Source organism: Dasypus novemcinctus, chromosome 5, assembly GCF_030445035.2.
Source record: "Dasypus novemcinctus isolate mDasNov1 chromosome 5, mDasNov1.1.hap2, whole genome shotgun sequence".
NCBI classification, from domain to species: domain Eukaryota; kingdom Metazoa; phylum Chordata; class Mammalia; order Cingulata; family Dasypodidae; genus Dasypus; species Dasypus novemcinctus.
Genome location: NC_080677.1, coordinates 58,791,162 through 58,863,250, shown reverse-complemented (window position 1 = coordinate 58,863,250; position 72,089 = coordinate 58,791,162).

The following is a 72,089-nucleotide window of genomic DNA, read 5'->3' as shown; positions in this document are numbered from 1 at the left end:
TCTGTAACAAACATTCCACCACAGTGTGTTGTGTTGATAGAGGGGTGTTGCTTGGGGATTCTGCATATGTGCATGATTGTTTTATAAGTTTACAACTTCTGTCATAAAAATATATTTAAAAAATAATAATAAGGTGTGTTGGAGGGAAAACACACCAAATATAAGATAAGGATTATAATTAGTAAGATATTGACAATGTTCTTTTGTAATTTGTAACAAACATCTCACGACAATACAAGGTGTTGGTGGAGGGTTGATGTATGGGACCCCAGGTGATGTTATACATGTTTGCTTTATAAGTTCACAACTTTTACAATACACTTAATTATTTATGCATGTTCATATATAAATGACAGAAAGATGATAATAATAGGGAGGGTTGGGGGAAATTACTTTGGTTAGTAATAATATTTTGACAATGCTCTTTAATTGTTGGTTAAAAAGGTTTAACAACAATGTAAGGTGTTGGTAGTAGGGTGAGTTATGAGAGTCCTGTATGACGTTATATGTGTTTGTTTCATAAGTTCACAACTATTACTATACACTTAATGTTTCTGTATGTTTGTGTGTAGGTGATATAGTTCAATAAATTAATTCTTAAAAAAGGCTATGAGATGACTCAGCATTCCTAAAATTAATGAAATGATATTCTACTCAATCCATGTTCAGTCAAAATGTTAGTTTTATCATCTCTCTTCCTCTCCAAACCACAGGTATGATTTTAGGTTGCCTTCTTCATTCCTCTCCCTCTAATCAAGTGATATCTTTCCACCTCCAAAGTTAAATACTGTTTCATAAAAGCCACCTGCATAAATTAAACCTTTATGTAGCCTCTGAGGACAGGTTGTGGTGCCTCAAGGGTCAGAAAACTTTATACTTGCTGACACAGAAAGGCAGAAGCACACCAGCACTTTACCCATGTCCATCAATTTGAAGAAGTTTCAGTTTCTCTAGCATTTTAAAAGAGCACCTTGTGAAGAATTTTAAATGACCAAAAATAATTGGAACTCTCTGATTCCTGTTTCCTACCAATTTCCAAAGAACAGATTAGGAAAAGAGTCTCCTGGTTATTAAAAAAAAAAAAAAAAAAAAAAAAAAGAGGGGAGGAGGTGGAAGGTTGGATATTATCTCTAGAGAACAAATCTGGACTTAGTTCATATAAGCCACAATGATCTCACAGTTCATGTGAGGAAAATCTGGCACTTGTACACTCTCTGCATTTCATGTAACTCTCAGATTGTTGCTGACATAGCTACCTCCAATTGCCCTTTTCTCTTTTCTTCTTCTTCTCCAAGCGCCTCTCCTCCTATCTGTGATAATGCTGTCACTTGTGATCAGGCTTCCACACACAATTTACCCTTCCCAATAAGCGTAAGCTATTCAACACCTCTTATTTCTCTTGTACTTTCATATGTTCCTTCAATATAGAATCTTTCCCATGAGTGTGAATGAGCTTAAGGCTTTCCCTTTCAAAAAAATTAAACCAAGTAGCCCTTGAATCCTCTTCCTCTCTATAATTTTCTCTCTCATTTGTGCTTCCCATTGTCATTTACTCACATGTCACACAATCTTCCACTAGTTCTAATCTAGCTTCCACTGGCATTTAAAGTCCCTCAAAGATATTTATATTAAAATCTAAACCTTGATCCTAATGGCAACAGCACTTGACTCTCTTAATTTTGTCCTCTTTAATGAAATACTGCTTTTTAAATTTTTTGTTCCCATGACAATATGTTTTTCTGTTTGACTTCTTCTTCTACTACTCTGTCCATTCCTTAAACTTTATCTGTTATGCAAACTTTTTTACATCTAGCTGGGCTCAAATTGTTAGGAAACTCAGGTCTGAGTCCTTGGACCATTTCTCATTGTAATCACTACTCTTTCCTTGTATAATAACATCCAAATACATAACTTAAATTGTCACAATAATCAATGACCATCTATCTAGGCCAGAGTGTTACTTTAAGTTTCAGACCTGTATAATGAATAGTATACTTGTCACTATTTGCATACATCAAATGTGAAGATGACTAAACCTGCTCGGAACTGAACTCATCAACTTCTACCCAAGCCTGGTCTTTACGCAGTGTGTCTCAAATCAGTGAATGACATCACATGCTCCTGATTTCACAAGGCAAAAACTTGCTGATCATCCATAATCTCTCCCTTTTCCTCACTTACATATGCAGTCCACTGTAATTCCCTGTTGACTATATCCATTAAATATCATTCATCTTCCTTTACATTGTCTGTTTCATTTCTTACTTGGAATTTCCTAACAGTTTCTCATTTTCCTTTCCTGCATACGATTTTGACAATTTTTTTATTGAGTTAAATTTCATTTAATATAATATTCACAATTTTAAAGTGTAGTTTTTAGTATATTCACAAGGTTGTAGAGCCACTACCATTATATTGTTCCCAAGCATTTCCATTACCCCAAAAGGAATCTGAGTAACTGTGAGAAATCACTCTCCATTCCTGAACTCCCCCATCTCCATCTCCTGTCAACTACTAATATCCTTTTTTGTCTATATGGATTTGCCTCTTTTAAATATTTCATATAAATAGAATCAGATCATATATGGCATTTGTGTCTGGACTCTTCCATTTAACAGCAGTTTCAAGGTCCATCCATATAGTATTATGTGTCTGTACTTTATTTCTTTTATTTCTTTTTTATTATTTTTTAAAATATTACATTCAAAAAATATGAGGTCCCATTCAACCCCACCGCCCCCACCCCCCACTCCCCCCACAGCAACACTCTCTCCCATCATCATGACACATCCATTGCACCTGGTAAGTACATCTCTGAGCATCACTGCACCCCATAGTCAATGGTCCACATCATAGCCCACACTCTCCCACGTTCCATCCAGTGGGCCCTGGGGGTATCTACAATGTCCCGTAATTGACCGTGAAGCACCATCCAGGACAACTCCACGTCCTGAAAACGCCTCCCCATCTCATCTCTTCCTCCCATTCCCTGCACCCAGCAACCACCATGGCTACCCTTCCCACACCCATGCCACATTTTCTCTGTGGACATTGGATTGGTTGTGTCCATTGCATATCTATGTCAAGTGGGGGCTTAGATTCCACATGGATACTGGATGCACTCCTCCTGCTTTCAGTTGTAGACACTCTAGGCTCCATGGTGTGGTGGTTGACCTTCTTCAACTCCATGTTAGCTGAGTGGGGTAAGTCCAATAAATCAGAGTGTAGGAGCTGAAGTCTGTTGTGGCTCTGGGCCTGGGTATCATATTGTCAGTCCAGAGATTCAAATCCCCTAAATATATCTTAAACCCCAGCACCAACTACAATTCCAGTAAAGTAGCATGCAAGTCTTGTGAAAAGAGATCCCCTCTGAGTCCAGTTCCATCACACAGAAACACCAGCTCCAAAGAAGGGCCATCTGCCATGGCAGTGAACCCCATCTGCCATGACCATAGAACCCGTGGGTCTCTTTATCCCTCAAAAGAACCAATACCTGGGGTTGTATCTACTTTATCTGTCTCTTAGACTCTGCTCAGTTGTGCATAAGGGCATTCCTTCTGACAACCTCCAGACTCTTTTTTAGAGACTCGTAGCCTTATAAACTCATTTCTCCTTTCCATTTCCCCCTTATATTAGGTCAAGCAGCATTTTGAAGTCATGTTATTATATGTAGACAGGGATATTATGCTGATCCACATTGAACCTTTAATTCAAGGTCATTTTCTAGTTGCATCTTCAGCTGGTATGTGGTAGTGATCCCTCGGTGCCAGGGAGGCTCATCCCCAGGTGTCATGTCCCACCCTGGGGGGAATGCACTGCATCTACATGCTGAGTTTGGCTTTGAGAGTGGTCACATTTGAGTAACATGAAGGCTGTCAGGAGGAAACTCCCAGGCACAATGCTACTCTAGGCCTTGTTCTTATTGCAGGTGTATAGACTCACAAGCATAGCCATTAGTATCAGGAGCCCACTGTTGGACCCTTATTCCTTCCTTGTTCTTACCGTTGCACCTGGGGGACTGCTGCTGCTCCCCCAGGGACCACGACAGAGACCCCCTGGCCAGTAACCCAGTACCCCCCCCAGCTGTTCTTTTTAATTGTTTCCACTAGTAGTATATCTAAACATTACCATGTACCCTGGACATATGCCCTGTATAACTCCCTGTCAACCATATATAGCCTGTCAATAACATCCCATATCAGTATTCCTCCGCTGCCATTGTTGATCCACTGTGTGATCCAAAACTTCCTGTAAATGAATCCCAACATAATGTCAGTTTCCCTTACTAGTAAAATGGAATATAGTGATGAGTTTAAATGTTAGATCTAGAATACATATTGATTTGGAAAAATTTCTACATCCTATCTTTTTCTTTTCTTTTTTTTTCTAATTATTGAGCTTCTCTTCACAAGAGTCTTAGATCACAGTAATTCATATATACAATATACAGTACTCCCATAGATCCACCATAAAACCTTTTCCCTTCCACAGCGATAATCTTTTAACTTATTCATATCATATTTCCTGAAACTGATGTACAGATTCCGAAACAATAGCTTTCAAACAAGGTGACATCTGTGTTTACAATGTGGTCCATACTTTAGAATGTACAGTTTTCTAAATTTTATAGTTATCCTATGTTTTGCATTATGGTTTACATTATTAGTCTGTCATCCCCTATATGTTTTTGGTGTAATATTACATGTTTTATATTCATCCTCGTGTACTCTCACAAAACTCCTCTCTTGCCTTCACATTTACCTTGGTTCCATCCATTCCACATCCATTTCCCCTCCCCTTGGGGCCCACAGTGCCAGCCAGTCTCCATTTCCCGAGAAGCCACGTCCAGAGATACTTGCAGCAGTGTTCAGGGCCTGACTTTCTCAACTGCCCTAATGCCCTGGGAGCCACCCTTTCTCACGAGAGATACAGTTCTCTCTATTTGATGGCATTAGTCCTCCCCAGGATGTGGGTCCACCCCAACTCTCACTTCTTGGGTCTCTACCCAATGGTACAACCCACCCTGGCAAAATGAGCCTTCAGCTATTTCCCCGGAGTCCATCCCGCATCAGACCATCCCCCCTGAGCATCCTAAACAGGTAACCCTCCTAATTGTATTTTGATACGATTTTCTCAACATTTTACTCTCAATGAACACCTGACACTCTCCTATGTTCGTATGTTGTCCCTCCCTCCCCCCAATTTTTGGACAATATTACCCCTCCGCCCATCCCCAGCCCCCCTCAGACCCGCAAAGCCCCACCCGAAGGCAACCCCTTGCCCCCATTTTGTCCCTTCTTTGTGCTCATACTCACCGCCAGCTCATCATAGATTCCACCCCTGCAGACGTCGGCTCACATCCTTCCTCCACCCCCTGAATTCCTGTAAGCCTCTTTTCCAGTCTCTAGCTCTCTGAGGCAGGTTGCTTATTTCATATCATTGAGGTCATGTAGTATTTGTCCTTCAATGCCTGGGTTGCTTCACTCAACATAAGGTTCTCAAGACTCATCCATGTTATCACGTGTGTTTGTAGTGCATTTGTTCTTACAGCCGAGTAGTATTCCATTGTGTGTATATACCACATTTTATTGATCCACTCGTCTGTTGATGGGCATTTGGATTAATTCCAACTTTTGGCGATAGTGAACAATGCTGCTATGAACATTGGTGTACATACATCAGTTTGTGTCCTTGTTTTCAGTTCTGCTGGGTATATACCCAGCAGTGGTATTGCTGGGTCATATGGCAAATCTATGGCTAGTTTTTTGAGAAACCGCCAAATTGTCCTCCAGAATGGTTGGATCCTTCTGCATTCCCACCAGCAATGGATGAGTGTTCCCCTTTCTTCACATCCTCTCCAGCATTTGTATTCTTCTGTTTTTTTTCATAGCTGCCAATCTTATGGGAGTAAGATGGTATCTCATTGTAGTTTTGATTTGCATTTCCCTGATAGCTAGAGATTTGGAGCATTTTTTCATGTGCTTTTTAGCCATTTGTATTTCTTCTTTGGAGAAGTGTCTGTTTAAATCTTTTTCCCATTTTTTAAATGGGTTGTTTATCTTTTTATTTTCAAGATATATGAGTTCTTTATATATGCAAGTTATAAGTCTCTTATCAGATATATGGTTGCCAAATATTTTCTCCCATTGTGTGGGTTCCCTTTTTACTTTCTTGACAAACTCCTTTGAGGTGCAGAAGGCTTTAATTTTGAGGAAGTCCCATTTATCTATTTGTTCTTTTGCTGCTTGTGCTTTTGGTGTGATATTCATGAAGCCATTTCCTATTACAAGGTCCTGTAGATGTTTCCCTACACTGCTTTCCAAGATCTTTATGGTCTTGGCTCTTATATTTAGGTCTTTGATCCATCTTGAGTTGATCTTTGTATAAGGTGTGAGATGGTAATCCTCTTTCATTCTTCTACATATGGTTATCCAGTTCTCCAGGCACCATTTGTTGAATAGGCCATTCTCTCCCAGTTGAGAGGGTTTGGTGGCTTTATCAAATATTGTATGGCTATATATATGAGGTTCTATATCAGAACTTTCAATTCGATTCCATTGGTCTGTGTGTCTCTCTTTATGCCAATACCATGCTGTTTTCACTACTGTAGCTTTGTAGTATGTTTTGAAGTCAGGAAGTGTGATTCCTCCAATTTCGTTTTTCTTTTTCAATATGTCTTTGGCTATTCGGGGCCTCTTTCCTTTCCAAATAAATTTCATAGTTAGTTTTTCTAGTTCCTTAAAGAAGGCTGTGTTGATTTTTATTGGGATTGCATTGAATGTGTAGATCAGTTTTGGTAGGATAGACATCTTAATAATATTCAGTCTTCCTATCCATGAACAAGGAATATTCTTCCATTTATTTAGGTCTTCTTTGATTTCCTTGAACAGTCTTGTATAGTTCTCAGTGTATAAGTTTTTTACCTCTTTAGTTAAATTTATTCCTAAGTATTTGATTTTTTTATTTGCTATTGTGAATGGTATTTGTTTCTTGATTTCCTCCTGATCTTGCTCATTATTGGTGTACAGAAATGCTACTGATTTTTGCGTATTGATCTTATAACCTGCGACTTTACTGAACTCATTTATGAGTTCTAGAAGCTTTGTTGTAGATCTCTCAGGGTTTTCTATGTATAGGATCATGTCATCTGCAAATAATGAAATTTTGACTTCTTCCTTTCCAATTTGAATGCCTTTTGTATCTGGTTCTTGCCTCAGGGCTCGAGCAAGTACTTCTAAGACAATGTTAAATAGGAGTGGAGACAATGGGCATCCTTGTCTTGTTCCTGAATTTAGAGGGAAGGATTTCAGGATTTCTCCATTGTAAACAATGTTGGCTGTAGGTTTTTCATATATACTCTTTATCATGTTCAAAAAGTTTCCTTGTATTCCGATCTTTTGGAGTGTTTTTATCAAGAAGGGGTGCTGTATTTTGTCAAATGCTTTTTCTGCATCTATAGATATAATCATGTGATTTTTTTCCTTCAATCTGTTTATGTAATATGGTGTATTACATTGATTGATTTTCTTATGTTGAATCATCCTTGCATACCTGGAATAAATCCCACTTGGTCGTGGTGTATAATTCATTTAATGTGTTGTTGAATACGATTAGCAAGTATTTTGTTAAGTATTTTTGCGTCTAGATTCTTTAGATAAATTGGTCTGTAATTTTCCTTTCTTGTGGTGTCTTTATTTAGCTTTGCTACTAGGGTAATGTTGGCATCATAGAAGGAGTTTGGCAATGTTCCTTCTGTTTCGATTTTTTGGAATAGTTTCAGCAGGATTGGTGTTAGTTCTTTCTGGAATGTTTTGTGGAATTCACCTGTGAAGCCGTCTGGCCCTGGGCTCTTCTTAGTTGGGAGATTTTTAATGACTGATTCTATCTCTTTGCTTGTGATTGGTTTGTTAAGATCATCAATTTCTTCTTTCGTCCATATGGGCTGTTTATGTGTTTCTAGGAATTTGTGCATTTCCTCTAAATTGTCATTTTTGTTGGAATATAGTTTTTCAAAGTATCCTCTTATGATCGTCTTTATTTCTGTGGGGTCAGTGGTGATATCGCCTTTCTCATTTCTTATTTTGTGTATTTGCATCTTCTCTCTTTTTTTCTTTGTTAGTCTCACTAAAGGTTTGTCAATTTTGTTGATCTTCTCAAAAAAACCAGTTCTTGGTCTTGTTTATCTTTTCAAGTGCTTTCTTATTTTCTATTTCATTTAGTTCTGCTCTTATCTTTGTTATTTCCTTCCTTCTTCTTCCTGTTGGGTCACTTTGTTGTTGTTTTTCTAATTCCTTCAAAAGTGCAGTTAGTTCTTCAATTTTTGCTCTTTCTTCTTTTTTGATATATGAATTTATGGCTATAAATTTCCCTCTCAGTACTGCTTTTGCTGCATCCCATAAATTTTGGTATGTTGTGTTATCATTATCATTTGTTTCAAGGTAGTCATTGATTTCTTTTGAGATTTCCTCTTTGACCCACTGTTTTTCTAAGAGTGTGCTGTTTAATTTCCAAATCGTGGTGTGAGGTTTGGGCCTCTGTCCCTTGCAAATTTCCAGCTTCACTCCACTGTGGTCAGAGATATTGTTTTGTATGATTTCGATCTTTCTGAATTCATTAAGCCTTTCTTTGTGGCCTAGCATATGATCTATCTTGGAGAATGTTTCATGTGCACTTGAGAAAAATGTATATCCTGCTGTGTTTGGGTGTAATGATCTATATATGTCTATTAGATCCAGCTCTTCCAATATACTGTTCAAATGTTTTGTTTCTTTAGTGATTCTCTTTTGAGATGTTCTGTCCAGAGTTGTTAGTGGTGTATTAAAATCCCCCACTAAAATTGTAGATGCATCTATTTTTTCACTTAGTTTTTCCAGCGTTTGCCTCACATATTTAGAGGCACCCTTGTTAGGAGTATAAATATTTATGATCGTTCAATCTTCTTGACAGATTGTCCCTTTCACTAAAATGTAGTATCCTTCTTTGTCTCTCACAATTGTTTCACATTTAAAGTCTATTTTGTCTGATATTAATATAGCTACTCCTGCCTTTTTTTGGTTATTGTTTGCTTGTATGATTGTTTTCCAGCCATTCACTTTCAACCTCCATGAGTCTCTGGGTCTAAGATGTGTCTCTTGTAGACAGCATATAAATGGGTCATATTTCCTCATCCAGTGTCCCAGTCTGAATCTTTTGATAGGTGAGTTTAATCCGTTGACATTCAGTGTTATTACTTTCAGGGAATTATTTGTGTTAGCCATATTTTGATTTGGTTTGTGTTTGTCATATTTTGTTTGTATTATTATTTTTTCCCTTCTATTTTTGTCTTTTTTGTTGCTCTTACACTCTCCTCCAACTCTGCCTGTCCTGTTTTTTCCTTTCTTCCTGCAGAACTCCCTTTAGAATTTCTTGAAGGGGAGGTTTATTGTTGGTATACTCTTTCAGTTTTTGTTTATCTGTGAATATTTTGAACTCTCCGTCATTTTTGAATGCTAGTTTAGCTGGATAGAGTATTCTTGGTTGGAAATTTTTTTCTTTTAGTACCTTGACTATATCATACCACTGCCTTCTTGCCTCCATGGTTTCAGATGAGAAATCAGCACTTAATCTTATGGAGCTTCCCTTATATGTGATGGCTTTCTTTTCTCTTGCTGCTTTTAGAATTTTCTCTTTGTCTTGAGCATTGGATAATTTGACAAGTATATGTCTTGGGGTGGGCCTGTTGGGGTTTATGACCAGTGGAGTGCGCTGTGCTTCTTGGATATGTACGTCTGTCTCTTTCAGTAGATTTGGGAAGTTTTCAGCCATTATTTCCTGCAACACTCCTTCTGACCCCTTTCCCTTCTCTTCTCCTTCTGGAATGCCTATAATATGTATGTTTGAGCGTTTTGCATTATCATTCAGGTCCCCAAGTCCTATCTAGATTTTTTCTATCTTTTTATTGACCACTTCTACTATCTGTTTGATTTCCAATGCACTGTCTTCCACATCACTAATTCTCTGCTCTGCCTCTTCTAGTCTGCTGATATTTGCTGCAAGTGTATTTTTGATTTCTTGAATTGTGGTGTTCATTTCCATCATATCTGTTATTTTTTTGTGTATGTCTGCAATTTCCCCTCCAAGTGTTGTCTTCATGTTGTTAACCTCTTCCTTTACTTCATCAAATTTGTCGGTGATAAATGTTCTGAAATCTTTCATTGCTTATGTGAAGTTCTGCTCCCCTTCCTGATTTTTAGTTTGTTGATTGGATTCAGCCATGTTTTCCTGATTACTGGTTTGGTTTGTAGATTTTTGTTGCTGTCTCGTCATCATTTTTTCTTGACGGGTTTAATCGGTTCCTTACCTTCTTTGTCTAGTCTTGGAGATTAATTAGCTGTTGTTTTTTCATAAGTGTTATATCTTCTCTTTGTCACTTTGTTCTTCTTATTCTAATTTCTTATTGCTGGTTAAGTTCACTTTAAAGGAAAGTATTAGTGCTGGGGAAAAGCAATTGTGTAAGGAAGGAAAAAGTGTGAAGTAGTATTGGTGATATATATTAACAAAGCAACAATATGAGTTCTGGGAGGATGGAGGTTAGATTCATGTAAATTTTGTAGAGTTATAGCAGTAGGTAGAGTACCTATAATGAGGTAGACGACTGAATATGGGAGAAATATGGTACGTACTAAGAAGCTATTGTTTTCGTGAGAGAGGGAAAGAGAAAAGGTAGGTAATAGTTTCAATAGCGGATACCAGACAGAAAACAAAACAAAGGTATTAGAAATTAAGAGTTAGACACTTTGTGTATCAAAGAAAGGGAGGTGGAATATAGGAGAGATAGTAGATGGTGGAGGACATCAAGATGTAGGGGAAAGGGGATAGTGTAGATAGCCAAAATCTATTCACAGAGAAATGAGGCAGTGGAGGATGAGGAAACCCAGCAAATGTGAGGTGTTTCCTGCAGGACCTATTGTATTGTTAAGGTAAAATAGAATAAGAAGAAGATGGGGGACAAGAAAGAGAGGAAAAAAAAAAAGACTTTGGGGGATACACTGGGAGGAAAGACTAGGGGATAATGCAATGCCAGGAATCAGAACCTTAAAAAAATAGAATAAAAAATAGAAATAGAATAAAAATAAAAACAAAACAAACCCAAACAAAGAAGAAAAAATGCAAACGTTGAGGGCTAGGACATTCAAGGACCTCAGATGGACCTCAGGGCGTGGTGGATTCAGGGGTGGAAAGTCTGAGATATTGAGAACTCAAGAGGTGTGAGTCTCTGGGTTGTGGGCCACCAGAGTCCAGGGAACTCAGACCTGGAACCTCAAGTCCGGTTAACAGGAAGCCTGGAGCACCACAGTGCATCACAGCCTTCAGGGATCCCCGCAGCTGGGTGCCAGCCCTATGGGTGAGGTCACATCCACAAGCTCTATCCTGTGTTCTGTACCCTACATTTCACTCATTTACTAGGATCTATTGTGTGGATATATCACCAATTGACTTCAGGAACCCTCCTACCCTATGGTCACCCGGAACAGCCACCTGGGGGCGCCCCTAGGCTGCAGCCAATTTAATGTCTCAGATCAATATCCAGTTCCAGGGGAGGGGCTGCAGCCCGAAACGCTAATAGCAGAGTCCAAACCCGAAATTCCCATGCTTCGCAAAATATTCCCCTAATCAGCTTCCAAACGTCTCCCACCCTACGAGACCCTGGTAGCCTCTCTTTGTTGCTATCACTTTAAGACTGCTGTAGGTCAGCAGCCGGGCTTGGGGGGGGCGGGCTCTAGGTGGAAACGCTATTGTTTGTGTCCGCAATCAAAAATTCCCCCCTGCTTTGCCATAAAACTCCCGTCTGTCTGCCCAAATTGGTCTGCAAGCGCCTCCCGTCCCACCAATCCCCCAATAGGCCACCCAGGGCCCACGAACTCCCCAGTACTGCAAAGCCTCCAAAAAAAAGAAAAAAAAACCCGCTGCTCCCCGCACTGCGGCTACCCGTGCTGCGGCTCCCCGCGCTGGCAGCACCGGATGCCGCGGCTCCGCCCACCCAAGGAGGGAATCTTCCACACGCAGCTGGGATCTCTGTGTATATTTCACAGACGCATCCTCTTTGTTACCTTCCCTCCAAATCGATGTCCAGACACCTCCCGACCAGCAAAAATCCCGAAACAGCCCAGTCCCAAAGAGCCTCCAACGCAGCCCAGCCAACTCCCTGCAGGAGATCTATTTCTTTTAATGGCTGATTAATATTCCATTTTATGGATAAACCACATTTGTTCACCCATTCATCAGTTGATAGACATTTGTGGCTATTATACACAAGGCTCCTATGAACATTCATTGTACAAGTTTTTGTGGGAACATATGTTTTCAATTCTCTTGTATATATACCTAGGAGAGGAATTACTTCATCATATAATAACTCTGTGTATGACTTTTTTTTTTTAAGTTTTCTTCTGTTTAGTAAGGAAGTTTATCTTTTGGGTTTTGTATTTTTATTATTGTTATTGCATCAGGAAAAATGGACATTTTGGGAGTAGTCAAAATGTCTGTTTTCCATGTTTTTTTATTTTTAAATTTTTATTGAAGTATATCATTCATACAAGAACACACATAAAAAATAAGTGTATAGTAAAGATTGTGAACTTACAAAATAAACATACATAACATCACACAAGGGTCTCATACATCACCCCTCCACCAACTCTTTGCATTGTTGTGAAACATTTGTTATAAACCATGCAAGCGCATCATCAAAATATTACTACTGACAATAGTCCTTATCTTACATTTGGTGTATTTTTCCCACAACCCATACATATTTTTAAAATATATTTTTGTTACAGATATTGTGAACTTGCAAAACAATCATACAGATATATAGATTTCCCATACAACTCCACACCCCACTGAAACATTTGTTAAAGATTATGAGACAATATCATCAGACTATTACCACCAATCATGGTCCATAACATATTTTTGGCACATTTTTCCCATACACCTCCATTATCAACACAGTACAACTTTGGCATTGATGCAAGAATATTATAATATTGCTGTTAACCACAGTCTGTAGGTCACACCAGTTGTAGTTTTCCCACGCTTCTCCATATTCCCATCACCCTGTAATAATGATGTATATCTGCTCTAGCTCATAGAAGGACTCTCTTACATTTGTACCCTTAGCCACGATTCTCAACCTGCTCTGGGTTCACTGTGTTAGTCAGTTCCTAGATTATTCTTTTTTTATTCATTTTAAATAATTTCATATCTTTTTTCTTCTTTATTTTCTTTTAATGTTACATTAAAAAAATATGAGGTCCCGATATACCCCCACCCCACACACCCCACCATCCCCACATCAACAACCTCTTTCATCATCGTGGCACATCCACTGCACCTGGAGCACCACTGTACCACATGGACAGTGGTCCACATTGTAGTCCACACTCTCCCCCAGTCCACCCAGTGGGCCATGGCAGGACACAAAATGTCCAGCATCCATCCCTGCAGCACCACCCAAGGCAACTCCAAATCCTGAAAATGCCCCCACACCGTATCTCTTCTTCTGTCTCCCTACCATCAGCAGCCACCATGGTCACCCTCTCCACATCACTACTACAATTTCTTCCCTTACTAATCACAATAGTTCCCCAGCAGAACACCAGTAAGTTCACTCTAATCCATAATCTATTCCTCCATCCTGTGGACCCTGGGATGGTTATGTCCAGCCCCCCCTACCTCAAGATGGGGCTTAGATTCTACATGGATGATGGATGCAATTCTCTTGCTTGCAGCTGTAGGCACTTTTGGCTCCCTGGTGTGGTGGTTGACCCTCTTCACCTCCCCGTCAGTTGACCAGGGTAAGTCCAACAAACCAGAAGGTAGGAGCTGCAAGTCTGCTGAGGCCTAGGGTCTGGCCATCATGTAGACAGTCCAAAGTTCAGATCTCCTGAGTATACACCAACCCAAATGCCAACCACAGGTCCAGTAAAAGTAACAGAAGAGGCATGTGGAGAAAGGTCATATCTGAGTACCATATATTGTATATGTGAATTACTGTGATCTAAAATTTATGTGAAGACAATCTTAATAATTAAAAAAAAGAGAAAGTATGTAGACACTGAGGAAGAAATGGAAGAAATTGCCTTGCCACTCTACATACAGGGCAACACCTATATCAGTGATGAGGGGCAAAATGTCAAAAACAAAGCTTTTTCATTTTTTCATTTTTTGATACCACAATTTATTTTTCCTTTATTTAATTTTTCTAAATTACTATGTATTCTATATCAAACCTTTAAACCCATCACTATATTCCCTTTTACTATTAATGGAACCTGGCAATATATTGGGCTTCCTTTTGGAAGAAGTTTTGGACTACAGAGAGGTTCAACTATGGTGGGGGAGGAGCACTTGTGTGGGGTGTTATTGGTGGGGGGGCACATGGTTGGGAAGGAGTTCTCCAGGGCATGTACACTGGGTTCATAGAAAGGTTTTGATATTTTTATAGTGGTTTCAGTTGGAAACGACAGCTGAGAGAGTGCTGATTTCCTGGCAAGGGGAGCTCTATCCCATTCCTCAATGGAACAGCAACAATCCCCCAAGTACAATGACAAAGACCAACAAAGATGGATGGTCCAACGATGAGCTCTTGATACTGATGGCTCTGACTATGAGCCTGTGTGCCTGAAATATGAACTAGGCCTAGAGCTGCAGGGTGCTTAAGAGTTACCTCCTGAGAGCCTCCATGTTGCTCAAATGTGGCCACTCTCTAAGCCAAACTCAGTATGTAGATGCATTACCTTCCCCCCAGCATGGGACATGACTCCCAGGGATGAGCTTCCCTGGTGCTGAGGGATTATTACCAAGCACCAGCTCATCAACTAGAAAAAGACCTTGAATAAAGGTGTCAGGCTACATGTAACATCAGGTGTTAAAAACTGCTTTTTGACTTTGGATAAAAAGGGGGAAATGGAAAGGACAAGTGAGTTTATATGGCTAAGAGTCTCCAAAAAAGGGTCAGGAGGTCATCAGAGGGGTGATGTTTATGCATGCCTCAGCAGGGTACCAGAGACAGCTAAGGTAGATGGAATCCCAGGTGCTGGTTCTCCTGAGGGCTGCAGAGACCCACAGGTTCTATGGTCTTGGGAGATAGGTCTGAAGTTTGGAGCCATGTTAGTTGGCCCTACTTTGGAGTTTGTGTTCCTAGATTATTCTTTAGTTTTCTTTCTATTGATATTATTTCCCCAGACTATCTTGTCAGCCACAATCCCATTTATAAATCAGCTGCAATTCACTATAATGTGCTACTATCAACTCTATCTCCACACTTTTACAGTCAAGTTAATTAAAACTTCTACATACATTAAGCATCCATAGCTCTTCTCAACCCTCATCTTATCTTGTAATAACCTGTACTCTAGGTTTTAATTCCATATGTTTATTATTTGTATTCAGTTCATATTAAAACTCATCCATGTTTTCAAATATGTCCCAATTTCATTTCTTCTTACTGCAGCATAGTATTCCATTGTATGTATATACCACATTTTGTTTATCCATTCATTTGTGGATGGACACTTGGGTTGTTTCCATCCTTTGGCAATTGTAAACAATGCTGCTATGAACATTGGTGTATAGATGTCTGTTCGTGTCATAGTTTTTAGTTCTTCTGGATATATTCCTAGTAGAGGAATTGCTGGATCATATTTAGCTTCCTGAGGAACTGTCAAACTCTTCCACAGAGGCTGCACCATTTTACACTCCCACCAACAGTGAAGGAGTGTTCCTATTTCTCCACATCCTCTCCAACACTTACTGTTCTCTGCTTTTTAAATAATAATGGCCATTCCATGTGGCATTAGATGATATCTCCTTGTTGCTTTAATTTGCATTTCCCTAATAGCTAGAGGTATTTCCTCTTTGGAGAAATGTCTATGTAAATCTTTAAAAATTTTAACTGGATTGCTTGCTCTTTTATTGTTGATTTGTATGATCTCTTTATACAGAATGGAAATCCAACCATTATCGGATAAGTGGTTTCCAAATATTTTCTCCCATTGACTGGGTGGCCTTTTCACCTTCTTGATGAAGTCCTCTGAAGCACAGAAGTGTTTAAGTTTGAGGAGTTCCCATTTACCCATGCTTTTGTTCATTGCTGGTGCTTTTGACATAACATTTAACAATTCACCACTTACCACCAGGTCTTGAAGATGTTTTCCTACATTTTCTTCTAGGAGCTTCATTGTACTTCCTTTTATATTTAGATCTTTGATCCATTTTGAGTTAATTTGTGTATGAATTGTGAGATAGGGTCTTCTTTCTTTCTTTTGACTATGGATATCCAGTTCTCCCAACACCATGTGTTGAATAAACTGTTCTGCCCCAACTGGGAAGGCTTGATAGGCTTGTGAAAAATCACTTGGCCATAGATATGAGGATCTGTTTCTGAACCATCCATTCAGTTCCATTGGTCTATGTGTCCATATTTATGTCAATACCATGCTGTTTTTACCACTGTAGCTAGGTAATATGATTTAAAGTCTGGAAGTGAGAGTCCTCCAACTTCACTTTTCCCTTTTAAGATGTTTCTGACTATTCAGGGTCTCTTACCCTTCTAGATAAAATTGATAATTGTGTTTTCCATTTGCTTAAAAAATGCTGGTGGAATTTTTATTGGGATTGCATTGAATCGGTATATCAATTTGAGTAGAACTGACATCTTAATGATATTTAGTCTTCTAAACCATGAGCATGGAATATTTTTCCAATTATTTAGGCCTTTTAAAATTTCTTTTAGCAATACATTATAGTTTTCTGAATACAAGCATTTCGCTTCCTTGGTTAAGCTTATTCCTAAATATGTGGAATTTTTTTCCTGACTTTCTCCTCAGATTGTGCATTATTAGTGTATAGGAACACCACTGATTTTTACATATTGATCTTGTATCCTGACACTCTACTGAAATAATTTATCAGCTCTATAAATTTTGTTGTAGTTTTTTGGGACTTTCTAGTATACAATCATATCATCTGCAAATAGTGAAAATTTTAATCTTCCTTTCTAATTTGGATGCCTTTTACTTCTTTTTCTTGCCTGACTGCTCTAGTTAGAACCTCTAGTACTATATTGAACAATAGTGGTGACAGTGGACATCCTTGTCTTGTCCCTGATCTCAATGGGAAAGCTTTTAGTCTTTCACCATTAAGTACAATGCTAGCTGTGGGTTTTTCATATATGGCCTTTATCATGTTGAGGAAGTTTCCTTCAATTCCTATTTTTTTGTAGTATTTTTATCAAGAAAGGATGCTGTATTTTGTCAAATGCCTTTTCTGCATCAATTGATAAGATGATGTGATTTTTCTTCTTTGATTTATTAATGTGGTGTATTATGCTGATTGATTTTCTTGTGGTGAACCAGCCTGGCATGCTTTGTGTAAAACCCATTTGATCATGATGGATAATTCTTTTAATGTGTTGGATTTGATTAGCAAGTATTTTATTGAGGATTTTTGTATCTGTGTTCATTAGAGAAATGGGTCTGTAATTTCCTTCTTTTGTAATATCTTTATCTGACTTTGGTATTAAGGTGATACTGGCTTCGTAGAATGACTCTGGTAACGTTCCTTCTTGTTCAATGTTTTGGAAGAGCTTGAGTAAGACTGGTATTAAATCTTCTTTGAATGCTTGGTGGAACTCCCCTGTGAAACCATCTGGTCCTAGGCTTTTCATTTTGGGGAGCTGTTTGATGACTATTTCAATCTCTAATTGTGATTGGTTTGTTGAGGTCTTCTATTTCTTCTAGTGTCAGTGTAGGTTGTTTGTACATTCCTAGGAATTTTTCCATCTCATCTACATTGTTTAGTTTTTTAGCTTCAAGTTGTTCATAGTATCCTCTAATGATCTCTCTTATTTCTGTGTGGTCAGTAGTTAGGTTCCCCTTTACAGTTTTTATTTCATTTATTTGCATCTTCTCTCTTTTTTTTCTTAGTCTAGCTAAGGGTTTGTCAATTTTGTTAATCTTCTCAAAGGATCAACTTTTGGTTTTGTTAATTTTCTCTTTTTTTTCTCTCAATTTCATTTATTTCTGCTCTGATCTTTATTATTTCATTCCTTCTACTTGCTTTGGGATTACCTTGCTGTTCTTTTCCTAGTTCCTCTAGCTGTGTAGTTAGGTCATTAATTTTAGCTTTCTTCTTTTTAATTTAAGCATTGAGGGCTGTACATTTTCCTCTCAACACTGCCTATGCAGTATCCCATGGGTTCTGATATGTTGTATTCTCATTGTCATTCATCTTGAGATATTTATTGATTTCTCTTGAAGTTTCTTCTTTGAGCCACTGATTATTTAAGAGCATGTTGTTTAATACCCATATATATATATGTGAATTTTCCCTTTATTTGCTGCTTATTGATTTTCAACTTTATTCCACTATGATCAGAGAAAGTGCTTTTTATAATTTCAATTTGTTGAATTTGTCAAGATCTGCTTTGTGACTCAACATATGGTCTATCCTGGAGAAAGATCCATGAGCACTTGAAAAGAATGTATATCCTGCTGTTTTGGGGTGCAATATTTTTTATATGTCTATTAGGTTTAGTCCATTTGTCATATTATTCAAGTTCTCTGTCTCTTTATTGATCTTCTCCCAAGATGTTCTATTCAATGCTGAGAGTGGTGTATTGAAGTTTCCAACTATTACTGTAGAGGTATCTATTTCTCCCTTCAGTTTTGCCAGTGTTTGCCTCATGTATCTTGGGGCATCCTGGTTAGGTGCATATATATTTATGATTGTTATTTCTTCCTGGTGAATCATCTCTTTTATTAATATGTAATGTCCTTCCTTGTCTCTAATAACAGTTTTGCTCTTAAAGTGTATATCATCTGATGTAAGTATAGCTGTATAGCTACCCCAGCTTTTTTTTTTTATTACTGCATATGTGAAATATCTTTTTCCAACCTTTCACTTTTAATTTATTGGTATCCTTGGGTCTAAGGTGTGTCTCTTGCAGACAACATATGGATGATTTATATTTTCTTATCCATTCTGCCAGTCTCTGTCTTTTGATTGGGGAGGTTAATCCATTAATATTCAATGTTATTACTGCAAAGGCAGTTCTTATTTCATCTGTTTTGATCTCTGTGTTTTATCTGTTATTTTATATTTGACACTTTTAGTTACTGTTACTGATACATTTGTCCTTTCTAGACTCTCTTCCATATTTTTCTCTCCTGTCTTTTCTTTTCAAGCTGTAACACTGCCTTTAGTATTTCCTGAAAAACTGGTCTTTTAAAACTCAGTTTCTGTTTATCTGTGAATATTCTAATCTCCCCCTCATTTAAAAAAGATAATCTTGCTGGGTATAAAATTCTTGACTGGCAGTTTTTCTCCTGCAGTATCATAAATATATCATATCATTGCCTTCTTGCCTTCATGGTTTCTGATGAGAAATTGGCACTTAATCTTATTGGGTATCCCCTATATGTTATGCATTACTTTTCTCTTGCTGCTCTCAGAATTCTCTCTTTGTCTCTGGCATTTGGCATTCTGTTTAGTATGTGTCTCAGATTTGGTCTATTTGGATTTATTCAGATGGGAGTACATTGTGCTTCTTGGGCATGGATATCTATGCCCTCCAGTAGGGTTGGGAAATTTTCCACCATTATTTCTTCAAATATTCCTTCTGCTCCTTTTCCTTTCTCTTCTCCTTCTGGGAGACTTGTATGTTTGCATGTCTCTTGCTGTCATTTAGTTCCCTGAGATCCTGTTCAATTTTTTGAATTCTTTTCTTCATCTGTTCTTTTGTTTGTTCACTTTTGGAGGCCATGTCTTCAAGGTTGCTGATCCTTTCTTCTGCTTCCTCAAACCTGCTATCATGCACCTCCAGTGTATTTTTAAATTCATTTATTGCACCATTCCTTCCCATAAGGCCTGCTATTTTTCTATATATGCTTTCAAATTCTTCTTTGTGCTCATCCAATGTCTTCATAATATCTGTAATCTCTTTAGATGTCTCATTTAATTTATTAAGGAGATTTGTTTGAACATCTAAGATTAGTTGTCTCAACTCCTTTATGTCATCTACAGGCTTGTTTTATTCCTTTAATTGGGACATCGCTTCCTGTTTCTTGGTCTGGATTGTAATTTTTTGTTGGTGTTTCCACATCTGGCTTGCTAGATGTATTTATTCTGGGTCCAGTTTCTCCCTTTAATTTAGGGATTGTTATCTTTTCTCCCTTCTTCGTTGTGTAGTAGGAACCAAGGATGTAGTTGGTGCTGTAACCTATGGAGGCTGAAACTGCCATCATTGCCCCAGGAAGTGATGATCTTCTCCCAACTTTCTCCTCTACCAGGGTAGGAACAGAGCTGCAGCCATGTAAAATAATTCAAATGGGGCTCAACAAGACTGTCAGTAGTCACTGGAGACACTGATGAATCTTCGCACCCCTCCTTCCCCTACCTTAGGCAGGGATGGAGCTATAGTTTTGGTCAGCAATCTATGCTGTGTGGGTCCAAAATGACCACAGTTGCTCAGGTAAACTGATGTAGCACCAGACCCTCTCCCTGCAGGGGGTGAAAATAGACCCTTTGGAGTGCCCAGCAATCTAATCTCTGTGGGCCAAATACACCTGCAGTTGCCCTGAGAGGCTGAGGGAGTACCGTTCCTGTTGCCATTTAGGGGGTGGGAACAGAACCATAAATGCTTAGTTCAGTTCTGTAGACTGAAAGTACCCATTGTTGCCCAGAGAGGCTGAGGAACCACTAACTCCTTCCTATCCTATTGGGTGGTGTGGGTGGTTGTATGGGTGCTCAACAGTTCAGTCCCTTTAGGCTGAGAATACCTGCCATTACCTGGAGAGGCTGAGGAAACACCAACCCCCTTCTATCCTCTTAAGTCATGGACTTAAGTCCCTGTTGGCTGAACTCAGTCCCTGTTGGCTGAAAGTACCCACTGTTGTCCAGAGAGGCTATGGACACACCAGACTCCTCCTATCCTATTGGGTGTGAGGGTGGATTCATAGGCATCCAGTAGTCCAGTCCATGTAGGCTGAAGGTCTGCCATTGCCCAAAAAGGCTTTGGAAAGACCAGTCCCCTTCTTTCCTATTGGGGTGGGAGCATGGGTCCACAAATACCCACCAGACCAGGATGTGTGGGCCAAAAGCACCTGTAGTTACCCAGAGAGGTTGCACAAATACAGTCTGTCTCCTGTCCTATTGGGAAAAGTGGAGGTGGAGCCACAGGTGCCCAACAGTCAGGATTGTGAAGCCCAAAACTGTCTGAAGTTGCCCTGAGAGATTCAGGCACCACCAACCCCTCCTATCCTGTGGGGATCAGAGGTGGAGATGGTCTCAAAGGCACTCAACAAACCTGTTTGTGTGGGCTGAAAACTCCCACCATTGCCTGGAGAGGCCAAGGATACCCACCTCCTCTCTTATTCTCTTGGGGTGTGGGGATGCAGCACCAGGTGTCTGACTATTCAGCTTGTGACAGTGGATAGCACTTGCAGTTGCATGGAGAGCCTGATGCAGGTCCCACCAGCTACCTCTCTGCTGGAGATGGGGCTGGAGACTAGGCTAGGGTTGCAGTCCAATCTTGGTGGAAGGAAGCCCATCCTTAACTTCACTGGATTTTAGTCAGCCAGGCTTTCACTCATGCCAGGGGGTGGAGTCAAAATGGTGACTACTGGACTGTTTCCCACTTGAACATGCTAAGACCCTAGCTGTCTGTAAGGTTATATTATAGCCAGCTGAGCCCACTCATCAGTAACTAAGGTCAGTGGACAACTGTCTTTTTCTTCACCATTTATGGGAAATGGAGCTTCCAACTCCAGCCACAGAATATCTCCTGAAGTGGCTTGCACCCCTAGAGTAGGATGGGCACCAGCCTCTGCAGCATGGCTTGCACCTTAAGGTGGTGCAGGTGCCCCCAGTTTCCCCCTGCCAGAGTTGCAACTGAGGTTTAGGCTAGACCTGCAATCCAACCTGGGTGGAAAGAAGCCGGTCCTTACAAGCACGATGGTTTTCAGTCAGCATCGCTTCCCCTTGTCCCTGGAGCTGAGTCAAAATGGTAGCGACAGGCTTCCCTCTGATCCGGACTGCCTCACAATTTAGTTGTTCCTAGGGTTCTACTTCAACCCGCCTGGTCCACTAATCAGTAGCTGAAGTTGGTGCCACACCGTGTTTTCCTCCTGTTTTTATTTGGGGAAATGGAGCTTCCAACTCCAACCACAGAATAGCTCCTGAGGTGGCTTGCACAACACAGGCACCAACCTCTGCCATGTGGAGGGCTTTACTAATGATTCCTCTGTGCAGATGGGTAGTTTCTTCCCTCCACACTCTCAAGGATGTTAAGGATACTCCTCTGGTCTCCTAGGTCCTACAAACAGGTGCCTTAGGTAGCTCTGGGTGACCACCAACTGCTCTGTTTCATGAGCTGACTCCAGGAGCTCCTTACTCTGCTGCCATCTTGGCTCCACCCCTTGTGTATGACTTTTTGAGTAGCTACCAAAATATTTTCCAATGGGCTATACTTTCCACTAGCAATGTATGAGTTCAAATTGCTCCACCCATTACAAACATTTGTCATTTTCCTTTTTTAAAGTTATTATAGTTAACTTAGTTGGTGTGAAGTTATATCTCATTGTTTCAATTTGTATTTCTCTAAATAATAATGACAAGAATCTTTTTTTTTTTCATATGTTTATTGGGCATCTGCCTATCTTAGGGTAAATGTCAGTTCAAATCCTTTGCTCCCTTTTTACATTGGCTTGTTTATCTTTCTATTATTTAGTTATAAGAATGCCTATAGGGAAGCAGACTTGGCCCAAAAGATAGGGCATCTGTCTACCACATGGGAGGTCCATGTTTCAAACCCAGGGCCTCCTTGACCTGTGTGGAGCTGGCCCATGTGCAGTGCTGATGTGTGCAAAGAGTGCCATGCCACACAGGGGTGTCCCTCACTTAGGGGAGCCCCATGTGCAAGGAGTGCACCCCATAATGAGAGCCACCCAGTTTGAAAGAAAGTCCAACCTGCCCAGGAGTGGTGGCAGCACACACGGAGAGCTGACTCTGCAAGATGACACAACAAGAATAGACCCAGATTCCTGGTATTGCTGACAACAGTGCAACAATAGAAGTGGACACAGAAGAACACACAGCAAATGGACAAAGAGAACAGACAACTGGGATGGGGGGGGAAGGGAGAGAAATAAATCTTAAAAAAAAAAAGAATCCCTATATATTCTGCAGACTTGGCTTTTATCATATATATGATTTGCAAATATTTTCTCCCATTCTCTGCTTTATTTCACATTCTTAATAATATCCTTTAATGCAAAAAACTTTTAATTCTGATGCAGTCCAATTTATTTATTTTTCTTTGGTTGCTTGCCTTTTGATGGCATATCTAAGAAATAACTTCCTAATCTAAGAGAATGAAGATTTACACTTATATTTCCTTCTCAGAGATTTATAATTTTACCTGTTACATTTAGCTCTTTGAACCATTTTTAATGAATCTTTGTCTCTGGTGTGGGGTGGAGGTCCAAATTCATTGTTTTAGATGTGAATATCCAATTGTCCCAGCACCACCTGTTGAAAAGACTATACTTTCTGCATTGAATGATCTGGGCACCCTTGTTTTAAATCAATTGGTCATAGACATATAGGCTTATTTCTGTACTCTCACTTCTGTTCTTTGGATCTATATGTCCATTTTTTATGCCAGTACTATACTGCCCAGATCTCTGTAGTTTTGTAGTAAATTTTAAAATTGGGAAGTGTGAGACCTCCAGTATTGTTCTTTTTTTCATGATTATTTTGGCTATTCAAGTTCCCTTACATTTCCAGATGAATTTTAGGATGAACTTTTTCTTAACTGAAAAAAGTCAATTTTGGAAGAAGTTGCCTTGCTAATTTGCATACAGGGCAAAACTTATTGCAGTGATGGAAGGCAAAACATCAAAAACAAAGTTTTTGCATTTTAAAATTTTTTGATACCTCAATTTATTTCTACCTTAATTTTTCTAAATTAACATGTATTCTATATCTAACCTTTAAACTCATCACTATATTCCATTTTACTATTAATGGAACCTGGCAATATATTGGGCTTCATTTTTGAAAAAGTTTTGGATCACAGAGAGGTTCAACAATGGCAGGGGAGGAATACTGGTGTTGGATGTTATTGATAGGGAACACATGGTTGGCAGGGAGTTCTCCAGGGCATATATCCAGGGTACATAAAAATGTTTGGATATTTTCATAGTGGTTACAATTCAAAACAACAACTGAGGGAGTGCTGAGTTCCTAGCCAGGGAACTCTACCATATTCCCTAAAGGAACAGCAACAATCCCCCAAGTGCAACAGCAAAGACCAAAAAGGAAGGAAGGTCCAACAATGAGCCCTTGATACTAATGACTATGCTTGTGAGCCTGTGCATCTGAAATAAGAACAAGGCCTAGAGCTGCAGGGTGCCTAAGAGTTACCTCCTGAGAGCCTCCATGTTGCTCAAATATGGCCAGTCTCGAAGCCAAACTCAGCATGTAAATGTGTTGCCTTCCCCCCAGCATGGGACATGGCTCCCAGGGACGAGCCTCCCTGGCGCCGAGGGATTACTACCAAGTACCAGCTGATGATGTAACTAGAATATGACCTTGAATAAAAGGGTCAACTCGGACCAGCAGAATATCTCAGTCTACATATAATACTAGGAGTTAAAAATGCCTTTTGACCTGAAGAAAAGGGGGAAATGGAAAGGAGAAATGAGTTTATATGGCTAGGAGTCTCCAAAAAGAGCTGGGAGGTTATCAGAAGGGTTGCCCTTATGCACACCTGAGCAAAGTCCCAGAGACAGATAAAGTAGATACAACCCTGGGTATTGGTTCTTCTGAGGGTTACAGAGACCCACAGGTTCTATGGTCATGGCACATGGAGTTCAGTGCCATGACAGTTAGCCCTACTTTGGAGTTTGTATTTCTGTGTGATGGAGCTGGACTCAGATGTGATCTTTCTCCACAAGCCTCTCTTGTTACTTTTACCAGATCTGTAGTTTGTGCTGGGGTTTAGTGTATACCCAGGAGACCTGAATCTCTGGACTGACCATGTGATAGCCAGGCCCTGAGCCTCAAAAGACTTGTAACTCCTACACTTTCACTTATTGGACTTACTTCACTCAGCTAACATGGAGGTGAAGAAGGTCAACCACCACACCAGGGAGCCAAGAGTGCCTACAACTGAAAGCAGGAGGATTGCATCCAGCATCCATGTGGAATCTAAGCCCCCTCTTGATATAGATGTGGAGTGGACACAACCATTCTAAGGTCCACAGGATGGAGGAATAGAGTATGGATTCGAGCAGACTTACTAATATTCTATTCATGAACTACTGTGATTAGTAATCGAAGAAAATGTGGTATTGGTGTGGAGAAAGTGGCCATGGTGGCTGCTGGAGGTAGGGAGTGGGAGGAAGAGATGTGATGTGGGGGCATTTTCAGGGGTTGGCGTTGTCCTGGGTGGTGCTGCAGGGACAGTTACCAGACATTGTGTGTCCTCCCATGGTCCACTGGGTGGACTGTGGGAGTGTGGGCTATAGTGTGGACCATTGACCATGAGGTACAGCAGTGCTCAGAGATGTATTCACCAAGTGGATTGAATGTCTCATGATGATGGAGGAGGTTGTTGTTATGGGGGGGAGGAGTGGGGAGAGAGGGGGTATATGGGGACCTCATATTTTTTTCAATGCAACCTTAAAAAAATAAAGACAAAAAAAAGAAAAAGGTCAATTTAAGTTTTGGTTGGGAATTAATTATTTCTGCAGACCAATATTTACTATTAACATACAGAAATATAACTCATTTTTAAAATATTGATCTCATATCATGCAACTTGGTGGAACTTGTTTTATTTATTCCTATAGATTTTATTTTGGGTAAATTTTGAGAACTTTCTCTATATTAGAAATATTAATTTGGTTTTAACTCTTGATTTCCAATCTTGGTGACTTTTATTTCTTTTTCTTGTCTAATTGCCCTGGCAGAGCCTCCAGCATAATGTTGAATAAACATGGCAAGAGTGGATATTTTCATCCTTTTCCTGATCTTAGGAGCAAAACTTTCAGTCTTTATTATTAATTTTGATGTTAGCTGTGGGTTTTTTACAGATTTCCCTTATCAGGTTTGAGGAAGTTCATTGAGGAAGTTCAGGTCCAAGAACTGGCAGATAGATCCAATTCTTTGCAAATGAGGTCCTTTCTGCTCCCTCCAGTACCAGAAATGCAGCCTGCTATTTTCAAGGAGAAGTTGGGGACTGGGAAATGGGACTAGTGTAAATTAAACATCACAAAGTTCACTATTCTTACTGAGATTCAGTCATTTTTCTTGAATAAGCACTCCATAGTTGTTGCCAGTGTTTGCTTAATTTCCAGATTTTCAAAAAAGTTGATTCTGGTAGTGTTTGCCAGCTTCTCATTGCTTTTATGAAGGGGTGGTATTTCTGAGTTCCTTACACTGCCATTTTCACTGACATCACCCCCACCAATCTCCTGCATCTTTGCTTGTTCCACATGAAAATGTCTATCACATTGTGATCATCTTAAAAACACAAATATGACTATGTCGCTCCTCTACATAGCCCCTTCAATACTTTCAACTTCCTCTTATGATAAATACTGAGTGTACCCCCAAAGCTCTTAAATGATTTGACCCCTGCCTACCGGTCACAGCACATCTTTCACAATCCTCCCTCTAAATATTCACCACTGGCCTTTTCAGTTCTCTAAACACAGTAAGATTCTCCTATCTCTTTACTTTGAATCATATTGGTGTCTCTGTCAGGAATACTCTTACTAGCCACCAACTCCTACTTGTTCAATTTTTACATCTCAGCACAAACCTCATTTCTTAGGGAAGGCTTTTTTTGATTCTTAGATTTAGTCAGGGCCTCCGTTATATATCTTTCTTTTATAGCATTTAATTCAACTTTGATTTTAACATTTGAATGTTATTTATTCATATTGTTTGCTAGAGGGTAAACACCATGAAGCCAGGGCCATTTCTACTTTACTCATATTTTACTCCCAGCATCTAGTGTTATGACATACTTAGCAGTGTTACCAGAAAGCTCTGGGTTCTGGGTCCCTGGGTTCTTTGCAAGAAGACATGCTGTAGGGTAGGTGTAGCAGTTTGGCATTATTTATGAATTCCAAAAATAGATATTGGATTATGCTTGTAAATTGGTCTGTTTCTCTGGGTACAGTAGATTGTATTGGATTCACAGGTTTCACTCTTACTTGATCAAATTATGATTAAGGCTTGGATTGGGCCACATCAGTAGGATCCCTTGGTGGGTGGGAAATCATAGAGAAAACTACATGGAAGAGGAGTAAGCTGAAGTTTTGGATGCTGGAACCCTGGGAAGTAAACACACAGGAGAAGAACACAGAGGAATAGAGATGACTCTATAGACACAGCAAGGCCCTAGGAAGAGAGATGAGCCATTTGCCTGATAGTTTACAGTTTGTCTTGTGGAGAGAGCAGAGCAGCTGAGCCTAGAGGGAAAGGAGCCTGGGGAGGAGGTCTATTTGGGCTTATCCAGGGCTTCACCTTGACCCTGGAAAGAGTTCCAAATGGGATCTTCTTGCCAGGTCTCATGGGATCCTTCAGGATGTTTCCAGGCATAATTTCATGGCCATGTCATCTGCCGGCCAAATTGTCTGCTGGGCATGTTTTCTGTGAGGTCTTCATCTGTGACCCAAGTCTTCCCTGTCCCTATACTAACCTGCCTCAGTAGGTGCTGAATAACCATTGTGTAATAGATAAACAATGTAGCTTTCTACCTTGACCATTTATGAGTTTCTTACTCCCATGTCAGGTATGGTCTTCTATACAGTTTTTGTTAATATAAAAATTTGATAACTTCTTAGCTTTCAATGCCACAGTGTATCATAGGTATGGATGTTAATCACTAGTAGATCTAAGACTTAAGTGGGTGAAAAGGAAGATATGAAAGAGAAGAGATAAAAGGAACAAAAAGTATTCAAAGAGAAAAATTAGGACAATGACGGTTCAAAGTGCACCATCTCCTAAGGCAAGGTTCACATTTCTTTTCATCTACAGGGAAAAAATGTTGTCATTAATTAATAATGCCTTTTCTGGATTGGGAGTGTGAAGCAGTGGCACATGTGCCACAGCTTTTCTGTCTGCCAAGTTGCCAAGTAACTGAGATCTAAGTCTCAAACTGCCATGGATTCTTGGTAAAGACAGCTAGCTAACTAAGAAAATCTACTGAAAAGACACATAATTGCTACAACCTACAACAAATCAAAAAATTTAATTACCAAACACAAAAACCCAAACCCAGTCAACCTGGAGAAATTTTATGGGTATAGAAAGCAATTTCACGACAGGGGTTTTGTTTTAGTTAGTTTCCCCAATGCATGTTGCATAAAAAAAATAACTAGCCTTTTTCGGGCATTTAATGTAAAATAAATACGTGCTAAGACTTTACATTCAACATATAACAGATAATGTGCTAAAGCTTTACATTCTTTTACTCATTTATTCTTTCCAATAATACAATGTGATAAGTATTATCATTTATCCCCATGTTACAGATGAGGAACTGAAATTCAGAAATTTTAAATTCATGGAAGAAAACACAATGCATGAGCCAGGATTTTATTCTGGGTTTCTCAAATTAAAAAAAGACATTCTTTACATTTGTTAATAGAAAGTTCTGTTTATATGCACATTTTCAAAAAGATGTCAGTCATATAAAAAGATATATCGGTAAATGAATTAACCATTTACCAATAAAAACAAATGTACCACTATTTTGTTTGAAATCCTTAAAGATACATATTTGCAGTCCCAGAAAGACAACTGAAAGGAATAGCTCTTCACAGAACCATGGTAATTTTTACCTCAGAAAGTTGTTTTTTGTATAATTGCAAAATGATTAATTGTTGGTTTGTTTAATTATTCTCTGAAGCATCCATGTAAAACTAATCAGTATGATATTTCCAAAGTCATCATTTACCAATTTTTGAAAAAAGGATACTTAGTGTGACATTTCTTATCTTCAAATGCACCCAGGGCTCTATATGAATTCTTGAAAATAGTAACTTATAATTGCAATAAAATCTGTAAATTCTTAAAGTGCCCTTTTATTTGGATTAAGTCAAGATCTCTTAAAGAAATATCTGAATAGTACAACTGCCTTGTGTAGTTACTGTAGTTCATGTAAAAGTGCCATAGACACACACAAAAATATTATTTGAGTCCTTGTATGTTAAAAACAAGCACGCAATAGCCTTAGTCAAGATCAGCTAATTTTCCTAAAATAAAAATAGAGTAGACTCCAGGACTACCAGTGTTATATCTTTCATAAGCATGAGATTAAAAAAGCAAAAAGTGGCAAGAAAAAACCATGGCCTACATATTATGACTATGTCTGACAACATATTTAAAAAACAAAGTTTACATTTTTGCCTATTTGTTTTTGCTCTGCCAATCTAGAGTATAATTTAAGATATATATACTATTTTTATATTTTAGTGATTCTCTAGGAAATTTTAGTATTTATATTTGACTTAACATAGTCCAAAGTTAATATTTTTATCTCCAACCTAAAACTTATTTTTCATTTGTCTTGTCTTCTGAGTTAAATTCTTTTATTGTTTAGTGTTTTAGTTTCCTCTGGCTTATTTAATCCCTCCATTTATACATTTTTACTATTTTATGCACACATTATTTCATGTCTATTTTCATTTAATAAATGCTTATCATCGTATTTTTCACCATTCCTTGTGGTAACTCAATCTGACTGGTATCAGTTCTCTCCTTTAGGCAGTATTTTCTTTAAACTTCTTTTGCGTGAGAGCATACTGGTAGTAAATTTTTTAGGTTTTTCTTTGTCTAAAGCAGTGGTTCTTAAATACAGACCATAGAATTCTGGGGATCCTAAGATACTAACAGAGGATTCATGAAGTTGTAACCATTATCATAGAAACACTGAGATGCTATTTGCATTTTCCACCTTAGCATTTGCACCAATGTTGCAATAAACAGTGGTAGATTAAACTGCTGGCTCCTTAGGAATGGTTTTGAGAAAGCCATTAAAATGATTAATTTCATTAAATTTTTGGACTTGAATACTTGTCCTTTTATTATTATGTTGCAGTTAATGGAAATTTGCAATAAGCATACTGCATACTAAAAGGTATGTTGGTTGTTCCCAGGAGGTACACTTGTGCAATAGTTTGAATTATCAGCCAAATTAGCTGCTTATTCATAGAATGCTATTTGTTTTTAAAGAACACTGTCAAACAAGATATAGTTAATCAAATTTGGGGAATTATGAAGACATTTTCCTTCAACCAAATGTAAGTCTGACACTTCAAGGAATACAACCAGCGGTTTGCTGATAAATGTTTAACCAACTGCTCTGTGAGGGGGATAAAACAACCTGATTTGTAGATTTTCAGCTGATTTCTATGATGTAAATACTCCCAGCATGGCTGATTTCAAGCTACCAATTTTATGTCACTGAACAGAATTGAAAAGAGTTGCACCCAATTGGGTCTCACAAAACATTGTGAGTCAGCTACAGCACACTACTAAAAAACACCTGCCAAGGATAAAATTAGAGCTTCCAAGCTAAGATTGCAAATTTGCCAATTTTGTATTCATCAACGTGAGCCAGATAGCTTCTAAACACATAAAGACTTTTATAAGAGATTTCTAAGACTATTAGCAAATATTATTTATAACATTGTATAATAAAATGTTTCCTCATTTGGGAGGTCTGCATAACTCAGTGAACCAATACTTTCTAAATGAACAATGCATGAGTTACCAAAGCATGCATGGATAAAAGATCCATTCAAAGTTCAAGATAGACAAATAATTGGATGTAAGAGCCTGCTGAAAATAAATTGCTATGGTTCCAGTTTCTATATTGCAACTAATTTTTAACAAACCACCATTTAACAAGCTTTGGTGTAGTATTAAATTATCTAAAAATGCTATTAAAACATTCCTCCCTTTTTCCAATATATATTTGTGTGAGGCCCAATTTTCTTTATGCCCTTTAATGAAAATAACATATCACAATAGAAGGGATTCCTTATTTTCAAAATGAAAGATAAGACTCCAAGTCTGGAATGAATATAAAGAATAAAGAGAGGGGCAGGGCAAAGTTAAACTCCTCATGGGTACAGTGTTCAAACCGAGAGCACAACTTTGATGATTTATATCCTCTAGGTGACAGGATATAGTCCACAATTTGGGACGTGGCCAAAGTAAAGAGCCTTAAGAGAGCAACATCAGTCCAATCTATCATGACATGGCAAAGGGATGTATTTCATTCAATTCAGTTTATTTCTTTACTGTTGCATACTTCTTATTCCACTTATATGCTTCCTAGACCTCTATAGTTTAATTAGTATGGTCTATATTTGATTTTAAGTTCCCAGCGGGAAAAGACTAAATCTGTTTAGTTTCTTTTGAGGTCTTCAAGCATAGACCACAAACAAATTTGTATATAATAAACACTTTGATGGTGATTGATTTCCTCTAGAGACTGCTTTATGGGACAATGTAGATATTCTCTCTTGTTTGTTAATCCTAATTCCTAGTGTCTAGAAAAGTACAGAATGAAGAAAAAGCTGATACAAATATATCTATCAGAAACCCCTACCTTAACATGAATAGGGTTCCAAAATTGTGACTGTAAATCAGTTGTTCAGAACTTAGAAGACATTTTTTGGGGGGAGGGGGCGGAGAAGTATGGCACAGAATACTGATTTCTCTATTTTAGTTTCCTGACTGCTAAAATGTTGACTAAAACATCAGAAATTTTATGGTTCATGGTTTTGAGACTAGAAACCCAAAATCAAGTCACCAGTAAGGCAGTGCTTTCTCCCAGAAGACTGTGGCACTCTGGAACTGGTTGCTGGTGACCCTCGGTCCTTGACTTTTCTGTCACTTGGCAATGCACATGGTGCCATTTTCTGCTTTCTCTCCTGGGTTCTGTTGACGTCCATGTTCTGGTGGCTCCCCATGGCTTTCTCTGGTTCTAAAAGACTCCAATAATCCTGATTAAAGCCTTAGCTGATTCAGTTGGGCCACACTTTAATAAAGTAACACCTTGAAGAGCTTTTATTTACGATGGGTGCACACCCACAAGAAGGTGGACCAAGATCAAGAACGTGGCAAAATGAGGTGCACAATCCAATGTACTGCAGTCTCTTTGTGAGGTCACCAAATTTAGATATATCTAAAGTAAAGTATTATATTAGCACAACAATAATACAATGCTTTTTATGGGAGACATTCAAACTAGTATGTAAAAAAAACAATAACTCACCCTAATAGAGAAGATAGGAGCCCCACTTTTCCTATTCTCCATTAATGTACACTGTTCGGGTGGGAAACACAGGGACTCCTTGAGATCTAAGATGATGAAAATGCTTTGATGTAGGAGCTTGAGCTTCACTGGGGAAAGGGACAAGAGAGGAGATACTGACTCTGTGATAACGAGACAAATGGGGACAGAAGGGTGGGGACAGAAACTTCAGAAGTAGAAAGAGAAAGGAGTTGTGGCCTTGAGGGTAACATTGTAAGGGACACTGAATTCCAGATTGGCCACTCAATCCCCCATTTATATTTTTATAAAGACCTCAAGGATTGACCTGTTCTCACATTACATTGTCACCGGCTGTTATGTTCCTTCCAATGTCATTCACACATCTTCTCTCCTTCATCTCTGGACCCTAAATGTTGAAATGTATCATAAACTTGAGTGTTAATATATTTGGAGCACTCCTTAGTAGATCAGGTAGAAGCATTAAATGGCATAGTATTCTACTTTTAATATTTTCTCATAATGAGTTATCAGTACCTACTGTAAAGTTCAAAGCTTAGGCATACAGAAAGTTATTCAAATGATAACATTTGCCATTATAATACTATATTTGTTTTTAGAGAAGCTAAGTAGGAAAATCTTATTTTAATAGACGCAAAGTGAAGAAAGTATGCACATGTACACATATGGATCGATGAATTGTTCTATCCTTTCCTCTTCTCTATGCTGTCTCCATAGCCACAACAAACAGTATTATTGGCATGAAGGAGGAAGGGCTGCAAGGAAATTAGAATTAAAGTTAGTTTTAAGAAAACAGTTGAATATGATTTCTATATCTCCACTTGGATAAATTTCCTTTGATTGAAAAGTTTTCAGGACAGCTTTAAATTTGGTTAAGACCCTGACTGTGTTCCCATTTTACTAAGAGTAATGGCTTTTTTGGAGTGACTAGCATAATCTGTTACACAACTCACATGAAAACATTTTCTTTTTTCCTACTAGGCAGAACAGCTGGAGATGGATGTTGGGGAGGGGAAAAATATAGATTTAGGAAAAGAAAGAGAAATTCAAAGACTAACTTTAACTACTTTAGATGTTGTTTATAGGATCTCAGAATCCTACAACCTACATTCTGCCAAAACAAACAAAATCAGGAAATTATATATTATTTGTTAAAGGATTTTTTTTTATCACCATGCAAACATAAATCAGTTCCTGAGAGTGAATCACATAAAAAAGTCTTTTGCTCCATTTATTCTTATGTTTTATACTTTTTCACTGTAGATAAAGAAAAGAGCATTCTGTGCTTTCATGCTCATTAATCAGCCATAGCTTCATTGATTCTTCTGTTAGACAACTATTCAGGAAACTACCAAGATAGCAGATACCCTTGCTAACTGAACAACCACCCATGTAACAGCAAAGATTTATCAAAAAGCACAGTCTCGTCTCTTCTACCTCCCATTACTTTGAAAGAGTATTTTAGCAACCCTGCTGAGTACCTTGATGTCCTTGTAATCAGAAGGCAAGAATTCTATTACTTTTCCTTTTTAAATGAAAGGTTAGGATAATAAAGAGGATTAAAGATAGTAAATTTTTCATAAGTGCTTTTTTCTTTTACATTTTTTAAAATGTATTTTTATTTACTTAAAAAAATACTTAGGTTACATAAAATGTTACATAACAAAATATAAGGGATTCCCATATGCCCCACTCCCCACACCTCCCACTTTTCCCCACATTAGTAACTTCTTTCATTAGTGTGGTATATTTATTGGAATTGAACACATTTGGAGCATTGCCACTAAGCATGGGTTATAGTTTACATTGTAGTTTACACTCTCTCCCACTCAATTCTGTAAGTTATGGCAGGACAGATACAGCCTGTATCTGTCTTTGCAGTGTCATTCAGATCAATTCCAAGTCCTGAAAATACCCCCACATTACACCTCTTTTTCTCTTTCCCTGACTTCAGCACATTCAGTGTCCATTGTCTCCACATCAATGATATAATTTCTTCCATTGTTATAATCACAATAAGTCTATAGTAAAATACCAATAAGTCCATTCTAGTCCATATTTTACTCCCCAATCCTGAGAATTCTGAGATGGTGATGCTCACTCCACCTCTAATTGACAGAAGGCTTAGATCCCAAATGACTGATAGATGGAACTCTCTTGCTTGCAATTGTAGACTCTCTCAGTTCCTTGGTGTGGTTGTTGTCCATCCTCACTTCCTTGTTGGTTGTCCTGGATTAGTTCAATGAACTGGAGAAAAGGTGTTACAGCTCCTCTGATGCTCAGGGCATAAATCCTTTCTTTTATAAGAAAGGACTTTATTAGTTTGTATTCAGCTTTCTTCTGACTCAAATGACAATTTGGGGTAGTATTTAAATTTTTAAAACTATATTTTAAATTTATATAGTAAAATTCAATCTTTATGGTGCATAATTACAAGAGATTTGACAAATGCATAAAGTTGTGTAACCTCTATCATATGCAAGATACAGAACAATTTCATCAAACCCTCCTCCCCCAAAAAATTTTCCTCAGGTTGCAACTTCCTAGATAGACCTATCACTGATCTGATCTTAGTTCCCATAGTTTTGTCTTGTCAAGAATGTTAAATAAAATGAGGCATATGTTAAATAGATTTGTAGATCTGATTTCCTTCAACCAACATAAAATGCATTTGAAATATGTGCATGTTGTTGTGGGTATCATTAATTCCTTTTTATTCTTGAGTAGCATTCTTTAAGTGGATTTAACAGTTTGTTTATTCTTCAGATGAAGGACATTTGAGTTGCTTCCAGTTTTTGGTAAATAATGCTGCTATAAACATTTGTCAACAGGTTTTTGTGGGAAGATGCTTTTATTTCACTTGGGTAAATAACGATGTGTGGAATTGCTGGGTTGAAGGTAAATGCATTTTTACTTTGTTAGAAACTGCCAAGATGTTTATTTAGCAGCTGCATCCTTTTGCATTTCCACCAGTAATACACAACAGTCCTAGTTTTTCTTCTGGATCCTTGCCAGGTCTTGGTATTGTCAGGTTTCGTTGTTCTTTAGTTTGTTTTTTGGTCATTCTAATATAGGGGTATTTCCCTAAAAACTAATGATGTTGAGAATCTTTTCATGTGTTTATTTCCCATATGTATGTGTGTATATATATATATACATATTTTTGGTGAGATGTTTGTTCAAATGGCGTGCCCATTTTCATCTGGATTTTCTTATGGTTGAGTTTTGAGAGTTCTTCATATATTATGGACACATCATTTGTCAGAAATGCACTTTGCAAATATTTTCTCCTAGTCTGTGGTTTTTGTTTTTATTCTCTTAACATTGTCTCTTACAGACAAAAATTTTAATTTCGATGAAAATAATTAATCACTTTTTCCTTCTATTAGATTTTCTGTTGTTTCATATCTAAGAACTCATCATCTAACCCAAAGTTTCAAAGATTTTCTCCAACGTTTTCTTATAAAAGTTTTTATAGTTTTATACTTTACATTTAGGTCTATCATCCATTTTGTGTGAATTGTTGTATAAGGTGCACAGTATAGGCTAAAGATAATTTTATTCCATATGGATGCCCAATTGTTCCTGCACCATTTATAGGAAAGACTATCCTTTCTCCATTGAATTAACATTACCCTTTTCCAGAAAATCAATTATGCTTTTGAGTATCGGTCTATGTATGGACTCTGTATTTTGGTCGGTTGACTTATGTGTCTATCTTTGCCAATACCACACTTTCTTGATTACTGTAAATATTGTAATCAATTTTTAAATTATGTAGTGTGAATCCTCAAACCTTTTTCTTCTTTTCAATTTTGGCTATTCTACTTCCTTTGGTTTTCTGTATAAATGAAATGTCTTTTTTCATCATTTCACTTTTAATCAATTTATATCATTATATTTAAACTTGTTTTTATAGACAGTTTATGGTTGAATTTTTTAAAATCCAGTTTAACAATCTCTGTCTTTTAATTAGAGTGTTTAAAACATTTACATTAATGTAAATATTTAAACTTTGGATTTAGGGTCACAATTTTATTTTCTGTCTTTCTCTCTTGTTCTTCTGTTTCCCCTTTTGTGACTTCTTTTGTATATTTAAAGTTTTTAACCATTTCATTTTCATGTATCTGTTGGCTTTTGGGCTGATAACCTTTTGTATTATTTTTCTAGTGGTTGCTCTAAGGATTAAAATGCACATACCTAACTTTTCACAGTCTTCTTAGAGAAAATATTTCACTACTTCAAATGAAGTATGGAGACCTTATGCCTTCAAGACCCCTTTACTCTTCCCAATTTATGTTATAATTTCCATATGTTTTTTATCTAAATACATTGAAACTTTCTCCCAAGATGTTATAATTTTTTTTGCAACCTTGAAATATATTTTATAGAAATTAATAAAAATTACAGTCTATTACTTTTTTTCAGAATGCTTGCTATATCTGTTGCTCTTTTTTCATTTCTAAAGTTGCACATTTCCCCCTCTTACTTATCTTTAGCCTGAAAAACTTTCAATAGCATTGATTGAAAGGTAGGTCGATGATGAAAAATTTTCTTAATTTTTCATCATCTGAGAAGGACTTTATTTGTCTTCATTCTTAAAGAATTTTTTTTCTGGATATAGAATTCTGGTCTGACAGTTCTTTTCTCTTATCACTTTGAAAATGTTATTCTGATTTCTGGCCTTCATGATTTATGGTTTCTGATGTGTAATCTGCAGTCATACAAATTATTATTTCTCTATATAGTTTATGGTATTTTTCTTCTGACCGCTTTAAATATGTATTTAGTTTTCAGCAGACTGATTTTGAAGTGTCTAAGTTCGATTTTCTTCTAATCAGATTGTTGGGTTTCTCGAATCTGTAAAGTTACATCTGTCATCAAATTATTTCTATGGGAGACTTTCTAGAGATTGTAGATTACATTCATTCTTCTTAACCAGGTAAATAAATGACAAATGGAATGATGCCTTCTCACTCCTGAACTTCCACTGTCTATCATTAATTGAGCTAATAACTCTTTTTTCATTAAGCCTCAGTGAGCCTTCAGAATTGTTCAAAACATAAACAATAACAACCAGAGTTGGCACACAAATTAAAACTAATCATCACTCATATTTTAGGCATTCTAAGATGTCCTCTGAAATGTAACAGTCCACAAAGAACTATGGATGTAGACCAAATCACTGTGCTTCTGAACAGTGCTACAGAAAATGAAGCTGATTTTGATGCTGTGCATTCACCTATGATATGGGATATTTATTAGGCAATCCTAACATGCTTGTTGCTGGAGTTAAAGATAACTTTGAAGATTATATTTATTACCACACAGAGCATCTTTCATTCCAGCTATGGAAGAAATTTATCTCTGATTTCAGAAACTTTTTTTAATCTTATGAAAATTTGGAGATCCCTATTTGAAATGTTTTCAGCAATGTTTTAGCAATTAGTATATCTCCTCCACTGAGTGTGCAGAAGCATTTAAAATGAATTTTGTGTATTAAACTCACCTTTAATTATATCTCACATTTTTCTATCCTCCTCCTTTCTCATCCTCTTTTCTTTATCCATTTATTGCAAATTTTATAATTTATGAGTTGATATAATCTACCTAAAGTTATTTTGGAACAAACCAGGAACATAAATAAATAAAATGGAGAATGCTTTTGATTAAAAAAAGCACTGAATAGTCTAAAGTTATCAATTATTCCCAAATAATTTATAATTCTAATGAAATTCTAATCAAAGACCCATTTTGGAAGTAAACAGAGTTCAAGAATAATTTTGTAAGGATAAAGAGATGGAAATACCTAAGAAAATGCTTAAAAGGAAGATAGAGGAGTCAATTTCTTACCATGTATTAAAAATTTTGTAGAACTGTAATTATGAAAAGATTATGGACTTTACACAGCTTTGACCAGAGAGGTTACTAAAAAAACCTCTGTTAAGAGTTGGAAAATTAGCTATTAAGATTTTTTTTCACTAGCAATGTAATTTATTTATTTGTTGTCTTTTTAAAAAAAGATACGTAGATCACAAAAAATGTTACATTAAAACATGTAAGAGGTCCCCATACACCCCACACCCCACCTGTGCCATTCCTCCCACATCAACAACCTCTTTCATCATTGTGGCACATTCATTGCATTTAATGAATACATTTTGGAACACTGCTGCGCTGCACCGATTATAGTTTACATTGTATTTTACACTCTCCCCCAGTCCTTTCCGTGGGTTATGGCAGGATATATAATGTCCTGCATCTGTCCCTACAATATCATTTAGGACAACTCCAAGTCCTGAAAATGCCCCCACATCACATCTCTTCTTCCCTCTCCCTGCCCTCAGCAACTACTGTGGCCACTATCTCCACATCAATGATACAATTTCTTCTAGTTTGAAGGATTTAGTCTCATATCATATAGAAAGATAAATTCTTGGTGGATTAAAGGATTATTTTTAAGAACAACATATCAATTTATAAGATATATTTGAACTAATCATTGTGAGAGGAAGATTTTTGACGTATAAACAGTGGGAAAATCTATGCCCACATTATCCTCACGAAGTTACCATTCCAATCAGGGGAGAAAAACAAAAATGAAAATAATTATACAATTTATCAGTATGTATGTATATGTATATATAATTAATAAAAAATTAAGAGAGGGGAGATGGCAGAGCCAGGGGCAGCAATGGGGAATGGCAGGACACTTGCAAATTTAAAAGAATGGTTGGGAAAAGTTTTGCTATGATGCTGACAATTGAGGAAAGACCCTAAAGAAGAGCAAAAGCTCACCCTCACATTCCAGCACCATTGACCCTGTGGGGGTATTGTGTTGGACTATCCATAGAACTGAGGGGAAGGCTGGAGGAAAGAACAGGTGAATTCTGGGGATTTGTAGGTCTGTGGTTGAAACTGCAATGGTGGGAATGACCTTTTGGCAAATATTGAAGGGGAGGATCACTAGTGCAGGACATTGGTGGTGGAGGGATGTGTGGGAATGGGTGCAACTGAGGCATGCTTCTATGGAATATGAATGTGCTCATCTTGTCAGAAGGTATTATCTCAGTGGTGGAGACCCACACAATAAACAAAAAAATACTAGATTCCCTTCCTGGGGAGTCCTGCTACGTTCTCAAATAGAGGGGCAAGAACATCTCAAGTACATATGCAATGCCTAAGACTTAAATTTTCTGGCTGTTCAATGTCATTGAGCCCTAAATCTCAGCAGATTTGCATCCAACGCCTACTCCCCAGTTCATTGGATTCACCCAGGAAAACTAGCAAAAGGATGGACAACACCCATCCCCCCAAACAGTATCTACAACTGCAAGCAAGACAGTTCCATGCATCTGCCTCATGGCATGTAAGATTACTCTCAATAGGAAGCAGAGTGGACATCACCATCCCCAAATCCTCAAAATTAAGGAAGGAACAAACATAGGAGGAGAATGCAACTATAAAGTAGACATTATTATTCTAATAATGGAAGAACTTATAACATTGATATAAAGGCAGTGGTCACCAGAGGTTCTGAGGGAAGGAAGAGGGAAAAATAGGTATAACATGGGGCATTTTTGGGACACTGAAATTGTTCTGCAGATATTGCTATGATGGATACAGACCTATACATTTTGTCAAAACCTATAAAATTGTGTGGTGCAAAGTGTAAACTATAATGTAAACTATCAACAATAGTAGCAAAGCTTCAATATTTGTTAATTGTAATAAATACACCACACTAATGAAAGATGTTGTTAATGGGGGGAAGTGAGGGGGGAAAGAGGTGGGGTTTATGGGAATCCCCTATATTCTTTAGTTAGCTTTTATGTAATCTAAAACTTTTTTAGAAACAAAAGGTAAAAAAGTGAAGTGAGAAAGCAATTCAAGGAAACGGATGTGGCTCAAGCTATTGCGCTCCCACTTACTACATGGGAGGTCCTGGGTTTGGTTCCCAGTGCCTCTTAAAGAAGACGGGCAAGACAGAAAGCTGACATGACAATATTGGCACAGCAAGTTGCTGCAACAAGATGATATAACAAGAGACACAAGGAGGAAAACATAATGAGAGATACAATGAAGCAAGGAGAGGAGGTAGCTCAAGTGATTAGGTGCTTCCTTCCCACATGGCAGGTCCCAGGTTTGGTTCCCTGTGCCTCCTAAAAAAGGAAGATGAACAGACACAGCAAGTGCAAACAATGAAGGGGTGGGGAGAAATTAAAAAAAAAATAATAAGAAAAGCAATTCATATAATTCATATGGCTTTCCCAGGGAGGAATATTTCAGGCAAAGGGAAGAGAAAATGCAAATGCCCTAAGATGCACTTGGGAACAAGTAAGGAGACCAGTCTGGTTGGAGTCAGTGAACAAAGAAGAAAATGGGCAAGATGAGAGAGATAACTGAAAGGCAGGTTACAGAAAAGACTTTGGCTTTATTCTGGGTCAAATGGGAGGTTTTTGGAGGACATGATATGTTGCATGTTCTAAAAGAATACCTAGGGATGTTGTGTTGAAAACAGACTGTAGATGAGCAAGATAGAAGCAGGAAGAACAGATGGGAAGCTTTTGAAATACTCTAGCAAAAGATGATGGTGGCTTGGACCAGAGAAGCAGTAAAAAAAAAGTGAAGAGAAATTGTATAATTTGTATCTATCTTCAAGTTAGAGTTGAAAGTAATACTGACAAAGAGTGGTATGTAAATTAATTGCATAAACTCTGGAACTGGACTCCTGTGCTCAAGACCCAGGTCTAACATTTGTTAGCTGTGCTATCCTGGGCCAATAATTTAATATCTCTCTACCTCAGTTCCCAAATCTTTAACATGTTAACATATTTCTTTCAAATGTGAACAATAGCAGTGTCTACGTCACATGGCTATTGTGAGCATTTAATGAAAATCCCTATATAAAGGGCTTAGAATACTGACAGGCACATAATATTCACTACATTGTGATGATGATGATGGCGATGGTAATTAGATGGGGATAATTAATGCTGACATAGGAAAATACTTCAAAAATAATGTTTAAAGTGGTAGGAGAAAACTCTCTGGTAACAAAACCAAAATAAATAGTGTAGCACAATCCAAATTATGTTTTAAAAGCTATTTAGATATTTGTACAACAAGGAAATATCCTGGAGTTTTTTCCTTGTCTAGCTTGAGATAACAATAGTATGTATGATTTATTTTCTTATGTTCCAAATTTTCTAAAATAAATATGCATCTCTGTATACAATATGAAAAAGGTTGTTAAATTTTTATAGAAAAAAAACAGGATAAGGAAGATCCTATTTTAGTTCATAAATAAAATAAAATTCTCCTGGTACCAATTTCTGTCTTACTTTGCCCCAGGGTTCCTGCTGCAATGTACCAGAAATGGGTTGGGTTTTTAAATGGGAATTTTATTGGGGATAAAAGGTTACAGTTACAAGGCTGTGAAATATCCAAATCAAGACACCATCAGAGGTGCTTTCTCACCATCAATCAGCCACTGGTGATCCTGAGATTCTGCCACATGGTGAAGCAAGATGGCCACTGATCTCTGCCGAGGTCCCTGACTTCCTTTCTGGGCTTCCCACCTCTTGGAGCTGACCTGTGGGCAACCAGGTATATAGGGCTAGTCTTTTTATTGGCCTCCTCTCAGTCTTGGCTGCTCTGCTTTCTTTCCAAGTTCAGCGGTGGGCTAGCAGCATATGAATCTTCAGTCTTGAGCTGCTCAGTGGGTCCAGCCCTGCAGGGTCTCTTTCTGGGCCTCTGTGCTCTGCTGGTTTCAGACTCCAGGACCTCTCTCAGCCTCTCCAGGCTTCTCTCTCACATGGCAGCATCAATAAAGTAGCTTCCTTTTTCTCTGAGTCTTCCTCTCTGTCTTCATTTATATAAGACCCAGCAAGAGGGTGGAGACTCAACCTGATGTAGTCCAATCAAATGCAATCTAATCAAGTGATCTAATGTGAATATAATGCAACCAGAGGAATAGATTACTTTACAAACATAAACTTTTTTGGGGATTCACAAAATTCAAACTGTCACAGAGGGAAAAGAAATATTTTAGAGAAAAAGAAGGGGTAATAGATATTTTCCTGAGGTAATTGTAAAAGAGTTGAAAGAGAAAAGGAAAATTGCATGTGTATGTAAGTAAACATTGTACAAAGTAGCATCAACAGAATTCTCAGTATAAAGATCAGTGGAAGAGAGTTCTCCAAGTCATCTACAAATTTTAGGAAATGCAAGGAGGTGATGTTAAATGAAAGAGTTCTCCAGAGCAGAAACAAGGGCTCCTTTTGCCCAGAGTAATTTGTGGCTGGTGGAGAATGAAGGGGCGAGTCCTGGTGGAAGGAAGAGGAAGAAAGAGAAAGTCTTCTCTGCATTTGCACAATGTGTTTTGTAAATGCTAGAATTGATACATGTTGGACCTGAAAGAGACTTCCAGCCTAGATCCTCATTTTAAAATCAGGAAAGTGAAATCCAGAGAGGTTTTATGAATTTATATGAAGTTACACAGCTGGAGAAATACACAGTTGGATCATACTCCAAATCTAATCAGTGCTGCTAGACACTCAGGAATAATCAGTACATAGAAGTGATACCACAGAAATGTAATCCCAAAGGCATGCAAGGGTTGAAAGGACTGATCTCCAGTAATATTTTAATATAATAATTATGAGGCATATGATGTTTGGAAATCATGTGCCTATTATAGCTTGTTTGTGTTTTGAGACAGAGTACATATTAATTCTAATGTTCAAAAACTGTCCAATAAATGCATATTCATAGTTTGATGTTAATAGTTTCCTTTTCCTTTCCTGGCTTAGACAACTCCAGGAATTAATTATTACACTCAGGTTTATTAACTGAAAAAAAATAATTAAAAATATACCACTTTAATTAGGCTGCCCTTTCAAATTTATGAAGTTGCATATCTCTGTGGTTTGAAATTCTTTGGGTTTTGTTTCCACTGCCCCAACCTGGCTCCCTTGCTCTCACCACTCTCAGTGCTCTCACCTCCAAATACACTTGCACCTCTTCTTGCTATCCACCTGCTTCTTATTGCATAGTACCCTCCTCCTTTCCTTTTCTTATTCATTCATTCATTCATCCAACCCATTAGTATGTAGTAGGCTCCTGAAAGTTCATGTGCAGGAAGCTTCAGGTGATACAAGGAAAAACAAAGCTTGGCCATTGATTTTAAAGAATCTACAGTTTAGTTGTTGTGATGACTTGAAGCTATATGTTCCCCAGAAAAAACATGTTCTAAAATTTAATCCATTCCTGTGAGTGTGGACTCACTGTAAGTGATGTCTTTTCATGAGGCTACTTCAGTTAAGGTGTGACCCATGTCGGTTAGAGTGGGTCTTAATCCTCTTAGTGGAATTCTTTATAATAGAATGAAATTCTGAAAGAGAGAGGGAAAGCCACAAAAACAAGAAACTGAAATCAAGGAAGCCCAGAAGAGAAAGGGGAGACCAGCAGGTTGCACCATGTACCTTGTCATGTGACAGAGGAGCCAAAGACCACAGGCAGCAAAACTTTGGGCTTGTTGATGCCTTGATTTGGATATCTTCCTTACCTTAAAATTGTAAGCTAATAAATTCCCATTGTTTAAGCCAACCCATTTCATGGTATTTGCTGGAGCAGCCTAGGAAACTAAAGCAGCAGGGGAGGTAAAGATGCACACAAATAGGCAAAATGCAAGCAACCTATGGTTCATGATAATAATAGTGCAATCAAATGGTAAGGAACTCTAAAGTGTCTGATACTGCCTCTACTAGGAACTAGTATTTAATCAGGACTTTGAAGAGGGAGAAGGATGTGGCCAGAGAGAGAATTTAGGTCCTCTTTCCATCACAATCCAGCTTTTCTATGGGAAAAATGAATATTAATAAAGATTTAACCAGTTTAAATGCATCCCTGAATATGTGGTAGCTACCAATTTAGCTTCTTAAATGGGAAAGTTTTGTTAACTCACAAGAAAAGAGAGGCATTAGTCCTGACCAGCTCAGACAACAAGGCAATTGGAGGAGGAGTAGATTGTCAGTGATGCTTCCTCCCCACTGCTAACTTTCTAGATTAAAATATAAGCTGTAGCAATTAAGGATTGCTTCACAAAAGTTGGTCATGCTGGAGTAGTGATCAGGGTGATAATAATTAACAGTGATTCAAAATCATTTGAATCTGTTAGGCAAGGTAACGGGTGAATAGAACCATTTTGTAGAATATAAACATCAGAATAAATGGCGATCAACCAGGCCGAGCAAGGTCAAATGAGTGGTCATACAGTGTTAAACCAGAGGAGAATAAATGAACAGAATTTTAAAAGTCTTTGCAAGCAAAAGTCAGTGGAGGTTGAGATGACCTTCTGAAGAAAGGCTATGTGTTGAGGGATTAGAAAATGGAAGAAATGCTCAGCATGCTGCTTCCACTGAAAGCATTTGCTAGAAGCTATCAAATCCAATCCATATTCCTGATCTTGTCTGTGACCTGTGGCCAGCTAGTTTCCCTTCCAGCAAATAGAACTGAAAGCATCTTCTCCTAAACATGCACACGTCCAACCCTGAAGCACTCCCCAACACTCCAGTACCCCAGTAGGACATGGAGATTAATTAGAGTGATGTATTGTAACAAGTGAGATAATTACCACTGTCTAAGTTGTGCTGATGATAATTTTTTTTCTTTTTTTGGTACCAGGGTCAGGGTTTGAACCCGGGACTTTGACCTTATATGTGGCAAGCTGATGTTCAACTACTGGGCCAAATTGACTTCTCCGAGTGGCTTTTTTTTTGTTTGCTTGCTTATTGTTTGCTTTTTGTTTTTAGGAGACACCGGGAACTGAACCCAGGACCTCCCATGTGGCCAAACTACCACATACTATAGAGCAGCAAAATGAGGTAGAGCCAGGTTCATCAGGCAGCACTTTTAAAACACTTTAAATGTAGAGAAGGACAAACGTGATTAAAAATATACAAATTGTTAGGTGGATCACTACATTTTGTATAACTGTAAGCATGGGGCTTGTTTGTGAGCACCTATTTCTTTTTCTGGGACACTCCCATCACACTTTCACTCAAGGTGGAACCATTCCCCTGCACTTAGGATTCACCATAGCCCAGAGTTTAGGGAGTCTGGGACAATTTGGTCACTCAAAGTTTGGTGCTAATAAGATAAGCATCATATATTCTGCGACCATCTCACCTTTGCTGATAATTATTCTATTCTAAAGTTTCAGGCTGATAATCTGAGTCCTACTACCATGAGTGTTTGAATGGAAGGAGGAGAGTGGAGATAAAAGGTACAAGGCTATTCAGAAAATAGATAATAATCCAAATACATGAAATTCAGATACTACTAAGTAGTTAGTATTATAATCTCTAAGCCGTAGAACATCAGATGAAAGAGAATCAGAAGAGAAGTAGTCCACTGGGTGGCAATAGAACTCATTTGGGAGATGGACAGTAAGTCCATCAGACTGTTAACATGGAGTGTCTCAGACAGTATCATCCTTGAATTGAGTCCCTTGGGAGTTGCACTAGTTATCAATTGCTGTTTCACCCAAAATTTAGCAGCTTAAATCAACAAACATTTATTATCTCTCAGTTTCTGATGGCCAGGGATCTTTTCATAGCTTAATAGAGTCTGTGGCTTAGTATCTCTCACAAGATTATAATTAATTTATCAGCTAAGGCTGCAGTCCTCTCAAGGCTTAAGTGGGGGAGGATGTACCTCCAACCTCTCTTGTGTGGCTATTGATAAGCCTTGATCCTTGTTGGCTGTTGCATGGAGATATCAATTCCTTGTCATGTGGGCATCGCCAAAGGGCAGCTCACATATGGTAGCTGGCTTCTCTCGGTAGGAGTAAGCCAAGTGAGGGGAGAGAGGGCCCAAGACAAAATCCACAATCTTTTAAAACCTAAATTCAGAAGTGAAATGTCATTACTTCTGCCGCACTTTGCTCATTAGAAGTGAGCCAATGAGTCCAGTCTGCACTCATGAGTTGGCGGTTACACAGGTCATGAATACTAGGAGGTGGGGATCACTGGATGCCATCTTAGAGGTTGCCTACCACAGAGATTATTATTAATACTCTAAATATCCTCATTGGCAAGCAGCACACATTTCCTGCTTTACTTGCATTAAATGTACCTTGACAATAAAGCAATGGAACATAATGTACTGTACGGGAAAGATCAATGTGCTCCCAGAGGATCTGTATTCTTGTTCCAGTTTAATCACTTAAAATCATGGAATGTTTATGCTCGGGATTGTGAGAAGAATCCCTAGTTCTTATAAATATTCTGGTCTACTGCTTCTAAAACTTTTCCACTGAAGCTACTTTAAAGGGTAAGGAAAATTAAAACATCTCCACATCTGTACTGGGGTCTGAAGGTAAGGATAAAATCTGCCTGCCATAGGGACACATGGACACATGTGTTTTTGGCAATATCAAGCTAAATCTTGAAAATTTATGTCAATTTTGTATCCCACTCTATAATGTACTTGTGTTTCTTATCATTAAAAATATTGTTATTTAGTAAAAAAGATAATCCAGGAGGACAGACCACTTTTATGTTATTACCTTGCTTTTATGCCTTAGCACAGCATAATGCTATGTCTCCAACAGTGTGCTGAGAAACTAGCTCTCAAAAAAAGAAAAAGAGGAAGGAAGGAAAAGTGGGAAGAAGGGAGGGAGAAGGGAAGGTGGGAAGGAAGAGAGGATGGAAGGGAAGAAGGGAGGAAGGGAGGAAGGGAGGAGAGATGGAGGGAATTCATCAAGCAAGTTCTGGTTTGTACTATGTCCTGATTTTTGTAGTGTAAATGCTTCCACTCTGGTCTTTTTTTAGCTTTCAACCTGGAAGTGAATGTGAAGCTGGGAAGAACCATTTAAAATCTGCTCTTGAGAATAGGTTCCAGCTGGTTTAGGGATATCACTACTTATCACTTTATCTCTTTGAGCTTTGGTAACTCATCTGAAAAATGGTGATAACATTTTAAGCCCTGCCATTTCAAAAGACAATTGATGATCATTTGCAGGCCAAATATATTTTTTAGATAACTAAGTTACATACCTTACAACAAAATTAAATTCTAGATGTATTAAATATTAAAATATAGATAATAAATAAAAATTAAAGCAAAATGTATATACATATTAAGTAATGTTTTGGGAGGAAAGGATTTTCTAAGTGTAATAACAAAAGTATAAATTATAAGGGAAAAGAGTGAAAAGTGTGAAATAAAATGAAACTCTACTGTATAGAAAATACTATAAAGAGTTAAAAAACATAAGTATTTCTGTAGAAACTGAGAAAATAAAGTTAACAATTGTTTCTTTTTTTTATGCTATAATATTGTCCATGTTTTCTAGGCTCTATTATAGGTTTGGTTATTTAATCTATTAAATTTTAAGGTAAGCAAAGAATTATGACCATCAGATATAATATGTACAATCTGAATTTCAGGACTGAGTTGCCAGACAAATACTTCTAAGTGTTACTTTTAGGGAAAATAATAAACAGTTAAAATTTCCAGATTAATGACCTTGTCTAGGAAGCAGTGGTATCAAGCAGTTACTCATTTTGCATTATACCTAGAGAAACAAGTGACTGGAAAGACATTCCATAATAAACAAGAATATCCTGATGCAGAAATTTTTTCTGGCAAGGAATAATCACTGATCGTTTCTAAGTAAATATTTTTAGTCCCTTACTTGTCTTCCTTCCTTCCTTCCTTCCTTCCTTCCTTCCTTCCTTCCTTCCTTCCTTCCTTCCTTCCTTCCTTCCTTCCTTCCTTCCTTCCTTCCTTCCTTCCCTCCTTTCTTCCTTCCTTCCTTATGTTGATTTATTGTCTCAAATAATGCTATTGCCATGAATCAGATCTTCCAGTGATGGTATGGAAAACAAATGATCAGTATAGCATATTATTGCCATATTTATAAAGTATCTGATAATTCAATATTTGTATTATTCTTTTTTTTTTTACCACATACAGGCATAAAGGGATATTTAATGAAATTACCTGGGGGGAAAAATAAAAAAAGAAATTACCTGTGATAGAATAGTATATTTCCCATCCATTGCAGTAAAAAACACAAATAAACAAACAGGTAACTCCCAAAATCAGGAAGATGAAATAAAAGGGAACTTTATAATGTAATTTACTACCAGGAAAATGAAAGGAAAAAAACTGTTTTAGTATAATAAAGAACTTAGCAATATGCAAATAGTAGCAGGAGATTTATCTTTAAAATGAAGTGTATATTTTCTTTTTTAAAATAACTATCTGAAGTTAACTGGAACAAAAGAAAGAAAGAAAGAAAGAAAAAACTTGCCTCCTGAAGATCAGACCACCTCAGTGTTTTTTTCTACCTCTTCTTCCTCCTGAAATAAAGGTTACCCTCTCCATTCTCACCAACAGAACTGGGATATGAAGAGTAGAGCTCTGAAAATGAGGCTTGGAGGCAAGACCCAGGTTGGAAATGGATATGGGGGATTTTATGTAAGAGGAAGAAGTCTAGAAGAGTGAGGTGCTGATAATGGAGAGATAGAGAAAGACTGGAAGAGAGTCTGGCATCAGGGAACACATCCTGCCAATCGAAGGAGCTTCCACATGGGTCGTATAAAGATTGCAGTGTACCCAAACCAAGGGTGTGCACCAAGGCTCACCTGGTATTGCTTAACTGGTGCTATCTGACAACAAAAAAAGACTCCCATGATGACTATTATTGTATCATATAGGATTTTCAGAGAAAATCAACACTTACTGGCATTTGGGTTTCTATAAAAATATTCACAATATTGTTATTTAACAAACACAGATTAGGCTCAAAATCTGACCATTGAGCTTAGGTAGCAGGCATGCAAAATGATTAAAGACACATTTGCTGAACCTGGAGATGGAACTTAGGTCCATTTGTGAGCATAACTTTAGCACTTGACTTTCATTAAAGACTTGTTGGATAGCAACCTTGTGAAGTGCCAGAAGGGACTTTTCCATGCCGTGGTTTTGAATTTTGCATGCAGAGTGACTTTTCTGGAATTTAGGGGCAAGTAAGGTTAACTTGTTAAACCAGATAACTATTACTCCCCTTTAGTTTTATTATCCATTGCATGCAAATGTAGCTATTCTACAGGTTTTCTTAATTACATCCTCCTGGGAATGAATGGTCATTTAGCACCAGAAGATAATGTCATCTACTGGCACAGCAACTTTGTTACTGTCCAGGTGTGAGGGGGGTGATTTATATACTATTGTTTATAAACCAACAGTTTTCCTCCAAATCCATAGAAGAAAAAAAGACACTTATTCTGGCAGTAGACTGAAAGCAAATGTGGGACCAGTGAAAATAAGTAAAGTAGTTGTGTTGGTTTCAAACTTTGTCGTATTTGGTAAACTTTCTTGTTTTTGTTGTAATACAGATGATGACCTCCCCCCACCCCCCACCCCAAGACTCCCACCTCCTGTATTCATGTTCTTGAGGAATCTCTTCCCGTGGAAGTGTGGGCTAGACTTAATGTCTTATTTCTAATGAATAGAATATAGTGGAAATGACAAGAGGTCACTTTCAATATTAGGTTATGAAAGACTGTGACTTCTGCTTTGCTCACATTCTCTCTTTCTCTGGCTCTTCTCTCTTGCTTGCTCTGATGCAAGCTCTGAAGCAAGCAAGGTACCATGTTGTAAGTTGCTCTATGGAGAGGCCCAAATAGCAAGGAACTGAGGACAACCTCCAGCCAATTGGTATCTGACAATCCATGGGAAACTGAACTGTGCCCAGAACGACATGAGTACTCTTGGAAGCAGCGCTGGCTGACACCCTGACTGCAGCCTTGTGAGAGACCCTGAGCCAGAGGACCAAGTTAAGCTGCTTCCAGATTCTTGATCCACAGAACCTGGGAGATAATAAATGTCTGCTGTTTTAAACCTGTATGCCTTGGGGGTAATTTGTTACTAGCAATATAGAACTAGTTTACATATTTACATGTTTGCATGTTTACATGCCATTTCCCATCTTTTTGAAGAGACCTGTCACTCCTCATTTATAGGAAGGAAATAGTGAAAAGTACACAGCTCTGGTATATATTCCAGGCTGCCTTTCCTGCATGTAAGGTGTCAGGCAGCATCACTGTCTGAAAACTTACAAAGTGTTTAGCTCACTCTACATGGGATCCTACATAATATTTAATCAGACCAGAGGACACATTTGACAGTAAAGGAGAAAAGACAGTAGGCACATGGACATGGGGTCCACTAGTTCCATCAGATGCCATATAACTCAGAAGCTGTCAGTCTCCAGATGAATGGCGTGGTTGAGGCTGTTATTTGGAGAAGATAACCTACAAAGTCAAGGTTCAGCACATAGGATTCAGGGTAGACCATTATTTGGAGCTATATTAAAAAATATATTTTATGGATCAAGACTCCATGCCTCAATTCTGACATCTCTGATTGTCCATTTGAGAATAGAACTCCTTGTAGGTTTCTCTGAAGTCTGAAGTTTGTTAAATTTGCCCTTGTCCATTTATGTATCCCAAGCCATCATTTCCTTACAGGGAAATGGTGTTCTGGTACCTCAGAGACTGTTTCCCAGGAACATGACCTAAGACAGCTTCCATTATGGGATATTATCTCCTAAGATTAGAAATACAGTAAGGATTTCCACTCTCGACACTTCTATTGGCATCCAGATTGGAAAGGAAGAAATAAAATGATCTCTCTTTACAGATGACTTGGCAAAGTCAGAAATAATATTTTGGGCAAATTAAAATGAAAGAATATATAAATCTCAACTAATTGGGGAGGGTCATTATCATCTTCTTCTTCACAAATATTTTTTGAAAGGTCACCAATTTAAGATCCACAGATTAGGGACTAACCCCCACCAAAGTTGTAAGGTAAGACATGGCTTAATTCACCATGTGACTTACCCTATTACCAAATGGTAATTTCTTAGAGACTTGCACCACTATTAACTTTTTTCCTCCACAGTCCTGAGTGGCAACTGAAGTTTCTGGGACTCATAATAATTATTTTTAAATAATCATTTTTAAACTGTTTAGGAAACTAATTATGGTATTGTGAGAGGCCTAGATCTCTTTTGTTTATCCTGGTTTCCATTTCCCAGACCCTGATAGGATGCAATCACCGATCATTCCCATGGGACAAAATTTTAAATTGGCCATTTAATATGACTATTCTAATTTGGAAATATATGGTTATCTGGTTAAAAATTGAGTCAAAGTTATGTTTTATTCTTCCATGTATACCTTCTTTCATATATATGTGTGTGCGTATATGTGTATGAGTATATATATATGCACACACACAAATATATATGATGTGGGCTATGGGTGGGAGACTCTTTGTCTCTTCAGAGGTAACCTAAACTATCTGTTACTTGTGGGTGTGGGATGATGAAAGGTTGCAGTCCTGCCCTTGGTGAGCAGGAGACAGTTTAACAATGCAAGGTCTATAAACTTTAAGTATTCAGGGGAAATGCAAAGCAACTATGCTAAAAGCTTAGCTTATCGAATGCCTGAGGTCCATCTAAAAGCTTACTAAGATGTGGAAATATATGCTAATTCAAGCCTATTGAGAACTGAAACAAAAGGACCATTTGGCCTTTCCTCTCTGTATAAAAGGGACTGAAAAATCTTGTTCGGTGCTCGGGATTCAAACAGAAAGTTCCCAAGTCCGGCCATCTGTCAATAAACCATTTTTCCTTCTCAAAATCATTCCTGAGTCCTGGCCTCTCTATACTCAAGTAATTGAACTTCTCTCAAATTCTACAACATTTTTGGCAACCGCGGCAGGACAACAAACGAAGGCCAGAGACGGTAGCATTTTGCTGCCCCTTTCAAATCCCCGAGGAAGCCGGGAGGACTCGGGTAAACCCCAAATCTGGGCACCCCTGGATTAAATTTAATCCAGAAAAGATGTGGGCTCCACCAGAATCTTCCCGACAAAAATCGAGGGCAATGGAAGGTCTGAAGAGAAAGATTCTGGGAACGAAAAAGAACTCCGAACATGGAAGAAGGTAAGACTCCCCGGGTGAGCACAGTCTGGAAGGCCCTAGCTTTAATTGCTAGGAAGGGGAGGCTGATCACCTCCTGAGAGAACCCTACTAGCCCCAGAAAATTGGGGGGAAGCCGTTCTCTCTAGGCTTGGGAAAAGGAGAAAAACCGGGGAAAGGCCCTGGTGTTTTGGGTTTGTCTAACTGCATGTTAGAATCTGGTACTAATCTTATATCCACTAAAGGAGTGGAGTCTTGATTTTAGTAAAAAGGGCTATTTATAGGTTCAAGTCCTAATGTCCTGGAAATTGGTCTAGATTAAAAAAAAACAAAACTTGGTTACAGGAAAATGGATCGGCTTTTCTAGTGGAGCTTGGTCTGGGTGTAAAGTTTAAACAGTGGAAAAAGTCTAGCTGAAATCTTTTGTTATGGTGCTAAATTGTGAATGAATTCGCTTTATACCAAATGTTAAGTGTTCTTAGGTTTGTGATGGCTGTGGGGGCAGCCATGGTGAAAATATATATAAACTTGTGGGTCAGATTAGTGACCTTTGTGCTTCTGTCTGTGTCAGCTCAGTGCTAGGGTTGGAGTTGTGTCCTTATGTAAAGTAGAATTAAAGCTGAGCTGGAGCCCTCACTTGCCATTGGCAAGGGGGTGAAATGATTATGGGGCAAAACTGAGGAGTCTGGATGTTTGCGGAGTCTAGATGTTTGTGCATGCTCTGCTGTCTTGTCTCTGGTCTGGCCCTTTGCCGGGGCTTGGAGGCCATCTGTGTCCGCACCATGCACCCAAGTTTGTTGGGGCTGTGCCCCAGTCAGGGTGGCTGAGTCCCCTGGAGAGTTGCTGAATTTGAGTAGGTTCTGTCTGCCCATTTTGGCCTGAAAGCTGGAAAGTGGGGAGCGGCTTGCCCCTTTCCAGTGAGTCCACACCTTCTATTCATAAGCTGCATTCCTGTTTGATTGTTGTGCACCCGACTGACTGCAGTGAAGGGGGGTAAAAAGCAGAATCAGAATAAATGCAGTAAAGTTCCCTCCCTAGGGTGTCAAAGCCAAAATACCTTTGCATTCTGCCCAGGTTCTTAGAAGGTATTGTAGTAACTTTAAGTAAGAGAATGTGTTCTGTGGAGGTAAAATTTGTCTTAAGGGTATAAATAATTATAAAAGTTTTACAAAGCATTGTTTAAATTAAGGTATTTAAATGGCTAACTGCAGAAAGTCATTATTTAACAAAAACTGAATTGATAATAATAATAAAAGGCAATTTTATAACAAACTTATTCAGCAGCCAGTCTCCCCTGCCAACTTGCTTCCAAAATAAACTGTTTCTGGTGTTACATGCTACTAAGTATTTAAAGTGAAGAAAAGTTCATTATTTTAACAAGCTTGTTTAGTATTAATGGCAATTATATGTTGTAAGAAGTTTGCCTGGTAACTTAGTATGTGGGATATATGGAGTGTGTTTTTATTGTTAAGGAAACAGAAGATGATTTTGTCCTAAGATAAAACGATTGATTATTGGAAAGAGTAGAGTGTGGAACAAAACCTGAATGAATACTGAAAGTAGGTTAGTGGAAGGAAAATTTTTATGATTAAAATTGAGTAAGACCAATATACAAAGAAAATCTTTTATCAAAATAGCTTTTTGTGCTTTAAACTCATCATTTCCTCAGTGTTTGAAGAAGAGTCTTACCTCTTTTAAAAGAACATTTATGTTCTAGAAATCAAATCCTGAAAAGTAGCTTTTTATTTCAAACTAACTTTAAAGTAAAAGATTTATTCTTTTACTTTAAAGGAAAAATTAAAGTAACAGTTAAGTTCATTTAATATGTTATAAGTCGAATGAAAGGTATTTAAAGGTGTTATAAAATTAATAGGTTTTTAAAAAATTAATAAAAACTGCAAGAGTTAAAATCATTTATAAATGCATTTATATTATAAAACAGTGGAAAGACAATAACTGAAATTATAGCTGGGTGAATCTAGCCTGAAACTATTATTTAAGTGTAAATTCTAAACTAACCTTTCCTTTGTTTATGGTTACTTTAAGCCTAACCTCACCCTTCGCCTTTGCCTATGGTTATTTCATAACTGAGAAGAGCTGGGACATCACTGTCTCCTCTCCTAGTATTAGTAACCCTTTCTCTCATGAATTCAAGTGTAAACTAAATAAATTGCTGCCTGATGGAATAAGGTTAAATGACCACTGGAGTTTTATTATCTCCAAAATCAAAAAGGGGGGTGGTGGGGAGAAGTCTCCTGCCTTGACGGTCAGTGTTCCTAAGAGTGGCAATTCATGAGAAAAACCAATCTGTCTCCCTGAGGCTTCAAATAGCCTCAGTAAATATATATAAAATTAATCTTGTTGCTTATCCAAAATTCTGCTAAATTCAAAGTAAAATATAAAGTTCTGAAACAAAAAAAATAGTGCTAAAGCATTAAAAACATTTTGGTTACAATCCATTAAGAAAGAAAATTCTTGTGTAAAACTGCATAGTCATAGTATAAAACTTCCAGAGTCTTTGAAATGTTTCACAGTCACACTTGTTTTGTAAGAATTAGAAGTTTAAAGTAACTAAAGTTATGTTGTTGTGTCAAACTATTCATGTCTGCCTATTTGCTCAAATTGTTGAGGTTAAATATGCAGTTATAAGTAATATGTATTTCAGGACCCCAAATTAAGCTAAACAGTATATAAAATAATGCAAATTATAAATAATATCAATGAGTTTTGTTTCTGTGTCTAACTCTTTGTGTCTGCCCATTTGCTCAGTGTATGTCTTCATACATCAGGATAATATCAAATTAACAAAGAAAATTCTTAAAAGAGCTATATTCAAATTGTTAATTAAATATGCAGTTATATATGTAAATAAATATTCTTAAAGCCCAAATTAAACTAAGCAGGATGAAAAAGTCATAGAAATCTGATTATAGAAACAATTGGGAAAGGGCCTCCTCTTTGCAAGAGCTTTAAAGGCAAGACTAGGTATAGCAGATTAAACCTATCTACTAGGCTAGGGAATTAAGAGTCAGTTTGCCTGGTAATTTCCCAGTTTAAACCTTTTGTCAGCCATAAAATGTAAAAAAACAAAGATTAGGTTAATTTTCACATAAGAAAAATGTTGATGTAACCTGGCGGCCGGCTGCCTCAGTCTCCCACTCCTGGGTTGGACAGCAGTGGAGGAGACCAGTCTAGGCCAGTCCTATGGGCAGTGGAAGGATGCCCAAGAAGGAGCTAAGTCGGTGCCATTTCAGCACTAAATTCTATTCCTTATTTGAACAAAGGGGAGCAGGTAAAAACTAAAATGGTTGGAATGTGATAGAGGAAGCAGTTAAATCACAAACTTTTGCATGGGAAAGTTAAATCTCAGATAAGCTGTAACTTCTGAAGTATCCAATCTATGGAAAAGCAGAGGAAGAGCTTGCATACTAGGCTTAGGGTTATAAATTGTGTCATTTTTCTTTGTTCGGGGCACCAGCCATATCTGGCTCTGCGCCCCTTCTTGCAAGATTGAGAATAAATTCCTTTCTTCTCCACAATCTGGTGAGCCTTATTTTCTTCCAGAAGATTTCTTTCCAACAAAATAAAGGTAATTAGTGGCTCTATTAACAAATTTCAGTAAGTAAAGGAAAGTCCATAAAAACTATGGAGAGATCTTTCCTGGGTTATGATTTAAAAAATTAAGTAATTGTGTAATGTGTTTTAAAACCTGGTAGTCAGTATGCTTTTAAATTATTAATTTTCATAACTTAAAGAAAAGAAGTTTTTAGCTTCCTGTAAGGGAAAAAGAGAACATTCCTTGAATAAACTATTATGGTTTCAATTTTATTTAACTTGACTGTAATCTCCCATAGTTAATTTATGAACTAAATTAATATTATATATACAAAATCTTTAGAGTAATGAAAATTGTAAGTTCATATTGGTGAAATTAGGCTAAAGGAAAAAGACTGTAGATATGCTTTCTTAAATAAATAGAGTAAATTTCTTTGGTAATTGTAATTTAATAAGTTATTTAAACATGAGGTGTCTAGTCAATGTGGTTATAGTCAATTATAGGGAGGTTGTAAAACATCTGCCAAACTGAAAATGTTTAAATAGTTCTAGTTCTAGAAGTCATTGTTAACTAAAACTTAGATTGGTATTGGTAGCAGAAATAACTTAATGATAATAAAACCTGTCTGAAGGCCAACGCAAAGTACATATTTAAGTAAATGGTAATAAAAAGTTATCTTGATTCTATTGGAAATCTTCTGTTTTCATTTTAACAATGAAAAATAATATTTTTCTTCTATTACTAAAGTACCTACTGTTATCTTCATAGTAAAATTGTGTAAGTGAACAGTCATTTGATATATGTGTTGCATTAAGTTATTTAAAATATATATAAAAACAGGGAATAAACTTTAACATTGTCAAACTCTTGTGCATTCAAACCAGGCCTTGAATACATTACAGGTGGCCTCTCCATGTGAGTTATTGGCTAGGCTGGTCACTGACCCCTCAATTAAAAATATGTGCTATATCAGCCTCTGGTTCTGCTCCTGAAGTCGATGGAAACTACGTTGCAGTTTCAAGCTCCTGCAGCAGCCAATAATGACTCGGTACAGCCAAGTGTACAATGGATATCACCTCCAGACTGGCACTGTTCCATAGTGCCAGAGAGCACTATGCACCAGGCTAGTAGAATACTGGAAATTCTCTCTAAGATGAAGGATGCTGCGACTTGCTCACTGCGTTGAAGAACATGCTAAGTGGAGCCATGATACCAGGATACTGTAAGTGAAACTTAAACACAATTGGCATTATGGCCTGCTCTCATGGAGAGATAACATGTAAAGTATTACAAACCTGAAACTCAAAACTAATAATTGCAACTCTGAATCCTTATGCATTAAGTAATACATTAGTTAATATTAAGTGCTGTACTTTTATCCTGTACTAAATATATGCCGAATAATTATAATGTTATCTTTTCTATTTTGGATCAAGTGCAGAAGTATATTAGACATGTTAAATTCCTGGTAAAATCATTTTCTAAATAGTTAAAAACATGTCTATAGAATAAGGTGGCAGTCTCAGCCAGTCTCAGTCAACTTCTATATTCTACTGTACTCTGCTGTGTAGCAAAGGTGAGGCTTGCTTGCTGATGGTGAGTCACCTATTGAACAAGTCAAAATTGCTAGAAATTGTACAATGAAAACCAAGGTGTAAAAAAACCTTTATTCTGTAGTTCTGATCACTCCCACAGGTGAAAATGAAGAGAATTTCCAACTTAGTGTTCTAATCCTGAGTGAAGCCAGTTGCCAAAGGAGTGCCAGTTCACCAGGAGCATCTGACAGAGCGAATGAGTGCCAATCATTGAACAGCTTGGAATGTGTCTTCAGACAAATCTAAGTGTCTGTTGCAATTTCTCTCTAAAGATGAATAATTTAAAAAAAGAATGTATATGCTGTTCCCACCAGCTTTTAAGGAGTGCCATCTTTATAGGCACCTAACCTTGTCTACCTCTGTAATCCAATGTGTCCTCTTTTAAAAACGGGTATTCCAAATTTTTAATTAAGTTTGTTTCTTTCAGAGTGAACATCTTATTAACCATATGAAAACGTCATCCAACTTCGTACAGAATGCCAGATCCATCTTCCTCCAGTTAGAATAAATTAAGAGTTTTACATCTTATTAGGCAATGACTACAGCCCATGGCCAGCAGGAAGCAGTTACAGAAAAGAGATCTATCTCCCTTCAGCACCCCTTTTAAATTAAAGGTGTAAACTCTTCAAGGGTAAAATAAAATTAATAGGATCTGGAACCTGACTGGAAATCCATGTGAGCGCCAGTGGCCACAGGATGACTGCAGGAGGCCCCCACCCCAGGATTCTGCTGTCCAGAATGAAAACTTCTAACCCCTTAAAAACAGTCCTGGATGGTACACTAAAGATTGATAAATAATCAATCAAAACAACAAACAGCCACCCACCTCATAGCTCCAACAATAATTATGCCAAAGCTTAGCAAGTTAAACTTTGGCAAAGGGGGGAAATGATGTGGGCTATGGGTGGCAGGCTCTTTGTCTCTTCAGAGGTAACCTAAACTATCTGTGACTTGTGGGTGTAGGATGATGAAAGGTTGCAGTCCTGCCCTTGGTGAGCAGGAGACAGTTTAACAATGCAAGGTCTATAAACTTTAAGTATTCAGGGGAAATGCAAAGCAACTATGCTAAAAGCTTAGCTTATCGAATGCCTGAGGTCCATGCTAAAAGCTTACTAAGATGTGGAAATATATGCTAATTCAAGCCTATTGAGAACTGAAACAAAAGGACCATTTGGCCTTTCCTCTCTGTATAAAAGGGACTAAAAAATCTTGTTCGGTGCTCGGGATTCAAACAGAAAGTTCCCAAGTCTGGCCGTCTGTCAATAAACCATTTTTCCTTCTCAAAATCATTCCTGAGTCCTGGCCTCTCTATACTCAAGTAACTCTCTATACTCAAGTAATTGAACTTCTCTCAAATTCTACAACATATACACACACTTCCAAATGTCCCTTAATACACATTCACATCTACTCCTGCCTTAGACATATACTAGACACTAGATGTTCTATTCTAAATGTACTCAATATTCCATAAAAACATTTTTTGGCTTTTTAAGAAGTGTGAAATTTTGGGATTCCGCTCTTCATTTCTTCTTTACAATTATACTATCTATTTGGACTCATTGTCACCAATTTAAATATGCTCTGAATATGAACGGACAATGACAATCTCTACTGAGCTACCTTAATCTCCACACAAGATATTCAAACAATTCTTAGTTCTCTATAAAGCTCTGGCACATTTCTTTTCTGCTTCAACTCTAGCTTATTCTTTGCAGAGAAAGCTAAAGTCATCAGATGGAGGCCTCATCACAGTTTATCAGGCAAATCTACCAACCTACTGATATCTCCACCAATTCCTACTTTATCTCTACCTAATTCAGTGGAGAAATTGCCCCTCCTCTTTCCTAAAACCAAGATCACTCTCTTGGTGATCTTCCACCAATCAGAAATATATGTGCAGAATTTCCTTCTGTATTAGATTCTTTCCTTCCACTTTTAAATCTCTGAACCTCATATCCCTCTACCGTTTGCTTCAATTTTGCTTGCTTCATAGTCAAACTTCTTGACATCCCTAGTTCCTCTTCATTCAATCCTCAATTCAATCTGATATGATTGCCCTAGACACACCTGTGGAAAAAGTCATCCATGCCACAGCCTTAAAAGGACACTTTTCCTGGCCTCTCAGTAGCCTTAGACACAGCTGAACACTTCCTGACACTCTCATGGACTTGCTTCTACCTCCTTGTCTAGTTTTCCTTTATTAAACTTTTAACTGTTGGAAGCCTGATGGTTTCACTTTGGTCTCTCTTTTCTTGTCTCTCTACTCTATCTTATGCAATGATTTTTACCACATCTATGACTTCAAAACCATCTATGTAGTGACTATTCCAAATTTTGTATCTCTAGCTCAAACTTCTTGTATGATCACCATTAAAATAAATATCACCAATAAAATATCAAATGATCTGTTCTAAATCTCTACCCAAATGTTTCATGGGTGCCTCAAAACTACCATGCCCCAAACTGAAACTGTGATTCTTCCCACCTTTAACCTGGCCTCCTTTTATAAGTCTTCTCCTATATGCCAAAATGATACCTTCAAGCAGCCAACTAGGAACCAAATAATTATTCTTGATAGTTTTCTCTGTATTAGTTTCCATAACCAATCACACATTACATATCAAGAATTCTACCTCCTAAATATCTTTCAAATGCACTTTTTTTCACCATGTTTTCCTTTACCTATATCCAAGCCCTGTCATGTCTCACCTGGATCACTGCATTGTCTTTCCATGAAAGCCCTGTCCAATCCATTGTCCACATAGTATCTAGAGCAGAACCTCCTATGAATGGTCAATTGTTAATGTGAATTGTCCCTCCCTGGAGTTCATACACCATGGCTCTGATCTGAAGTGATCTTCCAAAAATATAAATCTGACTATGATACTATTCTGTTTTGATACATAATGATATATCTGGCTTTCTTCTTCAAGTTATTTAACTTGAAGCTCTGAAGATCTGGCCTCGCCTTCTCCTTCTGTCATACAGAATTTTTTTGTTTTCTGGATTTCTAAACTTTCCTTATCCCCAACCAGAGTCTTTGCATATGCTATTCCCTTTTCCAATAATTACCATCCCCTTGAGTATTTGCTTACATCAGTTCTTCCAAGTTTCTCATTCTTTGCTTAAATGTCACTTCTTTGTGGACCTTTCCCTGACACCTTACATTGGTTAAGATTTACTCATTAGAGGATACATAGATACTCTATGTTTCATTCTAATCTTTTTCATGTTTGTATGCTCTGGGGTTCAGGGACTATGTGTGTCTCATTCATCTGTATATCCCCATTGCAAAAATCACAGATACTTAATAAAGATTTGTTGAAAGAATGGAGTATTTGGACAATCAATGAAAATAGTGACTGGATTATTTATATAAAATTTACATTCTGCCATGAATTAATTGTGCTGACTGCTTACACAACCAACATTAATCACTTAATTGAAAAACTCTATTTTTATCCCATGTCCTATTGGCAAATACACTTATCTAAGAATAATTGTAAATAGTGTTTCAGACAGACTCAAGTTAGTCCCAGAAAATGTGGAAGGAGCAACTTGTGGTATCTCAAGTCTTGGCAAAGTGACATGATGGTATAAAAGAACATATTCATGGAGAACATATTCATTGTGGAGATGCAAATCTCCACAAAAGATTTGCAATTAATTCAGCAGACACTTTTGAAATTATACTTTCATTTTCATAAAATTGTATGACTCAAAAAATATCCTCTAAACTCTTCACAAGTGTAACTTGATATACTTGTATTTACAATTAGTGAATGTTTACTGTGAAAAACAAGTGAGACTGTGAGTAATAGGAGGCAATAAATATATCAGCAGATTTTATTGAACACAATTTTGGGATTCTGCTTTGTTAAAGTCATCAGAACTTCAGAAGTAATGAAATGCTTTTGATTTAAGTAATCGTTCTATAGAATTTATCACATTTATCTCAAAAGTCAAAATATCAGTTTATATCTTCTCCAAAGAAGTTGCTTGAACATAAAAAAAGCAACATAATATGATACACTATAAATCAGGAGAAATTAATTTTCATCCTAGGTCAGGCAATTTCAGTTATGATAATGTAGGAGAAAGGCTTAAAATATCAGATATTACATAAAATATAATAATGTAGTAGTATATGAACTTGATATACAAATGTAAACTCCACTTAATACATAGTGTTAACTATCTAAAATAGCAAATTCTTTGGTTTAACATAAAATGAGTTTCTCAACCTGGCTTAAACTGGCTTCTTTCACCTTATGTTCTCCCCTTTTTTTACCCCCTTCCCTTCTACCCTACCCATCTGTAAACTCACACACAGAAACACATCAGTTCTACATTTCTACTATAAAATTAAACACTATTTCCTCCTTTCAGAACACACCAAATCCTTTCATTAGTATGGAGAAAACGGCAATAGTATTTTTAAAAATATATGCATATGATTTTGTCATTTTATTGTATATTATTTTCACATTATTCCACAAGAGGCATTATTTGCCTGAGAGAGGACTATATGATAAATAGATAAATGAAAGAATCAGTGTTCAGCCTCTGACACTCAAAATGGAATTTGGGGAGTCTATGGTAGCTCAGTGGTTCTGAAAGGCAAGCTTTGGAATGAAAACACTTTTTTTCCTAAAATCCTTTTAGTTTATATTAATGTCAGAAACTGCTAGTTCTGGAGATCTTGAACATAAAATTTTAATCTGAGCTATATAGAAGACTCAGGTCATAATGTAAGAGAAATGACTTTCCAAGATGATGAAGTAGGAAAGCCCATGCCTTTTGGCCCAGGGCATCATGAGAAAGAGAAGAGACAGGAGTGGTCAGACCTGCCATGTGGCCTTGCTTCTCTAAAGCAAAATCCCAAAGAGAATAGGGAATTTGTAACATTGAGGAGAAAGTAAAAATCATAGGGAGACTGCCATGTAGTGTGATTCCAGGCAAGCATGGTAGATACTTAGCTGTAGTAGAAGGTCCTGTGCAAAACAGGAAAAGTGTCCAGAAGTTAACCTTTTGCCTTGAGGGGACATAAAGAAGTCTTAACAATAGCGAAGGTGTATTGCTGTTTGCAATATGTTGGGCAATTTTCTAAGTACATTGTATTTATTGACTCATTTTATTTATGTAACCACTCTCTGAGGAAGGTATTACCATTATCTCCATTTTACAAATGAGGCATGTAAGGTTTATGCAATTTCTGCTAGGGAATATGGTTGAGTGTTAGAGCTGGGACTCCTTACAGAGGAGCTCACAGCAGTGGGACTGAGAGCAACCTATAGCTGAGGACTTTAGGGGAGGCTGCCTGGCTCACACATGAAGCACAGTGAGAGCCAGAATTCAGGGGGTAACCACAATGCCAATGAAAACAGAGTTAATGAGGAGGACCACTGGGTCATGACAAGGGCAAGAGAATATACTGCAAAGAAGGCACAAATATGGTACTGGCCTCCATATACCACAACTTATAACAGCAGTGAATCTGAACCTGGCCTGCAACAGAAACCATCACAATGGCCACCCCAGTGCTCTTCCCTCAGTGTCTTGCAGTCCATAAGCTTCCTCCCCCACAACAAGCCATCATCTTGCAAAGGAAGCTGGGAGAGAGATGGCTCAGATATGGGTTGAACTTGGAACTGTTGATTATCCATTAGAGATTATTTTAAATTCAAGGGAAGTGATTGTATTAACTGACAATTCCTTTTGGCTTTTTCTCCATTGTTCAGTGGTGATAGTCATGAGAAACATCAGTTTATTATGGAAAATAAAAAAACTACATGATCTTTGCATAGCTGTATATAACATGGATAAAATTTCTACACTTTTCATTTTTGTCAGTACCTGCTATTATATCTTCTTTGAAAACCCTTCTCTTTTTCTCTGACTGGTAAAATCTAGCTCATCCTTCGAGGCCTAATCCAAGAGCCATCTCCTTTATGAAAAATATCCCCTCACTCTTGAGCTGGTGTCTTCATAGGTGGGAACAGAGAGGAGACACTGGAAATATTTGTGTTTTCTTTTGTTTTTGTTTTCATATATATATATGTATATATTTTTAAGGTACTTAGATTACATAAATGTTACATAAAAAAATTTTAGGGGATTCCCATATGCCCTGCTCCCCATATATTTTCCCACATTAATAACCTTCTTCATGGGTGTGGTACAGTCATTGCAATTGATTAACACATTTTGGTGCATTACCACTAAGCATGGATTATAGTTTACATTGTAGTTACAACTCTCTTCCCCATAATTCTGTAGGATATGACAAGATATATAATGGCCTATATCTGTAGTTGCAATGTCATTCAGGATGATTCCCAAGTCCTGAAAATGCCCCCATATTAAACCTGTTTTTCCCTCTCCCTGCCCAGAGAACCTCCAGTGGCCACAGACTCCATAGCAATGATATAATTCTTCCCTTGGTAGAATCACAATAAATCTATGTAGAATACCAGTAAGTCTATTTTCATCCATAGTTCATTCCCCAATCCTGAGGATTCTGGGATGGTGATGCCCACTCCACCTCTAATTGAGAGGGGGCTTTGATCCCACATGGCTGATGGATGGAACTCTCTTGCTTGAAGTTGTAGACTCTCTCGGTTCCTTAGTGGGGTGGTTGTCCATCATCTCCTCCTTGTTAATTGTCCTGGGTGATCCAATGAACTGGAGAGTAGGTGTTACAACTCAATTTAGATTCAGGGCCAAGCTGGCACATGGACAGTCCAAAGATTTAAGTCTCTTGGAATTACACTTACCAATCTAGTACTAATTATAGGTTCAAATAGAAGGGACAGTAGAGCCACGTGTAGGGAAACCACTACTGAGTCCAACTCTGTCACACTGGGGAGCATAAATTCCAAAGTAGGGCTCACTGGCAAAGGTCCAAACTCCTGAGCTATCTGCCCTAATTATAGTGTCTGGATGTCTCCAGAGCCTGCAGGAGCCCCACTATTCAGTGTAGTATCTACTTTGGCTGTCAATGAGATCTTGCTGGGACATGTATAAGCATAACCTCTGGAGTGACTTCCCAACTCACCTTGAAGTCTCTTAGCCATATAAACTCATTTGTCTTTATCTTTTCCCCCTTTGGGTCAAGGTCTTTTTCCATTTGCATTGCTAGTTGGTGCTTGGTAGTAATCCTTCAGTGCCAGGGAGGCTCATCCCTGGGAGTCATGTCCCATGTTTTGGGGAAGTTATTGCATTTATATGCTGAGTTTGGCCTAGAGAGAGGCCATATTTGAGGAACAAGGAGGTTCTCAGGAGGTAACTCTTAGAATCCCTATAATACTAGGCTAAATTTCAATTTCAAGAGTAATGATTCATAAGCACAGTCATCAATTTCAAGGGCCTGTCAATGGACCATCCTTCTTCACTAATCAGTGCCCCTGTACTTGGGGGATTCTTGCTGCCCCATTAGAGAATGTGGCAGAGCTCCCCAGGATAGGAATTTGGTATTCTTTCTGTTATTGTGACTTTCCACCCACTGTGAAAATACCATGAACATTTGAACACATTTATATGCCTTACATGTATGCCAAGGTGAGCTTCCTCCCACGTATCCTCTATAACTGACATCCCACACCAATTATCCTCTCGTGTCACAGTTGTAACCCTTCTGTGATACAAAACTTCTTTAAAAATGAAGCCAATAAAATAGCCCAATACAATTAATAAGAAAGTGAAATAATAATGATAGTTTTAAAAATAGGAAACACAAAAAAATAAAAATAAATTTGGGTTAATAAAAAATAATGAAAAATTATTAAAAATTTTTTTTGACATTTTAGCTTTAATTACTGTAAGATCTGTTGTCCTGCATGTAGAATGACTTTTTCTTCCTTTATTCCCCCAATGCCTTACTGTTTCCATTGTGTCTTCAAAGAAGTTTTAGGTTACAGAAAAGTCACACACAGAACACAGGGATCTCCCATATACCCAACAGGAAATATTGGTTGAATAAGTAAACAGGTGATGTTTAACTGGAGTCTTAGTGTTTTTGCATTAGATATCTTCAGTACTGAAATGTTAAGATTAATTCAGAAATACGCAAGAATCTTGATAAATAAGATTCCCAGGACCCAAGCCCAGAGATTCTTATTCATTAGCTCTGGGATGGCAGTCATTTTAATAAGCACCTCAGGTGTTTCTGGTGTAGATCACACTTAAACTTTGAGAAATGCTTTCACTTTCTGTACTGGTTGCATTTCAAGTCATCAGTGAATTTATTCCTAGAGTGTAGGTATCATATGGAGAGGTTATCATTAACTTTATCATTAACTTTTATGTCATACCCAGCTCCATACAACTATTATATTATTCATAAGTCTGTTGTTAGTGAGACCTTCACATATCACCCAAGAACACCCCCCACCACCATTTATCACACATCAAAAGACTTACTGATTTGGTTTATTTTCCTCTTCCTGCATAGAGTATGAAAGTCATCAGGAGAGGGTTTTTTGTCTGTTTACTTCACCCACATACCCACAGTACCTATAATTGTGCCAAGTGGTTATAAAGCATATAAAGTAATTGCTGACTTGATAAAATGAATCATTCAATAATTGGAAACAACCTGCAGAAGTCTGATGCATAGGGAGTGTACCTAGTTCATGCTCCATTGACAATTCCCTTTGAGTTATGCACCAGTTGCTAAATAGAAATAAGAAGATATTTTGAATTGCTAGTAATACAATTTCTTTGAAGATTGCCTATAACAACTGCAAAATCTCAGGAGAATGCTATCTCCCTAGATGTAATTTCTCAAACAACAGCCCTCACAATCCACTTATCTTTCTGCAAAACATTTATTGAAATCAGTGTACCCTGGATCCCTCATCAAATCTATTAAGTTAAAACTTCCCTATCCATAATACTGCTTTTTATAATGAAAGCCAAGACTTAACTCAAAGGTGAGGTAGTGCTACTTCATGCTGTCATAGGAAGCTGCTAAGGACAATAGGTTGATAATTTAGTCCAACCCACATTCTAATAGAATGTGATGATAGTTTATTAAAATTCCATTTTTAAATCATGAGTAGTGGTTGTGGTGTTATGCCTTGGGCTAATTCATTGATGTTACAGTCCAAAAGTTTGATCTTCCAACTGAAAAATGTCTAATACAGGTATTGCAGAAAAAAAATTACATTTATAACTGCATATGAATTGCTTGAACACTTTAAGATTTATAATTCAAATATAAACATATTTTAAGATAGATATACTTTCCCTTGTACATGCTTACTTCTTATTAAAAGAAGCTTTGATTTTCTCACTTTTTCCATTTTACACATGAGTTTGTTATGTAATCCCCAACCCTGGTACTAAAGTTATTTAGGAACATAGACATTAAAACACAATCACACATAATCTCCTAGAGATAGAAAATTTAAACTGAATAGAACTTGGGTGCTAGAATAAAAACATAATAAGTTCAAGATGGTGGAAGGCAAAATTGGACTTTTTCCCCCATTTAATATAAATGCAGTCATGCCTTAGGCAGGTATAGTGCTTTGCAACTTCACATGCAACTTCTAATTTTCTCCTATCACAGTTTTCTAATTAGGGTGACATTGGCCAGTTGCCTTGTTCTGATTATACATAGCACTATATGGCCTTTCTACTTATAAGCAGTGGTGATTTTATTATCTCCAATTTACAGATGAGAATTCACATTCTCAGAATCAAATTGTTTTGTTGAATTGTTATTGATTTATTTAATGCTAAGGATGAAAATGAGACAAGTCTCTGGTTTCTTAACTTCTAGGTTATATGATATTTCTTTGAATAAGAATCCACAGTACAATAGAACTAGGCATTTGGTAAATTCTTCTAACTCAACTCTATTTATATCATAACTGGTTGATTAAATATAGGGTGGGGCAAGGGGAAGGAAAATGGCATTTATCACATACCTATGATGTCCTGTGGCATAAAATCTACTGTATCATTAAATCTTCACACTACCCATAATTAACATAAGTGTTGTTCCTCCAATATTATACTGAAGAATTGAGGTTCAGAGAATTTGTAACTTGCTCCTATAGAGGCAGCTAATAAGTGACCTGTGATGGTTAATAGCATTTGTCGACTTAATTAGGTTATGGTCCAGTTGTTTGGTCAAGCAAGCACTGGCCTGATTGTTACTGTGAGGATATTTCATGGATTTAAAATATTAGTTTATCATTAATTAGTCAAATCATTGCATCTATGGCAGTCACATCTACAGCTATGATGATCATGTCTACAATCAACAAAGGAGGGTGCCTTAGCAATAAGAGAAGTATCATACAATCGGCTGAAGGCCTTAAAGGAAGAACTGATGATTTTAGCACTCATAAAGAATTTCTATCTCGGCTTAAGTCAGTTAGCCTCTCCTGGGGAATGCATTGAAACCTCCATCAGACTTACCAACTTGTGGTCTGCACTTAAGAATTTAGACTTGCTAATCCGAAGGCTGCATGAAAGGATTCCTATAATAAATCTCTTAATATCTATGTATTACATATTTACACATACACACACATCCTGTCAATTCTGTTACCTGTTTTTCTGGAGACCCCCAACTGAAATATGACCCAACAAAGATTCAATACTAGGTCTGATTGCAAATCCCATGCTACATCTTTGATGCTAGCTTAACTTGTCAAGCTTTGGCATCACTATTGTTGGAGTTATTAGGTAGGCGGCTGTTGTTTTGATTGTTTACCCCACCTATTAATTTCCCAGTCAGGGCTTAAAGATAAAGTTCCTGGTAATATCCGGGGCTTTTTCTTGTTCCCAGAAGAAGTTTTTGTTCTGGATAGCAGAATCTTGGAGGTGGGGGTTTTCCAGCAGCCAACTTGGGGGTTACTGATGCTCATGTGGACTCTCTACCAGGTTTCAGATTCATCTATGATATGGGCTAAGTGTGGGGGCTGTGCATTTCTTCATGAATAACCTGGGCTGGGTGTGTCAAACAATAAGAACGGCAGCCCCACCTTTCGTAACCATGCCAACCTCTCCAGTACTGGAAAACCAACTAAGTGATATAGGCTCTATAGACTTTGGATAGTCAGGGAGAATGCAAACTAAATATGTTAATTCAAGCTTACCGGGAATGTGGGGGATATGTGTTAATTCAAGCTTATCTGGTACTCAAACAAAGCACCATTTGACTCCCCACTCCTACATCCTCTGTATAAAAGGGACCCAAAAATCCTATTTGGGGCTCGGGTTTTTGAATAAGAGTTTATGAACTCAGCCGGTTGTTAACAAATTTTCCTTTCCAAGAATATTACTGAGTTCTGGCCTTCTATACATGATCATTGAATCTCTCTGCTTCCACAATAACATCACAATGTTTTAAAGCTGTTGCCTAAAAGGCACACCTGTATGCACTGTTCATTCTGCAGTGCAATCCTTGGGAACAATGAAATGTTAGAGGATATAGCCCTCCATCTATAGAAAATGGAGACAAAGAAATATAATTCAACCAAAGTCTCACAGTTTGCTTGTAGCAGAATGGGGAGTAGAATCTAGGCATTTTGATTCTTAGTCCAGTCACTTTTCTCCATGCAAATGAATATTTGCCACAGAAATTATGGAATCAGCTACCACTAGCTTTCAGAGTCAGAGTCATTTAACCTGCAAGCCATCATTTGAACCTTTGGAAAATCCCTGGTGGATGGAAGGCTGTTATATGGAGAATTTTTGGGAACAAAATACTGCCTTTCTCTTTCATTTTGTTTCCATTTTCTTTTTTTTTTTCATTCTCTTCCTTAAACTGCCACATAAGACAGCTACCAGCTGGTGAAGGTCAAAAACAAGCAAAAGAAATGGAGTAGATTCAAGACTGAGTAGAAAATCTTACAGGGAAGATTAGCCTGTGAACCCTGATTTCCACTGCCTGTTCAGGGAGGGATCAAGTATTATGTTCATTTTCCTTTTTTCCTTTACACAAATACCCAAGACAATGTCTTTTGAAAGAGTAAGAATTGGTGGACTTCCTAATTTCATCCTACATACATAAATTTGATTAAATCTATGCCTTTTAAAACACAGACATCCACAATAGCAAAACACAGTATATTTTCTATGCCACACTATCAAATCCTAACTAGCATTTCTATTTCTTGCATGAATAAATATCTATAAATAAAGATGGTCTAGCTACCTACCCACAGGGAGGGTCTTACAGCATAGAAAGTTGAAAATGTCTTTTCCGGTCTAAAAACTCAAATGTAGCCTGTCATCAAGAATTAGTTTGGGGGGGAATAGATGTAGCTCAAATGGTGGAACGGTTGCTTCCCATGTATGAGACCCCAATTTTGATCCTTGTTACCTCCTAAAAACAAAACAAAGAAACAAAGAAAATGAAAATACCAACTCTCACTGGAGAATAGATGTAGCTCAGTGGTTGATCACCTGCTTCCCATATATGAGGTCCTGGGCTCAATCCCCCGTACCTCCTAAAAGACAAAAAGAGTTAGTTTGGAAAAATGACTTCTACTACCTAAACATGCAGTATACTGATAAACTTGAGTGTCTATTGGTATTACTTTGAAATATATTTGGGATGATGGTAGAAGCAAATTGCTTGCTGAACTCTTGGAAACTTGCTATTGAATTCTTGTTTCACAGCTTTTTCCCTCCCATAATCTCTGTAGATTCTTTTAGTGTATCATCTTCTTAAAATTTCATCAAAAAAATCTCATAGAATTACATTCTTTTTGGCCTTTGTGCATGTTCCAGAAACCCTATGTGATGCAGAAGTTAGAATTTGAAAGGATAAGGAAAAAGCAAGCATTAAAGAACAAAGGCAATGCTTGTGGACTGTTTGAAGAATTTAACCACAAAAGAAAGGAGCATTCAGCCAATTGGGAGAATAGTAACATATAGTGAAAATGCAGTTGCCTCCCTCTTACTTCATGGGTGTGAGCTGGGGAATCTGAATACAGATTGGAAAGAATAAGATGAGACTAAAAGCAGAGGGGTAGAATGAGAAGGAAGTGGGAGAGAATGCAAGAGCATTAAACCTAGGTTAACCAAGGAAATGAGAAGGATGCTTCTTCCTCTGATAAACTCCTAAAAAAGCATTCCAAATACACAAAAATAAAGAGGTGGAAACATGGAGTAAACACACCTCATGAGCTTCATCCTACCATAAGTTAGTGCTATCGTCTGCAGAGTATATTTGGTAGCTTGAAAGCACTAGAGGTATAAAACTTTCATTGTGAAAATGTCCCTGGAATAGTACAAAGGAAAAATAAGTCAATAAAGGTTAAATCAATTCTAAGTGAAATTAAAACATGGATTTGGACTCAATAGCTAACACTATGCTCCATGCCATAGTGACAAACACAGTTTTAGTAATACTGTTATCATTTTGATGATTAATAAAAATAGAACAACCTGAAAAGTAGATTTCATCATTTATTGAATAAAAGAAAATGATAAATTTAATTGTCTTGGGATAAAGGTAGTTGCTTAAAACAAAATTTTAAAATATTCTACCCAATGCCAGGAGTCAGGTAGTAGAGCTTTCTCCTCCCCTCTTTGCAGCTGAAATATGATGTTACCTGAATTAAATCTCATGATCTCTGTGATTCAAAAGTTTTTAACCAAGTATGCACTTTGTGTAGGCTATTGAATTTAAGTTGCTATCAAATCAAACATGATTGTTATAGATTTTATGATGACAAATTAAGCCCCATGACAATCACAAAGAAAAAATCTGCAAAATATATACAAAAGAAATGAGAAAGGACTAAAAATGGTACAATACAAAAAATCAAATAATCAAATGAAAATAAAAGTAGGCATTAATGAAAGAATGGAGGGACAAGAAAGGTATAAAACTTAGAAAGATCAAAGGAGACATGGAAGGAGAAAGTTCTGCGTTAGCAGTAGTTACTTTAAATGTAACTGGATTAAACTCTCCAGTCAAAAGACAGAGACTGACAGAATGGATGAAAAAAGCTTGACACAACTATATGCTGTTTATAAAAAGTCACCTTAAATTCAGACACAAATAGACTGAAAATGAAAGAATGGAAAAAAATATTCCGTGCAAATAATAATCAAAATATAATAGATCTGGAGTAGTTTTATTAATATCAGATAAAATAGACATTAAACAAAAAAACTATTATGAGGTACAAAGAAAGATAGTTTATACAGGTAAACGTGTCAATTCAACAAGAATACAAACCATACATATACACATGCTTAACAACAGAGTCCAAAAACAATTTATGAAGCAAATATTGACAAATATGCATGGGCAAATAGACATTAAGAGTAGAAGTCTTCAACAAACTACTTCAATAGTGGCTAGAACTAGACAGAAGATCTATAAGTAGACCTAACAAACATAAAGAGAACACTTCACCCAGCAGCAGCAGAATACGCATTTTTTTCTAGTACACGTGGGTCATTTTCCAGGATAGATCATATGTTAGATCACAAAACAAGTCTTGATAAATTAAAAAATGTTAAAAGCCTACAATGTATCTTCTCTGATGACAAAGGAATGAAACTAGAAATCAATAATAGAGGGAGAAC